This window comes from Neoarius graeffei, chromosome 5 (assembly GCF_027579695.1).
Source record: "Neoarius graeffei isolate fNeoGra1 chromosome 5, fNeoGra1.pri, whole genome shotgun sequence".
NCBI lineage: Eukaryota > Metazoa > Chordata > Actinopteri > Siluriformes > Ariidae > Neoarius > Neoarius graeffei.
The window spans coordinates 62,058,998-62,131,086 of record NC_083573.1 but is presented as its reverse complement, the minus strand read 5'-3'; the positions used below and the strand labels follow the sequence as shown (position 1 = coordinate 62,131,086).

The 72,089-nt window shown below is 41.9% G+C and overlaps 2 protein-coding genes across 3 annotated transcripts in view; both read right to left on the bottom strand.

Moving 5' to 3' along the window:
• stk40 (serine/threonine kinase 40) overlaps window positions 1-16,266 on the bottom strand; it is a 32,832-nt gene extending 16,566 nt beyond the window's left edge. Inside the window, exons 1-6 of the mRNA XM_060922184.1 lie at window positions 16,045-16,266; window positions 7,217-7,343; window positions 6,809-6,894; window positions 6,219-6,362; window positions 4,654-4,878; window positions 1,474-1,526 (exon numbers count right to left, since the gene is read on the bottom strand). Coding sequence (XP_060778167.1) covers window positions 1,474-1,526; window positions 4,654-4,878; window positions 6,219-6,362; window positions 6,809-6,894; window positions 7,217-7,334 — 626 coding nt within the window. The 5' untranslated portion in view covers window positions 7,335-7,343; window positions 16,045-16,266. The remainder of the gene's footprint in view (window positions 1-1,473; window positions 1,527-4,653; window positions 4,879-6,218; window positions 6,363-6,808; window positions 6,895-7,216; window positions 7,344-16,044) is intronic.
• Window positions 16,267-31,284: 15,018 nt separating this feature from the next.
• oscp1b (organic solute carrier partner 1b) lies at window positions 31,285-68,387 on the bottom strand. 2 transcript variants are annotated; one of them, XM_060922182.1, is made up of 11 exons: window positions 68,138-68,387; window positions 60,634-60,672; window positions 60,066-60,220; window positions 52,624-52,791; window positions 52,390-52,470; window positions 52,114-52,217; window positions 51,469-51,597; window positions 50,684-50,753; window positions 40,555-40,694; window positions 40,350-40,413; window positions 31,285-36,189 (listed from the first exon to the last, which is right to left on the bottom strand). In XM_060922182.1, the coding sequence occupies exons 1-11, from the start codon at window positions 68,247-68,249 to the stop codon at window positions 36,070-36,072; spliced, it is 1,182 nt and encodes a 393-aa protein (XP_060778165.1). In that variant the 5' UTR covers window positions 68,250-68,387; the 3' UTR covers window positions 31,285-36,069. The 2 variants fall into 2 exon arrangements, with proteins under 2 accessions (XP_060778165.1, XP_060778166.1); XM_060922183.1 differs by lacking the exon at window positions 60,634-60,672.
• Between the last annotated feature and the right edge of the window lie 3,702 nt (window positions 68,388-72,089).

Below are 72,089 nucleotides of genomic sequence, written 5' to 3'. Positions count from 1 at the left end.
GTGCTCTTCATCCACCACAATCAGGTCCATAGTAAGAGAGTGGTACAATTTTAGGTAATGCTCTGACCTTCAGATTCAAATAAACATTGGACATTATAACTTGGAAGACACCACATTTGACTTGTGTAAGTTTAAAAAAAAAAAAAAAACCCTCCACTCCAGTGAGTCTTGGACTTGCTTCAAATTATTCTACAACCCAGTCACCTATAAATTAATCCAGACAATCAGTCTATTCCATCAAACATTAACAGGGAACTTACTCAAATTGGTCAGTGCAACACCAAGATCTCATGTTTCTGTTTAGAAATCTCAGGTAAAAATTAATGACTCCGGTTTAATCAAAACAAGTAACATCCTCATCTCCTTTTGGGTTTAATTTTGCACTCAACAGAAGGTACAGGTCAAAAAGACAAAAAGGTATGTGGAAAAGCTGTAGAGGGGAGAGATATGCCAGAGTGATGCGTGTGCGCACATACATGTGTCAGCTCTGGCAGCATTCTGTATTGTCTCCAGCTGGGACAGAGTGTTCTGCTCTCCAGCTCCACCGAGCCAGGCAGAGTCACTTTGAATCACCAGAGGAGAATCATGCATGTGCACGCATAATGAAAGGAGCTTCATGTCCTGCTTGAGTGGTATAATTAATTTAGCCTTGATCACAATTCAGCATTTTGTTAAGTACAATTATTTCACATCCATTCGTTATTACACAAAGCATTTCATTTCTTGATGAAAGGTATTGAGTGTACACACACACACACACACACACACACACTCTAAAAATCAACTATTTCATGAAAATGTCAGTTGGTAAGTTATAAGCTGGCATTGAGGGGAGACACTTGTCAGACTTGCATGGTACAGCAGTGTGTTTTCCATGTTTAGACTAGTAGTGGGAGTTTCACATGATCCCAACCTGGCCTCAAGCAACAACATGTGCAGTCATATATGAACAGCCATAAAATGGCTTTTTTTGTGCATACCTTACTTATTTAAACCCTTTCCAAATATTAGCACGGAGGGACGACACCACACCCTCTCCATTTAATTCCAATATTCAGTACAAAAGAGAAATGCCTTAATAAACAACCCCCCCCACACCACACACACACACACACCATCTCACAGACTTCTCAGTATCTGGAAAAGCCTTCAACGTCAAAGTCTGAATCCTGCAGGGTGTATAGGTTTCATTAAACTACCCAATCACACCCATGTGTGGTTTTCCACCAAGTTCCCTCTTCCAGAGAAGACACTATGGGCATGTTGTGCTCTGCCTCATCTTCACTGGAACAGACTCCAAAACCTCTACCACAGAACTGAATCACACCTTTATTCTCTTGAGCTTAGAGCAATTTGACAAGGCTGGGTGTCTCAATGTTGAATAAGCATCTGCTTGAAGTCTGCCCAAAGGCTAACATCCTTCAGCTCCACACAAAGTAAAAAGAGAAAAGGAAATCAGCAGAGAATGCTCACCTTTTGTTCAGCACCATATTTCCAAGCTTCAAGTCTCGGTGCACAATGTTCTTCTGCAGAGACAAACAAGTAAAACAAATTTGATACGTTTATATAGACAACATGGGGCCCAGGCAGGCCCAGCCCAAATAAGCAACATGGAACCACTCTCCTGTGGACCCACCACCTGCAGGAGGTGCCATCGTAAGGGTCCGGTGCACTGTGGATCGGGTGGCAGCCAAAAGGTGGAGGCCCTGGCATACTGCTCCCCAGCTGACAAAACTGGCTTTTGGGACATGGAATGTCACCTCTCTGGTGGGAAAGGAGCCTGAGCTTGCGTGCGAGGTTGAGCGGTGCTGACTAGATATAGTTGGCCTCACCTCAACGCATAGCTTGGGCTCTGGAACCAATTTCCTGGAGAGGGGTTGGACTCTCTATGCTGGAGTTGCCAAGGGTGAGCAGTGCCAGGCAGGGGTGGGGCTATTGGTAGCCCTCCAGTTTGGCACACTAGCATCGGCGTTCTCCCCAGTGAACAAGAGGGTCATTTCCCCTGCACCTTCGGGTCGGGGAATGGTCGCTGACCATCATTTGCGCCAAATGGTAGTTTGGAGTACCTGGCCTTCTTGGAGTCCTTGAGTAGGGTGCTAGACAGTGCACCATGAGGGGACTCCATTGTTTTACTGGGGTACTTCAATGCTCACATGGGCAATGACCGAGACCTGGAAGGGTGCGATTGGGAGGAACAGCCTGTCTGATCTGAACCCGAGTGGTGTTCAGTTGTTGGACTTCTGTGCCATGTATGGTTTGGCCATAATGAACACCATGTTCGAGCATAAAAGGTGTCCATAAGTGTACATGGCACGAGGACACTCTAGGCCGCAGATTGATGATCGACTTCGTAGTTGTTTCACCTGATCTATGACCGCATGTCTTGGACACTCCGGTGAAAAGGAGCAGAGCTATTAACTAATCACTACCCGGTGGCAAGCTGTATCAGATGGCGGGGGAGGAGGCCAGACAGACCAGGCAGGCCCAAACAAGTAGTTAGGGTATGCTGGGAACATCTGTCGGAGGCTCCCGTCTGTCGGATCTTCAACTATCACATCTGGCAGAGCTTCAACTGCATACCGGGGGAGGATGGGGACATTGAGTCCGAGTGGACCATGTTCCGCACCTCCATTGCTGAGGCGGCCATGCAGAGCTGTGGCTGCAAGGTTGTTGGTACTTGTCGTGGTAGTAATCCCCAAACCTGGCTGGTGGACACCTGTGGTGAGGGGAGCAGTCAAGCTGAAGGAGCTTGGTTAGCCTGTGGGTCTCCAGAGGCAGCTGACAGATACCGATGGGCCAAGCGGAACGCGGCTCTGGCAGTCACCGAAGCGAAAACTTGGGTGTGGGAGGAGTTCGGAGACGCCATGGAAAGTGACTTTCGGTCGGCCTCGAAGAGATTCTGGCAGACTGTCCAGTGGCTCAGGAAAGGAAAACAGTGCTCTGTCCCTACTGTTTACAGCGAGGATGGCGTGCTGTTGACCTCAACTGGGGAAATCATCCAAAGGTGGAAGGAATACTTTGAGGATCTCCTCAATCTCACCTTCATGTTGTCCGAGGACACAGAGTCTGAGGGTGCTTGGGAGGACTATCACAGGGGCTGAGGTTGCCGAGGTGGTTAAAAAGCTCCTCGGTGGCCAGGCTCCAGGGGTGGATGAGATTCGTTCTGAGTTCCTGAAGGCACTAGATGTTGTTGGGCTGTCTTGGCTGACACGCCTCTTCAACATCGCGTGGAGGTCAGGGACAGTGCCTCTGGATTGGCAGACTGGGGTGGTGGAGTGGGCTCCAACTATAGGGGGATCACACTTCTCAGCCTCCCTGGGAAAGCCTATGCTGGGGTGCTGGAGAGGAAAGCCTGGTCGATAGTCAATCCTCGGATTCAGGAGGAACAATGCGGTTTTTGTCCTGGTCGTGGAACACTGGCCCAGTTCTTTACCCTTGCAAGGGTACTGGAGGATGCATGAGAGTCTGCCCAATCGGTCTACATGTGTCCTTCATGGTGCCCTGTGGGGGGTGTTTCAGGAGTATGGGGCTCAGGGCCCACTACTGCAGGCCATTTGGTCCCTGTATGACCGGAGGAGGAGTTTGGTTAGCATTGCCGGCAGTAAGTCTGACTTGTTCCCAGTGCATGTTGGACTCCGCCAAGGCTGTCCTTTGTCACCGGTTCTGTTCATAACTTTTATGGACAGAATTTCTAGGTGCAGCCAAGGGGCAGAGGGTGTCTGCTTTGGTGGCATCAGGCTCACATCTCTGCTTTTTGCAGACGTGGTCCTGTTGGCTTCATCAATCTGTGACTTGCAGCATGCGCTGGGACGGTATGCAGCAGAGCGCGAAGCGGCTGGGATGAGGATCAGCGCCTCCAAGTCCGTGGCCATGGCACTCAGCCGGAAACAGGTGGAGTGCCTATTCCAGGTCAGGGGGGAGTTGCTACCTAAAGTGGAGGAGTTTAAGTATATCCGGGTTTTGTTCATGAGTGAGGGTAAGGGGGAGCGGGAGTTGGACAGAAGGATCGGGGCAGCACCAGCAGTGATGCGGATGCTAAACCGGTCTGTTGTAGTAAAGAGAGCTGAGCCAAAAGGCAAAGCTCTCAATTTACTGGTCCATCTACATTCCCACTCTCACCTATGGTCACAAGCTATGGATAGTGACCGAAAGAATGAGATCACAGATACAAGCGGTAGAAATGAGTTTTCTCCGCAGGTTGGTTGGGCTGTCCCTTAGAGACAGGGTGAGAAGCTTGGCCATTCGGGAGAGACTCCGAGTAGAACCGCTGCTCCTCCACATCGAAAGGAGCCAGCTGAGGTGGTTTGGGCACCTTGTTAGGATGCCCCTTGGATGCCTCCCAAGGGAGGTTTTCTGGGCATGCCCCACTGGGAGGAGACCCCGGGGCAGACCCAGGACACACTGAAGAGATTACATCTCTCGGCTGACCTGGGAACGCCTCGGTATTCCCCCGGAAGAGCTGGTGGAGGTGGCCGGGGAGAGGGAAGTCTGGGCTACTCTGCTTAGGCTGCTACCCCCACGACCCGGATAAGTGGTAGAAGATGGATGGATGGATATATAGACAATACTTCACAAAATAAATTGTGAAAATATAAAGCCAGAAATTTGATTTAAAAAAAAAAAACCAAACTACACCTACAAGCTACTGCTCACCTTATGCAGAGCCTCAACCACCCGCACAACATCACAGAAGATGACGATTGCTTCACGCTCACTGAGTCTCTTCTCCTTGATGACGTAGTGTTGTAGGTTTATGAGGTCCACCGTTTTGTCACTGAAGTCATGAGCACACAGGCAGTCTAGCACCAGACAGATCCGCTTCTTCATCCTGCGTGCTCTACTGGCCTCCATATCCTCTACAATCTCACAAGAACGATCCTGAGAACCACACAAAAAAACAAATAAATAAACCCAAAACCAATGACTTGTACTCCAAACAAAATTTAGAAAACAGAGATATAGATGGGTATCAACAAGCAAATGGAGAAAAATGACTGTTGTATAACCAAGTATTGAAGATGCAGACAATTCAATAAGTGGCAGTTTTCCGCAGCCCACAAATATCAAACTAATCATATGAACTATATGGCATATGCTGTTGTAGGGCTTCCCAATGTGTTGTGTGCATGGGCACCAAGAAACTAAAACTTGCTGAAAGTCAGAAAGTGGTTAGTGAAAATTAATCAATAAATGAGTGAATGAGGAGTTGCTGCATGTTCACCGTCATACTGCTACTGTGAATAATGCAACACAATTTCATGGCCTTTGTCACTTGTTCATTCAGTATTTCTAATAGAGGTCAGTGGTTAACCCCTTCAAACATCATGTGTACAATTGTACACGAAGTTTCATAGCATTTTTCCTTGTGTCCGAAGGGGTTAAACATAGTTGCACTCAAATCTCCAGCAGCACAGACACCACAGTTTTAAGTTGGAAGTAGAACCTCATGCACAAGCTCAAGATATCATTACAGTTAGATGACTGTACAGTTGTGCAATGATTGCAGAGTTTTACTAAACACCAGGATTAGTAAAATGTGAAAGTACAAGGCTTGGGACATATTGACTGCTCCATTTTATAGCTGCTATTTAGTAGGTTTGAATAGGCTAGAGTAGGCCAACTATTAGGAAAAGCCTAACAATTTAATGTTTCATATATATAAATGTACATATACAGTACACACAGCCCCGCCAAACAATGCTGAATAGCCCTACTCTGCTCATCTAAATGCTTAAAGTATGGACATTGTTAACATGAATGGGTTTAGGAAATACTGCCTCTGCAGACCTAGAGGTTAGCCATAGATTAGAGGCCCAGTGGACAGGAGTAATATTAAATTCAATCAATAGTGTATGAATGGCATCCAAGCTAAGCAAGACATCTGTGAAGCCTTGCTTTGCTGGAAGAGTAGCTGAGGCAATGGCAGCAACCCTGATGAGTAAGTGGGAAAAGAATGCCTGGCTCAAACAGAAACTAAACTAACTGATGAGTCATATTGAGAGCTGTGGAGAGAAATGTTCCTGTCAAAGTAATGTTTACATTACAAAATTACACAGGAGGAGCCTGAACAGGACTTAGTGGAACAAACCAAGTCCAATCTTAACAGCTACAAAGTGGAATTTCTGATATATGGCACAAGTTTAAAAACTACTAAAGCCCTGGCATTTAGTTAGTAATTTTAACTGCAGGTATACATCTTGCATTTGTTTTGACAATACCTGAAAGAGGCCATGGTGATGCACCACTCCATCCTGATTGTGAAGGAGAGACAGCAGCGAGTACTCCGTGTGCAGCAACATCTTGCCTTGCCTTTCCTCCTGTGTCTCCCCAGACGAGTCTGCACGTTCCTCTAGGGTCAGAATCTAAAGACAGGTCAAAGCACAGAGGCCATGACCTCAACAGATCATGGTCTAAAGTATCTACAGCTTCAACATCACAGTTGTGAATTCTTGACCATGATAAAGACAGACTGATAAAAATCAGTAGTCACACACAAATTGAGCATGGACAATATCCAAGACAATATCTTGGGAGAATGGGGTTAGAAGGTTCACTTAGGGTAATGTCTCTACAGGCTTCTTGAATTATCTAATAACACCCCGTAAAGTAAGTGAATTGCCGGTGGTGGTCAACTCTCAACTTTAGATCAAGCAAGTCTCTTGTAGATCATAAACAAGGCCTGTTTAAAAGGTCAAAAAGTTCATATCGTCTCAAAAACATAAGCCCTGGTGTATTTAGGGAATCTTACTTTACTTCCAAAGATCAAATACAGAAGGAGGTTACTGGATAAAATTGCTAGTACACTCACTTTTAGCTGGTAGAAGTCATCTGTTCCATCCCTTCTGGCCAGACACTGCACGATGCTCTGCACAGGAGAGTTTCCCAGTCGAGGCCCTGTTAGCAGAGAGAAGTGGAGGGGTTTAACAGCTGGTGTTGCAAATGGTACAGTTTGTACAGTGGTCTGCAATTTTCCCCTGGTTCAAATGTAAACTTACACTGCACTTCTTACAAGGTTTCTTAAAAAGCTGTTATTTATAAGGTGTACAGACTTGGGCATTAAAGTGCATGTAAATCCTACTGCAAAAAGAACACCCTACAAGACCTAGAACTGAAGCTTCACAATAAACCTTTTTTGTCGTCAGTCCATGGAATCCATCTGACCTTCACTAACGCGCATTAAACTAAACTTTTCACTCAGTACCCCCAGGTCTCTTACCCAAGACAAAGGGTCCAGCTCTCTTAGCATTGATGCCAGATATCCCAGGACAAAGGAGCTTGCTTGCCCTGCCAGATGATTCCCCTGCCCCTCTCTCTGCAACACGGCGTCTAGACATTCTGCAGGTCTGTAAAGACAAAAGCAGATAAGCAAAAAGCATTCAAAAATCATAAATGGGTCCAATACGTCCATGAAAACTAGTGAACATTCATTTGAAATTAAGCAAAGTACACAGCAAATAATTAAAGTCTTGAGCAGAGACACCAAGCACCTTTATAATACTGCAGTAAGCAGAACCCTGACAGAGGGAACCTGGCTCACGACAGTCCAAATCAGAAAGAAAAAACATTCAGTACAGTGCTACTGAGGGCTTCCAGTAGACTGGCAGCAAAGGGTGAGTCACCGGCAGGAAAAAAAAAAAAAAAAGTGGGGGGATGGGAGCTGTAAGAGATAACCCCTCCCCACCATTTTACGACAATCACAAGATCTGCCAACAGCAGTGGCTCTGAATGAATGGCAGGCCATCACAGGTCCATTTGCATCAACAGAGAATGGCTGCTCGGGTGAAATCTCCTGATGAGACTGCAGCAAAACAATAGGAATAAACATGAGTAATACTTTGGAAATTGAATTCAGCGAGATTGCATGCAAAAAGAATGGAGTTGTACATCAGCATGTACAGACCAATAGGCAGAAATTACACCTACCAAAAAAAAAAAAAAAACCCTTAAAAAAAACAATATGGCTTTATGGTGGATTGCTGTTTCAACACACCCCTTCGCACTTATTTTTAATTTGTGAAGTGCATCTGCAATCATAAGTGGTGCAAAAAACACATGAGATTATGAATTTACCATTGGTCAAGTAACTTCAGTTTCATAAAGTTTTCAAAACTGGATAACTTTAGGATTCAGCCAGCCTTGAACAAAGGTTCTTTTTTTTTTTTTTAATTTAGGGTTATACACACACACACACACACCAGAGGAAGTTTGTCCATTTGTCTTGTCGAGAAACTAGTTTCTATAATTTGCTGAAACTCTCTCCCTAGTTCCTGTAAGAAGGAAGTACATGCCTCATATTAAAAGTGTGATTCACAGGGCAACTGCATGGTTCCCACTTACCAATGACTAGTCAGAAATAAAAATAACCTTTTGATACTAGTGTGATATACCAAGTCACAACAGGAGAAGATTATTTAAGGCAGAGCTTTCTCCACCCCAGTGAAATCTTAATCAAGCCATACTTAATTTATCTAGAAGTTCTCTATTTATTTTCTCTGTTTATCTGTAATGATGCTGCTGGAATCTTAGCCCATGTTTACATTAGACCGTATCAGCGGATCATCAGATTAACGTTTTTAAAATGATTAGCGTGCACACAGCAACACAAATACACGATTTGCGTGCACACAGCAACGCCAATACACGGATATGCTCGGCTCCGCAGGCATCCTGCGCTCCAAATCACTCCGCCCTGAACAGCGAGTGCCCTCTGGAGGGTGCGCACTACGGCCTTGCACAGCTCACAGAGCACGCGAGTGAAGTGAACAAGCTGTGATTCGGGACTGAGCCGCTGTGTGTGTGATCCCAGCGCACATCACTTACCACTTGCAAGTGGAAGGATGGCAAGCCTAAAGACAATCATAACTACACAATGGGCAGTATTTGCATCAGTATTTGCAGTATTTTCATACTTTTATACTCTTTAATGAAAGGTGATAAGGCGGAAGTCCGCGCCGTTTTTCAGCAGTCGCGTCACATGACCAACGCCAGCGAATCAGGAAGGTGGATGTCACAGTGACGTTGTCCAATGAGACGCCAGCTAGAGCCCAGCACAGCGTATCCGCGTATTCTGAATGTTTACACAGCACCGGAGCTGACACGATCTGGATTGAATACGTGGATGCTGGCGGATTCCCGTTTCCCGGCGTTTCCAGGCGGTTTAATGTAAACGGACAGTGCATCCGCGAAGAAAACGAGACAGATACGGTCTAATGTAAACGTAGCCTTAATTTCCCTGAGGGAACCCACCCAAAGGGATCAATGAAGTTTTATCTAATCTAATTTCAAATTATGATAAAACAATACCAACAAGCTCAGGCCATTAGCCTAAAAGAAACGTCATATGAAAGGATATTGCATTTTCAAGTTTAGTTATACCACAGCACTGTTGATTTCTCAAATCTGATTTTCAATAATAGTGTCAGCATTAAATCAAACAGTAAATCAATTCACATGTTTACACAGTAAATGCTCTCATTGTAACATTATCAGTTGTATAGTAATAACATTCACAGGGACCTGTATGGCCAACAACCTACAAAATCTAATAAGACTAATAAAATAAAATGCATCCTTATTATACAAAGAACAATGTAGCAGCTGATGTGAAAATTTCTATATAGTTTAACATAACGGAAGGATTCTCAGGTGTCAGTGCTTTGCAAGTTTCCTGCAACAGAGGAGTCTTTATAACAGGACTTTGCACTGTATTGGCCCTTTTCCACTACCCTTTTTCAGCTCACTTCAGCCCGACACGGCTTGCATTTCGACTACCTCAGAGCAGCACGACTCAGCTCGCTTCAGCCCTGCTTAGCACCCCAAACTCGCACGGTTTTGGAGTGGGGCTGAAGCGAGCCAAACCAAGCCGAGTGGGGCTAGGGGCGTGAGGAGACACTCCCCTGTGCACTGATTGGTGAGGAGGAGTGTCCTCACATGCCCACACACGCACCGCGAGCACGCTGGGATCTGTAAACACCGTAAACCCGGAAGAAGAATTACGAGAATTTCTGAAGCCTTATGCGCCTCGCCTCATCTATACGCTCTTGCCAGTATCTGTTGGCGTTGTCGGTGACAACAAGCCACAGCACCAAGACCAGCAACACTAACGACTCCATGTCCTCCATGTTTATTGTTTACTATCTGGGTCATGAGACTACCGCTTAAAAGGTCACTGATGTCACTGTTTGCACCACCTAACGACATCACGTGACGTCCACCCACTTTCGCTAACTCCACCCAATGTGTCCACCCACTTCCAGCCAGCATGGTTGTAGTCAAAATGCAACTCCAACAGCCCCACTCAGCTCGACTCAGCCCGGCTCAGCCGCGTTGGTAGTGGAAAAGCGGCATATGGCTCTTGGTAACATGACCATTTGTGATTTTTTTTTTTTGGGGGTGTGTGACCGAACACTGCTGTAATATAAGCAATAAGAGGAACTTAAAGTGCATATCCTGGACCAATTTTTTTTTTTAAATATATGAAAGTATGTCCCTTTACACACTCATCCAGAAGGATAATTTTGCACAAGGCCATCTGTCTACAGCAGAAAAAAAATAAAATAAAACGCATCTGGAAAAATCCCAAGGGAGTCTGGAGCCAGAATCGTGACGTCACCTGCAGAAGCGCCAGCAGGCTGCGAGAGATTGCACAGTTTCAGTGCACAGTCTGTGTAGACCAAGTTTAGCAGCTAGTGATTTTGCATTGAAATATGGAATTGTCACCTGAGCGCAATGTTGCTTCACCTTTGGATGAAGAATATAATGAGATGTCAGAATTGGGGCTTCATCTGTTTGGATTTGATGAGGATTCAAGTAGAGAAGACGATGGAGACAACACCGGGGATGTAAATAATATGGTCGTTTTCTCATAAACGAGCCAGCGCTGACGTAGGATTCAGAAGGAGGCGTCCCGCACGTGACGTCACGAAAAATCAATGTTTGCTGGTAAATCCAAATGGCAAGTTTTTTCAGAAGCAGACGAATTCGCCTCAAACGGTTTGATTTCAACTGAATTTCTGGTATTGTGCAAAGTAAAAAAATTGCACAAAATGCAACAGATATTTGAACAAAGTTTAATATAAAATAGGAGAATTACATTGATCTTAATCCTGAATTTACCCGTGATATGCACTTTAATGTCTCGCATACATTCAACAGCTTTAATAATAAACCGTAACTGTTGGCAAATTGCTGTGGTACAAGTGGAATAATACGAAAATAAGTTCATTTCAGGCCATATAAAACCATTCACCACCTGAGTGGTGTCCTATAACAACGTTTCACTTTTTATTCCCTACTTAACTTTCAGTTCTTATAATAAATAAATAAAATAAATAAATAATAGATTGGGGCGGCACGGTGGTGTAGTGGTTAGCGCTGTCGCCTCACAGCAAGAAGGTCCTGGGTTCGAGCCCCGGGGCCGGCGAGGGCCTTTCTGTGCGGAGTTTGCATGTTCTCCCCATGTCCGCGTGGGTTTCCTCCGGTTTCCCCCCACAGTCCAAAGACATGCAGGTTAGGTTAACTGGTGACTCTAAATTGACCGTAGGTGTGAATGTGAGTGTGAATGGTTGTCTGTGTCTATGTGTCAGCCCTGTGATGACCTGGCGACTTGTCCAGGGTGTACCCCGCCTTTCGCCCGTAGTCAGCTGGGATAGGCTCCAGCTTGCCTGCGACCCTGTAGAAGGATAAAGCGGCTAGAGATAATGAGATGAGATGAAATAATAGATTGGCCACTACAATTAGACACCTTAACCATCTTTTGGCCGTTGCAAAAGTAGAAGAGACTTTTAATACGTAAATTGTGCATGAATAAGTTACTCAAACTTCCACTAGGTGGGGGAGAAAAATATTGAGTTGATTCCCAATTACTTAGTGTATCAGATCACGTGACACCGTTCTACAATGAGACCCCTTTGTCCACAGTTATCGACCCTCAGATGATTATCTAAAAATATTTATTTATTTTTTTATATAATTTTTATATATATATATATATATATATATATATATATATATATATATATATATATATATATATCTCTTTCGGTATGTGGTATTAAGTGAAAACTTATTTAAAATGTTTTACAGAAACATTTAGTAGAAAAAAAACTTTTATATTAATATATCGATGTTGGTGCTTATGTTAATGAGGAAGTAGTAATTCTAATGTTTGTAAACAAAATTTCTGACAGGTTAAACAATCTTTTTGTTCCACTTGAAGTTTACCAATAAAGGTCAACAGGCAATTGACATTGACCTGGATTTTCATGTGGTTACAAAGGTCGCACGTCATTCCTCGAACCAAAATATAACCTCTATTGATGTAATATGTGGTATTCACAACAAACTATAAATTATTAATAGATAAAAAATCTGAATATTTCAAGCATATAAAAAAATTACATGCTGGGAATTTAATTCTGGTCTAATTCTATTTACTGCAATAGGATTCCAAATACTCTAAACATTCCATTCTGTTATGAATCAGGAAAGAAAGGAAAAAAGCCACTATAAAAATCACAACCCTTTTTTTTTTTAAAGTACTTCATCTACTTCAATTTTACATAAAGATCAATACATAACAGTTATAAAGGTCACTTAACTCCACAGGGTGTCGATAATCGTGAACACCAGTGAAAGTGACTATAGAGATCTTGCAGTCACGTGACCGGAAAGTACACAACCGCCATCGTGTCGGTCAAAAACACCGCTGAATACTGCTGCACTCGTGTACAGAATGGATCAATTTCAACCGACGGACTACACGGCTCATTTTTCTAATGAACAGATAACTAGATATATGTCTAAAATAAACGATCTACAGATTTGTAACCCTTATGGCTTTCCGGACGGAGTTTTCACGACCGGATTTTGAACTGCCAGCGGAATACCCGGACGTGTATGATTACCTCATCAACTTTCCCTCGCTGTTCAGTGGTGAAGCACTGCGTGCTTATAAATCTCTGGACAGTTTTCTTTACAGAAATTCAGGATGTCAGCGACTCAGATGTGGCATCTTGTAAGCAAGAAAATGATCCTCACTGGATGGGTAAGTCACTTAAGTATTGAGTATAGCACTGACCAGCCGATTATAGAATAAGGTAATTCCAAATCGTCCGTGTTGTTTACATGGACCTGGCGTTGGAGAGGTAGAGGCTTGGCAGTGGAGATTTGAGTGGCTGTTTTCTGAGCTTAGTCAACAGGCCGGCTCTGCCTGTAGCCTCGCTTTTGCTTCGGCTCCCGGCGCCGCCTCCTTCGCTTTGCTTCCGATAACAATCCACGGAGACACCGCTGGTCTCGCAATCTGGTCTCATCCGGAATGTTTTTTTGTTTTTTTTCCTCGGCCGGAATGTTGTGCATGCGATGGAAATCGCTACAAACCGTCATTTTCTGCTGGAAACCAATGTCCAGTAAGTCCATACGGTTGTAGTGGATATTGAAGTCCGGTACAGACGAACAACACGCAAAAATACACACAAAAAACAAAAAACGTGCACAGGTAGGGAGAGCTTGTAGCCGCAGCCGTTGTAGTAGAATTGTATATAGTAGGGTTTTCCAGAAGAAAAGGTAGAAGTAAAAGCAGAAGTAGAACCAGAAGTAGAAGGCGGAATATGGCGTTTGACCGACACGATGGCGTCTGTCACTATCTGGATCGGCTGTGACGTCACATGCAAGACCTCTATTGACACCTCACATGACTTCTCAAACGCGTGTTTAAGGTACAAAACAGTGACTGTCAAATGAAAGCGTAAAGCCCGGCGCACACCGGTGACTTCACATTGCAAGCGTATTGCGATTTTTGGACGCAAGTTTCCCCTCTTGGGTAGCTGCGTGTGTACATCATCTGCGACCAGTGGGCGATTTGGGGAGGGGGATGCAAGTCACGTGGAAACCATGTGACTACTTTGCAGGCAGGGATTGGATTAGCCTTTGGAGGTGATCGCTTCATTATCACAAAGACACGCACACGTGGCGATATCTCTGCAACAAGTCAGTGACTGGTGATTTTTTGTGTCACACAATAGCAAGTATGTTTGATACCTGCGATCTGCCTCAAGCAAAATTCACCGTCGCAAACATCCACACACGAAGCAATTTTTCACTTGTGTCAAAAAGTTGCATGACCAAGCGACGGTCAAATCACCCGTGTGCGCCGGGCTTAACAAAGTAGGTTTCGACAAACAGCTCATGAAAGATAGGTGAATTTGAGGAGTAAAAACATGTCCATGATCTTTCCACCATGCTTACCTGCGATGATAACGTCTGGGTTTTCCTCAAATTGCTCATTCATCTCATTATCTGTAGCCACTTTATCCTGTTTTACAGGGTCGCAGGCAAGCTGGAGCCTATCCCAGCTGACTGTGGGCGAAAGGCGGGGTACACCCTGGACAAGTTGCCAGGTCATCACAGGGCTGACACAGACAACCATTCACACACTCATTCACACCTACGGTCAATTTAGAGAGTCACCAGTTAACCTAACCTGCATGTCTTTGGACTGTGGGGGAAACCCACATGGACATGGGGAGAACATGCAAACTCCACACAGAAAGGCCCTCGCCGGTCAAGGGGCCTCAAATTGCTGATCGTGCTTAAAAAAACAAACAAACAAAAAACTCCATCTCAGGTAACGAGCTGTCATCACACGATAAGATCAAAGTGTGTGTGGGGGTGTGTTAGTCTTCCACTTGATTAATTAACCAATAATAATTGTTGTAACTGAAACTCACCTTTGTAAAATTGTTTATTGGTAAACCTGAAAAAGGTGTTGACAATTATGGACTGTCGATAATTGTAGCCGCCACTCTACCATAATCATGGGCTCATAGCTTATACCTCTGAAGAAGTAGGACCCCACCACACAACTTCAAGCCATTCTGCACCAGTGTACAGAGCTCATGTGGCTGCTATTGTACATACATTCTCAGTTTCATCATCATGGATGCTTGTCCAGCTCCAGACTGCTGATAATGCTACAGACATGATCACATGGACATCAGCCTTTGAGATGCATCTATTAACAGAGCTTTGCACAATGACGCCATGTCCACGCTTTATCTTGCTGGGTTTGGACATTTTTGCAGGTCACATCTGCACACAAACCTAGTTTACAATCGAGTCCAAAGAGAGAGTGTCCTTTGCACGATTTGTTAAGAAACTCCAGATTTTTAGACGCCTTCCACTTTAGCCAGTCTTACGTTTTTGTTTTATTAAACAGTCTAAAGCGCTAGTTTATATGCGGAATGATGTCACTGGAAGGATGTGTGTGTGTACTCCACTTTGTAAACACATGCCAGCCTCATTAGCCAGGCAGCTAAATTTAAAGCCACGAGTTTCAGCCATGTGTGGAATTACAGGACGACAATTTACCAACAGATCTGCATTCTCTCTTTCAAAAAAAGAGGCACTTTTCTGACCAAGCTTTCACAAAACAAAAAGCACCAGCATTTGATACAAGACCGCAACACAGAAGTTGCCTACAATAACCAGAGACGCGAGCCACAAACTGGAGCTGAATCCGCGGCTCATATGAAACCAAATTAGTGTCCAAGAGGACAGTCGGTTAGGAGACATCTCTTCTAGTTTACTCGGTCAAGTCCCCACTCGCTAATGATTCTCAGTGGAAGCGCTATAGCACTTGGAGATTAGGGGCAGGTCGGTCACAGGAAGGAAAGGAGCAGGGCTTAGGCTGCTACTCAGTTGATTATAATCAATGCTGATTTCGACTCGGATTTAAAGGACAGCTAGTCAAATGTTAGCTTGCGTGTACATGTAAAGCTGGTAAATGTGTGTTTGAGGAACATACAGCTAGCATTTCCAGCTGATACTTTTCAGCTAAGTTACTCGAAGCTATGTTACTTGATAAAGCTATAGTATCTCTGGCTAATACTGCTTCAAACAATATTATTTTTGAAAAGTAAATGTGCTACCTGCTAGCCAGACACGACAAATTAGACGTGTGTAGCTTTCTAGTTAAAAACCGAGTGTCAGCTTGGCTCTTTAACACGAAGCTTACTCCACTGACTGACGGGCCATTTAATAACTCACCTCTAGCTAAAAACCGCCGAGGGAATATCCTGTGTTATCTACACAACCGCCGACATCTTTGTCCAAATCGTTGCCGAGGACCGGTGCACTGACAGTTCCTCCACACCACAAAGCCGTCTGTCTTTCAAAATGCACGTTTTTTTTTATTCCTCACAGCATTACCGAAACTGGTAATCAGGAAAAGCCGCCTTGGGACTGCTGATCACATCTTTCCATAGCAGCACCACCTGACAACGGAAATGACGCACGTAGGATAAGTGACAGTGCAGCACAGCCAATAAAAGCTGAAGGCCCGCCCCCTTCTTAATGTCAATTACATGCCTTGTCTTGCAGCTGAAAAAAGCCTTGTTGGTTCAGTTATGTTAAACATTCTTCTCAAAGCAGCCGTTTAATCAAATTTTAAACAGTATAATCTTTATGGATTTTAGGGTCACGATACAGCAGGCGTAAATATGTATTCCGTTTTTTTAGACTCTCATTTGGCTTCTATGTGGTTTAATTCAAGGACAGAATTAGACAGTGAAGTATGACGTTTAAAATAAAAACAGACAAAGAAACAAACATAATTTGACGAATATAGCTATGCCTACCCTGGTGAAAGATCGAGCTTGGACTGATCATCTACAAATTCCAAAACACAGGGCAAGCTGGTCAAACTAGTAAATGGAAACCTCTGAATTATTGCTGCTAAAGTGACATCTTACTCAAGCTGTTTTAAAGAAAATTACACAACAGTATGGTAGTCAGAAAATCTCAAATATTTATTGCTCATGAAATTATGAAGTTTTAAAAAAATAACTTACCAGCTGGTAAAGATGGTCTACAAGGTTGACCAGCTGGGACTGTGTTGCTGCAGCTGGTCAGAAAAAGCTGGATTTTTCAGCAGGATTCATTTTGCCCCTGTTTAATTTCATGCACTTGTGTCTGCTTGTAAAGACTACTGACACATTTTCCTTATTCTTTCATGCACAAGACCCTTGAGTGGTGTTATTTTAGTCACTAAGCCCACCTACACTAGCAGCTTCAGTTTAGAGTGGGCAGCTTGTCAACATACACGACTTTCTTATATAGCTGGTTTCATTTTCCTGCCTTGACTCAGCTCAGCTTTTGCATTTAGCAGTGTGAAACTTATCAGCCAGTGGTTTAAAATTGGACGACCCACAGGTTTTTGGGTGGAAAATGAGTGAATCATGTTTTGTGAGTAGGCTACACTTGTAAAGAGGGGAAGACACATTAAAAAAAAAAAAATTAATGCATAGCAGGAAATGTGTAGTAAAATTTAGAATAAAAAACAGTATATGAATTTACATTTAAAGATCATACTTATGTCTATTATAATAAGCCAAACAGTGGTGCAGTGGGTAGTGTAGCTCACAGCTCCAGGGTCCCTAGTTTGTTCATGAGTTTGGCTTACTGTCTGTGTGGAGTTCAGCATATTCTCCACGTGTCTAATTTCTTCCCACGTCCCAAAACATGCCAGTAGGTGGACTGGCTTATCTAAATTGTCCCTGGGTTGGCATCCCATTCAGAGTGTGTTTTTGCTATGTACCCAGTGTTCCTGGGACAGGCTCCAGATCTGGATCCACCATGACCCTGACTAAAATCAAGTGGTTATTGAAGATGAATGAATAATAGATAGGTATGCTAGAAAAGGGCTATCCAACAATACTATAAATATAAGCATTAAAGACCATATTCATTATCTCAGGCAAGTTGTCATATTACCATAGCATATTTTGGCAGCCTTTCATTTATCCGTGGCTGAAATGGAGAACATGTTTGTGGTGGGGTTTTTTTTAATAACTTCTCTCATTTCATTCTGATGTCATGGAAACACTAGTAACATGGTGATTTAAATGGCTGGAGTGTTTTCCATTAAACCTGGATGCAAATGAAGTGAACTACAGATACTCATTAAGGTAAGCAGAAATGGAGAAGTGTTCATGGAGAAGGGCTGATGTCATGGGTCTATAAAAGTGAGGACTCAATATCGGAGCACACACATATGTTTAAGAAGAACAAATGGGCACACAGATTGGAGTTCTCGTTGGGAATGAATGTGACTGATTCATTCATTCATGTGTAGGAGCAGAATGTCTCTCCCACGACTATACAAATGAATAGAGGAGTTTCAGAATTGCTTATTAGAAAATGTCATCAAAAGCCTTACTGTGTTGGCTGTGTGGGTGAATGAGAGACAGGGTGGGCAGCAGGACACGATGACTAGTCTGAATCTTTAGCCAATGATCAATGTGCACTGCTACAGGAGCAGACTGTCTGTTACTCAACATGTAACAGGATTATCAAGAGAAAAAAGTTTAAAAAGGAAAAAAAGCTATTCTCTTGCTGTTAGCAAACCAAGTGACTAAGTACTTTAAATGATATTGTCAGTTCCACAGTCTGAACATGTGTTATGCAAAATTTTCTTGTTGTACTTGTCTCACATGTTGAAATAAAAGATTTCTCTCATAGGCAGTTATAGGCAATGTTCCAGTACTAAAAATAATATTTTTTTGTATTGTACACTACTTTTCAAAAGTTTGGGGTCACTTTGAAATTTCCTTATTTCTGAAAGAAAAGCACTGTTCTTTTCAATGAAGATCGCTTTAAACTAATCAGAAATACACTCTATACATTGCTAATGTGATAAATGACTATTCTAGCTAAATTCTACTAAGGCCCTGTCCACACGGCAACGGATTCAGGCGAATCTGATAAAATTGTTTATCGTTTCGGCCTGGCGTCCACACGGCACCGGCGTTTTGGGTGCCCCAAAACGAAATCTTTTGAGAACGGGTTCCAGAGTGAAAAAATCTGGCAACGGCGCCGTTGCGAAGTCGTCTGGATGAGTAGAATGGATTTGTTTACGATGACGTCACAACCACATGACTGTCAGTCAGTGGCGGCTGGTAGTCTTTCAAACGGGAGGCTGGTCGGTTACGATATTTCCAGATTTTAAAAGAAAAAAAAATCAGTTTTGCCCATACTCTTGCCTCTGATCTGGCTGATTGTTGGCAGCGTCACAAACTGTGAAATAACAGGTTCTTTTGGCCCATTAGCCTACTGTCCAATATACATGATGGTGGTGTTGGGGGGAGGTGTATATTTTAATATTTTATATTTTAAAATTGTGGCATGTTGTTTAAAAATTGATCATTATTGAAAGCAGCTCTTTGTCAGGAACCTCAGCAGTAACAGCAGTGTGTTCCGGAATAGGCACAAGCACTGACCTTGGGGAGCCAAACAGAGCTGGGTGCCACACATTTCATTCAAACACACTTTCCATATATTTTACTTATTTTGACTGAGAAATGTTTTATTGACAATTTTGATAACCCTTCACTTTTAATCCAGGTTTGTAGTGTGAAATGTTCTCAGCTGTGTTTTTGTTTAAAAATGTTTTCCAAATTGTAGCTGTGTTTAATTCATCTCATCTCATTATCTCTAGCCGCTTTATCCTTCTACAGGGTCGCAGGCAAGCTGGAGCCTATCCCAGCTGACTACGGGCGAAAGGCGGGGTACACCCTGGACAAGTCGCCAGGTCATCACAGGGCTGACACAGACAACCATTCACACACTCATTCACACCTACGGTCAATTTAGAGTCACCAGTTAACCTAACCTGCATGTCTTTGGACTGTGGGGGAAACCGGAGCACCCGGAGGAAACCCACGCGGACACAGGGAGAACATGCAAACTCCACACAGAAAGGCCCTCGCCAGCCCCGGGGCTCGAACCCAGGACCTTCTTGCTGTGAGGCGACAGCGCTAACCACTACACCACCGTGCCGCCGTGTTTAATTCATATCCAGAAAAATATATATTCCAATATAATATACTCAGCATAAACATTTCAAATAGATTCTATATTTTTGGTCCATCCATGACATATTACTAAAGTAGCCTATTTACTGTTGTTGATGTGGGTCACTTGCTGTTAGCCAATTCACTTTCTCGTACCAGGAGAGCTGAAAGGAACAAGTATTATTCCCTACCTTTTTCACCAAGTCAATTTGAGGCGTTGGTCTACCCTGCTCTTTAATTTTTTCCTCAAAAGGAAGACTGGCAAATGGCTTCGCCAAAATTAAATCAGCAATGCTTGGCATCTGTGCACAGCTTTCTTGCTAGCTGACTAGCCCCCTCAAGTTCAAGTTCAGTCACTCAAATAAACGAAATTTCTGGAAGTAAGATAGCAAACTTGACAACACTATATTTACACTTTATTTACAATGAAAATATATACAAACTAAAAAAGCTGGTAGAAACCGTATGTAATGAATGAAATCGAAATGTAAGCTGATCTCTTACAATACACCACAGCACTAGCGAATCCGCATGGGACTGAACTGAAATTCACCGCTGCCTGTCTACATTTGAAACGAGCTGTCAATCAAAGAAAATATCCGGCCGCTTTCACCAATCACCTCACGGAAACTGCCATGTCCCTCCCACTGTGAGGCTGGGAGTCCGTGGTGGGCATTTTTGCAGTATTTGTCCAATAACCGTCTTGCATTTTGAGATTGAAAAGCGCATAGCTCCCAAATGCCATTGAAGTCCACTGAGGCTGCGCTGCATCGCGCTGTCGAGGGGGAAAAACTCATGCACACATTAGGCGAACTGGGGAAAGTTATAACGGAATGATTTCGCACTGTAGTTGGGTTGAGCACATATATTTCTATGATTCTGGATCTGAAATAGCAATGTTATAAGGTCGGCTATAACATAAGCCTAGCGCAATTCATCCTACACAATGTTCATCATTTTTAGAGGAGGCTGAGCCTCCCTCGTTGTCTTAGAGCAATCGCCCGTGCTGTCAGTGCTTCACGCCGGGTAGAAGTGTAACGAACTCGATGCGAGTTGTCAACAAATCCTATAACTTGGTTCATGAAACGCGCTTACAAAATATTTTCACTGTGAATATTTATTGTGTAATGGTGCAAAGTGAGAGAGAGAGAGAGAGAGAGAGAGAATAGCCCTTAGGGCAGAGTCTTTAGTCCAAACACTGCGGAAGCAGTACCAAACCGCGCACCGCCCGTGCGCTTTCCAAAAACAAAAACAGTCCCGCCAGCAAACATAGGAAAAAAAAAAAAAAGGAGCGAGCTCACCTCTTCAGATGTTGGTTTAAGTCCGACAATACATTCCTCAAAAAGGGCGTAGAAGAACAAAGTAATCCATCAACGTGTAGCATTCAATTTATTCCGGACCATTAAAGAATTCTGGAGGATATCAGAATGTTGGCGTACCGCTGGGGTGCCATGGTAACGGCCCGCGGGCCGGATACGGCCCGATTGGTCATCACATCCGGCCCGGTGGTTCATGAGACTTTTTTTAAAAATAATAAATTAATAAAAATCGAATGTTTTGTGTTTTTTTCGTAATGATTTTAAATCTAATGTTTCAATTTGATTCCATTTTCGTGTAATCCATCGGTTCGTTTTTAGCTGCTCTCTGCTTGCTGCAGCACGCGCAGGTGCAATGACCCGGATTTAATGTAGAGTCGGCTAGTTGTTGCTCGTTCACAAGATGTTGTCTAAAAAGAGAAAAGTTGATTCTGAGGGTCGCATCTTTCAGGAAAAATGGAGAGAGAAATACTTTTTATGGGAAGTAGGGGGAAAACCTGTTTGTCTGATTTGTTCGCAACAAGTGGCTGTACCGAAGGAATACAATGTCAAAAGACATTACGAGACCCACGCCAACAAATACAGCCAATTCACCGGGCAACGCAGGACTGAAAAGCTAAATGAGCTTGCCTCAAACCTTCAAAAACAGCAAGCAGCTTTCTCAAAGTCTCGAGAGACACATGAAGGTTCGTTTTAATATCATACATCATCTTCAGTTCTCCTTTAATGTTAAATGCGGCTGTTTTCAAAGAGGGGTGTCTCAATATCTTTGTTGTACATTTTATTTCATGTTAGGGGCAGTGAAGGCGAGTTACATCATCACGTGGGAGATCGCAAAAGTGTCCAAGCCATTTTCGGAGGGTGCATTCGTCAAGGATAAATACGCATCTGTTGGAATCCAATCTTTCTATCAGTCATTGCCACCAGAGTACCCAATTATCACGGCCTTTGCCGGTAAAATACTCTGTATGTTCGGGACAACATATTTATGTGAACAGGCATTTTCAGTAATGAATATTAATAAATCGAAACTGCGTCGTCGTCTGACCCATGGACATCTCAACGATGTCATGAAAATAGCAACTGCCCAGAGTCTGTCCCCCAATGTCGACAAGCTGGTAAAAAGTAAAAGACTTCTGGCTTCCACATGTAAAATGTAGCTGGTATTTCTCCCCCATGTAACCTTGTGCTGTGTGCTTGAGGGGGAATAAACAGGATGGGTGTGTGGAAATATATGTGGGACTTGACCAGCAAAGTTAATGTGCCATCTGTAGTTTGTTTTTATTGGTATGTTCAGTCATATTTGGCTCTTTTAAACTAATGCTACTGGATATTTAGTCACTTGACCTATTGGTGGAATTATTTACCCTGGCACTTCTTTCTTTTGACTCGTTTAGGCCTACTTGCCAATCGTTTTAATTGGCCTAATTAGGCCTATGCATTGACATGTTTTTGATGTGCAAGATCAATAAATCTGATCTAAGTCATTTACAGTTTACACTTGTGTTATTTGTGTCTTAGTCCATTTCTGTAGCATTTTTTTTTATAAATGTAGGCTACTTGCATGCTTAGACTGTCACATTTTCAGAGGGTAAATTGCTTCTGTCTGCCATGTTATTGTGCGCCTCATTTTGAGGCTATAGCTTTACAATTCCTTTTGGGCGTATAGGCCTTCAAAAATCATATAAAATAATGTCCTTTTGTTGAGTTAGTGTCTGGTCTTTTCAGGCCAAAAGTGTAATTCGGCCCCCAAGGTCCCACTTGAAAAAAATCTGGCCCCCTTACCAATTTCACCCTGGCACCCCTGGCGTACCGGCTTCCATCTACCCCCATTCATTCCTCTTTCCGCGTCTTTCGTTTTACGCTACTGATTAATAATCAAAACTTTGTGTGGCTAATGCTACAGAAGAAGGGGTTTATGCGCATGCGTCAACTTCTATTGTTCTGGTGTCTCCGATGGGACCGTCTTACAGCGCACGTAGTGGTGTGGCATGTGTATTGCATCGTTTTCAGCAAGCGTTGCGTTGCCATATGGACCTGAAATTTTACTGATCCGTTGCCCATGTGGACGCGATATTAAAAAAAAAAAAAATCTCGCTGCCGTTGTCGTGTGGATGTAGCCTAATGCCGCTTTTCCACTACAAACGCGGCTGAGCCGTGCCGTGCCGAGTCGAGCTGAGTCGAGCTGAGTCGGGCTGAGCGGGGCTGTTGGAGTTGCATTTCGACTACAACCGCGCTGAACCGTGCTGGCTGGAAGTGGGTGGACACATTGGGTGGAGTTAGCGAAAGTGGGTGGACGTCACGTGATGTCGTTAAGCAGCGCAAACAGTGACATCAGTGACAGTGGCGGAACAAGTCAGAGCCGGGCCGGGGGCGGGGCAAATGACCGGGCCCTTTATTAAAGCTTATCATAACATCATTTTAGGCTACAAAATGTCCGCAACTGCGGTGTTTACCAATTTCAACACTACCGGGTGCAACTATGTTATTTAGTACATCAAGTCCTTCAAACGAACATGTAACTTAGAAACAAAAAACATTAGGATACTGTACATGGCTCATAATAAAACATCAATAGCCTATACTGCGCACATTATTTGAAGGGCATACGAATGAGCGCTCAGAGGTTGCAACGGTGACAGGAAGAGTCAGAAATAAAAGGAGGGCGGTGCAAACCTCACTGAATGCACTGTGTTGACCAATTTCAACACTACGGGGTGCAACTATGTTATTTTGTACATTAAGTCCTTCAAACGAACATGTAACTCAGAAACAAAAAAACATTAGGCGACATACTGTACATGGCTCATAATAAAACATCAATAGCCTACTGCGCGCATTATTTGAAGGGCATACGACGAGCCTTGCGCTCCGCGAACTCGTCCACGATGCTCTGTATGTCACCGATTCAGTGAGCTTTTAAGCGGTAGTCTCACGACCCGGATAGTAAACAATAAACATGGAGGACATGGAGTCGTTAGTGTTGCTGGTCTTGGTGCTGTGGCTTGTTGTCACCGACAACACCAACAGATACTGGCAAGAGTGTATAGACGAGGCGAGGCGCATAAGGCTTCAGAAATTCTCGTAATTCGTAATTATTCTCCTTCCGGGTTTGCGGTGTTTACAGATCCCAGCGCGCTCGCGGGGCGTGTGTGGGCATGTGAGGACACTCCTCCTCACCAATCAGTGCACAGGGGAGTGTCTGCTCATGCCCCCAACCTCACTCGGCACGGCTTGGCTCGCTTCAGCCCCACTCCAAAACGGTGCGAGTTTTAGGGGCTAAGCAGGGCTGAAACAAGCTGAGTCGTGCTGGTTTTTGGTAGTCGAAACGCGAGCCGTGTCGGGCTGAAGCGAGCTGAAAAAGGGTAGTGGAAAAGGGCCATAAATGTCTGGTTTTTGGTGCAATATCTACATAGGTGTACAGAGGCCCATTTCCAGCAACTATCACTCCAGTGTTCTAATGGTACAATGTGTTTGCTTATTGCCTTAGAAGGCTAATGGATGATTAGAAAACCCTTGTACAATCATGTTAGCACAGCTGAAAACAGTTTAGCTCTTTAGAGAAGCTATAAAACTGACCTTCCTTTGAGCAGATTGAGTTTCTGGAGCATCACATTTGTGGGGTCAATTAAGTGCTCAAAATGGCCAGAAAAATGTCTTGACTATATTTTCTATTCATTTTACAATTTATGGTGTTAAATAAAAGTGTGACTTTTCATGGAAAACACAAAATTGTCTGGGTGACCCCAAACTTTTGAACGGTAGTGTATATAGTAGAGCAGGGGTTTTCAAAGTGTGGGAGAGTCAGCCCCCCCTCGGAGAGCAAGTAAACAACAGCGCCCCCCCTCACAATTTTTGTTGTTGCTATACTTAATGTTCCATTCGTATTTAAAAAAAAATGGTTGTTGTACACATTTTTATTTTTTTATTTTTCACATTTTAAACATCTCTGCTTTTTAAAACATCTTGTTTTACACATTTTAAACATCTCATAGCATCGTTAGCTAGCACCTCTTGGCAGACAACACACTGTGGCAGTGGAGCATCTTCAGATCCAGTCCATGAAAATCCAAACTTTAAATAATCGTGGTCATACTTCCTTATTTTTTCAGTCCCCCAGGATTTCGTGGGCCTTTTTTGTGATTGTTGCGGGCTAAAATGTCTGATGTTGCGGGGGTTTTCCAAAAAATTGCGATGAAAGTTGCGGTGTTTTTTAAGTTTTTGTTGCGATTACATTGCGGGAGGAAGTGAAAGTTGCGAGAAATTGTTGCGATTTTCTCTTTTTGTGATTAAAATTGAGTGATATGTTAAATATTAAGTTATTACTGAAAAACTATTGATTAAAAAAAAAACAAAGACACTGAGAAATGGTCCTATAAAAAACTTTACCAATATAAAAGATTACCAGGACTACAAAAATGCAGAAAAATAGGCTTTACTTATCCAAATGCACCTGTTGGTTCAAAAGTTAAAGTGCATAGAACCTCACAGCACAACATGAAGTTACCTTAAAATATAATATAAATGCCTCAGCTTTTATGTAAGAAAAAAAACTATTAATACTAGTACTATGTGCAGGCAGTCTCTCCTGAAGACTAAATTAAACAATAATTATAAACTAATAAAATAAATGGCTCAGGCTTCATAGAAGAAAAAAAAAACAATTTGAACAGAATCTCACAGTATGATGCTGAAGCTGCCTAAACAATGGAAAATAAAAGACCATTTTGGCAAAAATGTTGGCATCCATTAATTTCTTGTATTAAGTAAAAAAAAAATAAAGTGCGCACAGTCCTTCACTGTAAACATAACACACTTTCAGTAACAGAATTTAAGCCGATATAAACACTGACATCATGCAATGTTGCCAGATACTGCTGACGTTTTCCAGTCCAAAATATGTTCAAAACCCGCCAAAAAGCACTTGAAACCGCCCAATCTGGCAACACTGCACGCATGCTGCTTCTCTTGAACGTATACACGGAAGTAAGGCGGAAGGTAGTTTGTCGACGTCACCTCAAGACGACGCCAATGATTGGTCAAATTTGCGGGAAAGTTGCGGTGATTGGATATAATTGCAAGACCGCCCTGAATTCGCAGGGATTGGTTGAATTTGCGTTGAAGTTGCAAATCGCAACATCCTGGAGGTTCTGTTTTTTTGCTTGGCCCAGACTCTGTCTCCTCACTCACTGTAGCTTTAGGTACTAAAAATCGATCCATTTTGTCTCTGGTAAAGGCTAGCTGAAGTTCGCTAAATGTCCGCAATAGTAATTTATTCTGGTTTATTTTTCCTCACGTTGCGCCCCCCCTTAAGAACTCTGGCGCCCCCCCAGGGGGGGCGCGCCCCACACTTTGAAAAGCCCTGTAGTAGAATATATATACAATACACCTCAAAGTCAGAGGCCATGGTTCTCGACCGGAAAAGGGTGGCTTGCCCTCTCCAGGTTGGTGGAGAAGTCCTGCCTCAAGTGGAGGAGTTTAAGTATCTCAGGATCTTGTTCACGAGTGAGGGAAGGATAGAGTGCGAGATCGACAGGCGGATCGGTGCGGCCTCCACAGTGATGCGGTCGCTTTACCGGTCCATCATGGTGAAGAAGGAGCTGAGCCAAAAGGCGAAGATCTATGTTCCGACTCTCACCTATGGTCATGAGCTTTGGGTAATACTGGAAAAAACAAGATCGCGGCGGATACAAGCGCCGAAATGAGTTTCCTTCGCAGGGTGGCCGGGTGCTCCCTTAGAGATAGGGTGAGAAGCACAGTCACTCGGGAGGAGCTCAGAGTAGAGCCGCTGCTCCTCCACATAAAGAGGAATCAGCTGAGGTGGCTCGGGCATCTCTTTCGGATGCCTCCTGGACGCCTCCCTGGGGAGCTGTTCCAGGCATGTCCCCCCGGGAGGAGGCCCCGGGGAAGACCCAGGCCACGCTGGAGGGACTATATCTCTCGGCTGGCCTGGGAACGCCTCAGTGTTCTTCCCGAGGAGCTGGCTGAGGTGTCTGGGGAAAGGGAAGTTTGGGCTTCCATGCTCAGACTGCTGCCTCCTTGACCCGGTCCCGGATAAGTGGAAGAAGACGAGACGAGATATAGTAGAGTCACAAAATACTAACAGAGGACATAATAGCAATCATAGGTAATTTATCAGGTGTAAGATTGTTCATATTGTGAAGCTTTTAAAATCAGGACAGTTTGCAGTTACTGCAGTAAGCACAAGTGACTGATGACCCCTACTAGCCCAGACTAGTGGTTCTTAAAGTGGGGCTTCCCAGGAATTCCTGTAGCATAGCCATTTTTTAAAAAAAAACATAACTTTATTACAACCCCAATTCCAAAAAAAGTTGGGACAAAGTACAAATTGTAAATAAAAACGGAATGCAATAATTTACAAATCTCAAAAACTGATATTGTATTCACAATAGAACATAGACAACATATCAAATGTCGAAAGTGAGACATTTTGAAATTCCATGCCAAATATCGGCTCATTTGAAAATTTCATGACAGCAACACATCTCAAAAAAGTTGGGACAGGGGCAATAAGAGGCTGGAAAAGTTAAAGGTACAAAAAAGGAACAGCTGGAGGACCAAACTGCAACTCATTAGGTCAATTGGCAATAGGTCATTAACATGACTGGGTATAAAAAGAGCATCTTGGAGTGGCAGCGGCTCTCAGAAGTAAAGATGGGAAGAGGATCACCAATCCCCCTAATTCTGCGCCGACAAATAGTGGAGCAATATCAGAAAGGAGTTCGACAGTGTAAAATTGCAAAGAGTTTGAACATATCATCTACAGTGCATAATATCATCAAAAAATTCAGAGAATCTGTTAGAATCTCTGTGCAGAAGGGTCAAGGCCGGAAAACCATACTGGGTGCCCATGGTCTTCGGGCCCTTAGACGGCACTGTATCACATACAGGCATGCTTCTGTATTGGAGATCACAAAATGGGCTCAGGAATATTTCCAGAGAACATCATCTGTGAACACAATTCACCGTGCCATCCGCCGTTGCCAGCTAAAACTCTATAGTTCAAAGAAGAAGCCGTATCTAAACATGATCCAGAAGCGCAGACATCTTCTCTGGGCCAAGGCTCATTTAAAATGGACTGTGGCAAAGTGGAAAACTGTTCTGTGGTCAGAGGAATCAAAATTTGAAGTTCTTTATGGAAATCAGGGACACCGTGTCATTCGGACTAAAGAGGAGAAGGACGACCCAAGTTGTTATCAGCGCTCAGGTCAGAAGCCTGCATCTCTGATGGTATGGGGTTGCATTAGTGCGTGTGGCATGGGCAGCTTACACATCTGGAAAGACACCATCAATGCTGAAAGGTATATCCAGGTTCTAGAGCAACATATGCTCCCATCCAGATGACGTCTCTTTCAGGGAAGACCTTGCATTTTCCAACATGACAATGCCAAACCACATACTGCATCAATTACAGCATTATGGCTGTGTAGAAGAAGGGTCCAAGTACTGAACTGGCCAGCCTGCAGTCCAGATCTTTCACCCATAGAAAACATTTGGCGCATCATAAAACAGAAGATATGACAAAAAAGACCTAAGACAGTTGAGCAACTAGAATCCTACATTAGACAAGAATGGGTTAGCATTCCTATCCCTAAACTTGAGCAACCTGTCTCCTCAGTCCCCAGATGTTTACAGACTGTTGTAAAGAGAAAAGGGGATGTCTTACAGTGGTAAACATGGCCTTGTCCCAACTTTTTTGAGATGTGGTGTTGTCATGAAATTTAAAATCACCTAATTTTTCTCTTTAAATGATGCATTTTCTCAGTTTAAACATTTGATATGTCATCTATGTTCTATTCTGAATAAAATATGGAATTTTGAAACTTCCACATCGTTGCATTCCGTTTTTATTTACAATTTGTACTTTGTCCCAACTTTTTTGGAATCGGGGTTGTACCATAGTTCCAAAGAAAGGTTTTTGTCCCAAGATGCTCAAGAAAATACAAATAAAAATGAAAAAGTAATAATGAATTGGCTTGGTAAGAAAATATAATATAAACATCACATCACACACATCACATTATCTCTAGCCGCTTTATCCTTCTACAGGGTCGCAGGCAAGCTGGAGCCTATCCCAGCTGACTACGGGCGAAAGGCGGGGTACACCCTGGACAAGTCGCCAGGTCATCACAGGGCTGACACATAGACACAGACAACCATTCACACTCACATTCACACCTACGGTCAATTTTAGAGTCACCAGTTAACCTAACCTGCATGTCTTTGGACTGTGGGGGAAACCGGAGCACCCGGAGGAAACCCACGCGGACACGGGGAGAACATGCAAACTCCACACAGAAAGGCCCTCGCCGGCCCCGGGGCTCGAACCCAGGACCTTCTTGCTGTGAGGCGACAGCGCTAACCACTACACCACCGTGCCGCCCTAATATAAACATATGATGAGTAATAAAATATAATAGAAATACTGTTTACCTGTAAGGGTAACACTATGGTGCAGTCGTTATCACTGTTGCCTCACAGCAAGAAGGTTCCGGGTTTGAACCTTGCAGCTCACTGGATCTGTTCTATGTGGAGTTTGCATGTTCTCCCCGTGCGTGCGTGGGTTTCCTCTGGGTGCTTCAGTTTCTTCACACAGTCTAAAGACATGCAGATTAGGCCAACTGGATACTCAAAATTGCTCATAGGTCAGAATGTGAGTGTAGAAAGATGTTTGTCTCTGTTAGCCCTGCTAAAGACTGATGAGCCACCCAGTGTGTAGAGCACCTCTTGCCTGAAGTCACCTGGGATTGGCTCCAGGTTCCCCCACGACCCTGATGGATAAGTGATGAAGATAATGGATGGATGTTTACATGTGCAAAAGTTACTAACGTAACAGTCAACAGCATTTAGGTTTTCAAAAATTCTTACCTGCAGAAAAAGGAGAAGTTTGTCTGATTGCCACCAAAAAAAAAATCACTTGTGGCATTCTGTTTTGCCCTTTGGTGGTCTGATTCTCTTGCAGAAAGTACTGAGAATTGCGTTATGGAACATGTGAGAAGTGCTGTCTGTGATGCTGAAGAGTTTTTGCAGCATCCTCTTCTCAGCCACTTCCTCTAGCAAGTCTGGCTACACACCCAACATGGATCCACCCTTCCTTGTTCATCCTTTTGGTGTCAGCTACTCTGACCTTACTGCTCCAGCACACCAGTGCATAGATCACCACCCACCATTATCGAAATTCTCATCTCATCTTATTATCTGTAGCCGCTTTATCCTGTTCTACAGGGTCGCAGGCAAGCTGGAGCCTATCCCAGCTGACTACGGGCGAAAGGCGGGGTACACCCTGGACAAGTCGCCAGGTCATCACAGGGCTCACACATAGACACAGACAACCATTCACACCTACGGTCAATTTAGAGTCACCAGTTAACCTAACCTGCATGTCTTTGGACTGTGGGGGAAACCGGAGCACCCGGAGGAAACCCACGCGGACACGGGGAGAACATGCAAACTCCGCACAGGAAGGCCCTCGCCGGCCACGGGGCTCGAACCCGGACCTTCTTGCTGTGAGGCGACAGCGCTAACCACTACACCACCGTGCTGCCCATTATCAAAATTATCGTATTTATTATTGAATTCTTTGTCTATCTAGACAAAACAATGCAGCAAGTTATCCAAAGCAAAAAGAATGCTTTGGTTATACTATGAAAGCTTGCCCTAGTAGTAGAAGCACAGGGTCCCCCACAATCAGTAGTTTTCAGTAGTCTTGCACTTACAGGTTGTGTGTGGCAGTAAATTACAAACAAATATTCACATTAAACTAAACCAAAACAGAGAAGACAGGAATGTGCCGCTTACTCGAATGTAAAATTGTACACACACTGCCACAGGATATTATTTCTGAAAAAGAACTGGTGATATGATCTACACATATTTCTTTCATGGTGCACACAAAATGTCATGAATTTAAAAATAGCTTACCACCACTAGTGTTAACATGAAGCCAAACAGCACGTTTTATATTGGTAGGAAGTACATACACACTTTTGGTTCCATAATTTTTATTTGTCAATTATGTATGAATGAACATTATGAATGAATGAATGAACGAATGAATGAATTAATTAATTAATATACACAACAGAAAATCAAAGGAGCCTTGTTAAGCAGTACTAAATAAATGTATAATAATGTGTATACACAATAAACTGTGCGTTTATTATAGACATATTTAGAAGAGCATTACATGCAGTCTTTACATATGTAGAAATTTACACATCTCCTTCAAGATGGTATAAAAATAAATAAAAAATAAAGTATATGTAGAGATATATAAAAATACATCCATTTGTAAACTCAAATCTCTGAAAATTACATGATTTTCACTGAACACTGAAGTCAGGTACAGGAGTTTTACAACACTCCAGTGAATTTCATGGAAATGGACGATCCATTTTTCTGATCTAAAGGTTGTGTGTGTGTGTGTGTGTGTGTGTGTGTGTGTGTGTGTGTGTGTGAGATCAAAGTGTGAAAAGGCAGGACCACAGAATAAAACAAGTGGAGGCCTTTCAATTTATTAGCTTTTATTTTCCAGATAAATCGCTCCGATAGTTAACTGATTTTGTGTATACACTGTCAGAAATAGGGGTACAGTAGGAGTCCATTTCTGTCCCCCAAGGTATAAACTACACTAATGTACCCTGTCGGGCTCATTATTGGACCTCAAGGTAACTGTGTATACCTTTTTAGGGCCAAAAAGGTACATTATGTTCCCAAGCAGTATATAAAGGGTACAAATAAGTACCTTAGAAGGTAGGGTACTGCCCCAGTGACAAGCTGTCGTACCCCTAAAGGTACAGTAATGTACCTTATTTTCTGAGTGTGTATAAATTGAATGATTGTATCATTCAGATTTAATCATTCAGATTTTAATTTGGGGTACACCTGTACTTATTTCATTTAGGGTTCACAAGCTGCCAAGCATTCAGTCAATGATTAACATCATCTACATGTATGCAAGCACACATGTGCTCAAACAGCACAAATATGCACGCTTTACTCTGTTCTCTGATTTTATTCTGTTCTCCGATTGTGCAACAGATATAGAGTACCAGTCAAAAGTTTGGACACACCTTCGAATTCAATGTTTTTTTCTTTAAGCTCCTCATTGTCTTAAAGTAATGATGAACTGCCATTTGTCTTAGTTGAGTGGTTCTTGACATAATATGGATTACCACAGTTGTCAATTAGGGCGATTTACTGTGTTTTTATTATTTACTATTTATTGTTTGATTGGCTCAAACTCATTAAGAAGGCAAGAAATTCAATGAATTAACTTTACCCATGATATTTTGTTAAATTTAGAAATTCTACTAAACTGAGTTCATTTGAATTAGTTCTATCAGTTTCTAAAGAAAATAGCACTAATTAACTTTTGACGAGGCACTTGTTAATTGAAAAGCATTCCAGGTGACATATTTCCAGTAAGTGTTTTACTGGGAAATATGCCACTCGTATTTTTCATACAAACTACATCCGGGATATTGAGTAACATATTGAAATAATATTGGCTGTCATTGAGCAGTATATCAGAAAAATTCTATTCAGCTAGCATGATATTGAATGAGTTGAAGACGAGTCAGCCAATATTATTATTCTTACTTATTATACACACACATTCCTTTCGGGTGTTCAACGTGTCTTTCTCTTTCAAAATTCTCTCAAAATCTTCTATATTTAAACGACGCAAACCTGGCAGCCATGTTTGTATACAAATTGTCCCAGTCGCTCACTAGCATGGAAGTTTTACATCTCTGACGCGTGATGTCATGTTGGCTTGACAATCATGCAATGTCGTAAACCACACTGAATGCTCATTCTCCATTGGGTAGAGTGACATAATACATGTAGGATAAGCGATATGCTAACAATATTGCATGCTATCAAACCAAATGAATGAAACCCGTTAGAAGGGACGAGAATACATATTTTTATTCCATCAAAAAGAGTTTTCCATATGTATAATTCCCTATATTTCACTCCGATGACGTCACTCCCAGTGTTTTCCCACTGACTGGACACCGTTCTCAACATGGTCAACCAGTTCAAAGTTAAAATTCTTTTGATTAACTTGCATCATATTTTTTTTGTGGATGTGTCAGTATAATATAAAGAACATTACATGGTGGTGCAAAGATATGAAGTTTATCTGCTTCTGTTGGAAAATATTTCACACAACCATGTAATAGCCTCCCTCTCGCTTACTCTGTGTGTATAAAATAAAAATTCACTAGATACTAGACTATCAGCTCATATACCATTCGAGAAAAACAAAATGGAATGTGTTGCTGAATCAACCAAAGATGAAATAAAAACTCTACTCGAAAACAACCTCCCCCCCAAAAAAACAGCAACAAAATATGAAATGAAAGTAAGTATTTGATAGCAAGAACCTCTTTTATTTTTCAAGAATTATTATAGCATTTTTCACAAATTACTACTGTCATTTCACCGGTTTGTTAACATTCTAAATGGAAATGATTTTGTGGCAGCACAGTGGTGTAGTGGTTAGCACTGTCACCTCACAGCAAGAAGACTCTGGGTTCGAGCCCAGCGGCTGATGGGGGCCTTTCTGTGCGGAGTTTGCATGTTCTCCCCGTGTCTGTGTGGGTTTCCCACACAGTTCAAAGACATGCGGTTAGGTTAACATGGGGCGGCCTTAGGCTGAAGTGCCCTTGAGCGAGGCACCTAACCCCCAACTGCTCCCCAGACGCTGTTAGCATGGCTGCCCACTGCTCTGGGTATGTATGTGTGCTCATTGCTCATGTGTGTGTGCGCATGTTCACTGCTTCAGATGGGTTAAATGCAGAGAGGAATTTCACAAGTGTACGTGTGATGAATAAAGTCCTTTTTCTTCTTTGTTGGATGTTTTGTATAAAGTTTTTATTTATTGAATTTGCAAAATAAAAATAAAAAAAAAGCTCCGTTTCTCAAAATCCAGTGAATGTGGATATAATAAAACAATTATTCCATTCAATCTCATAGTACGTGACTTATAGCCGACGAGGCAATATGCGCCTCGTTGGCTATCAGCTCATATACAACTCGATTTTGTGAAATAATTGTTTTTATATAACTGCATAATTTCATACACGTTCCATATGTTATTTCATAGTTCATAGTTTTGTTCTACAATGTAGAAAATAGTCAAAATACAGAAAAACCTCTGAATGAGTAGGTGTATCCAAAATTTTGATTGATACTATAAATATCAGATGCCAATATGGAGACTTGACATAGAGTTACACTCTTTAGTTTTGACAAGGTTCACTGCATTTCTATCAAGTTGTTGGACTGGACATCAATGTTTAATTACTAAATGAAGTACACAGTCACCACAAAAACAGATGAGATTGTATAAGCATTACATCCCATGCTGCCTTCCTATGCTACTCTAAGGCCAAGTTTACATTAGACCGTATCTGTCTCGTTTTCTTCGCGGATGCACTGTCCGTTTACATTAAAACGCCTGGAAACGCCGGGAAACGGGAATCCGCCAGGGTCCACGTATTCAATCCAGATCGTGTCTGGTCTGGTGCTGTGTAAACATTGAGATACGCGGATACGCTGTGCTGAGCTCTAGCTGGCGTCGTCATTGGACAACGTCACTGTGACATCCACCTTCCTGATTTGCTGGCGTTGGTCATGTGACGCGACTGCTGAAAAACGGCGCGGACTTCCGCCTTGTATCACCTTTCATTAAAGAGTATAGAAGTATGAAAATACTGCAAATACTGATGCAAATACTGCCCATTGTGTAGTTATGATTGTCTTTAGGCTTGCCATCCTTCCACTTGCAAGTGGTAAGTGACGCACATGCCCGACATGCACTGAGATCACACACACAGCGGCTCAGTCCCAAATCACTGCTCGTGCGCTATACTCGCGCGCTCTGTGAGCTGCGCAGGGCCGGAGTGCGCACCCTCCAGAGGGCACTCGCTGTTCAGGGCGGAGTGATTTGGAGCGCAGGATGCCTGCGGAGCAGAGCGTATCCGTGTATTGGCGTTGCTATGTGCACGCGAATCATGTATTGGCGTTGCTGTGTGCACACTAATCGTTTTAAAAATGTTAATCTGATGATCTGATGATACGGTCTAATGTAAACCCCACCTAAGTAAAACACATCACATCACAATGCACAACTATCATCACAATACAAGAGGTTATGATAGGTGTGGGATTGAAACTCAAAGAACTGTAGTGTACATGAGTATTAAAGCTTCTATGAGGGGATGCTATGGAAACAGTCCAAATTGGTAAAACACAGCAACACAAAATGCAAATCTTAATTAAAATGATCTCAGTATTATTTTGGTCAAGGTAACTTCAGTTCACAGAGGACCTCCACAGGACATTTCTTTATTAAAAAAAAAACAAAACGTGTTTTTGTTTTTTTTTCTAGTTTGCTTATTTAAAGCCAGTACCTGGCAAGGCTTTGTATGGTGCAATCAACAGTCATTCTACGGTTAATGTTAGCTGTAAGGTTTTATATAATATGAAAGTTTCTGTTAGCTCTGGTGCTATATTATTGGTATGATGTTGTCATAGAGTCCACTGTAACTACATTCTTATTTTAAAAGTTGACAAAACCTTGCCTGTATTGTAATTTATATTTTCATGTACTCAAATGTCCATAAATAGCACATGTTGAAATAACCAAGGTTTAAAATTTAAATTAAATTATGACTTCACCTATCAAACAAAGACTCCATAACATTAGCTGCACCCAAACAAGATGGATGGTGTATGACAATCACTGACTTTACCAGGACAAACACATATCACCTTGGAGTTCTTGATGTTCTGGGTGTTGGCTGTTCACTCAGCTCTCAGCGTGAGACACTGAAGAACACCATTACAGAAGTTGAAAGCATATTTACTACACATCAGAGGCCATCCATCATGGCCAAAAGGTCATCACCTTTGCTGCTAGAACTTGGAACTGACTCTTCTGCCTCAGTGAACTCCCCCATGATCTTTGCCAATTCTGCACTGGCCTTACTGTCCTGAAAAACATTGAAGATGACCAATGAGGTCATGAAGAATGTTATCCTATATCATTGTGTTTTATCTAAGCCAGTCTGCTAAATGTATAATCCTACATGCCAGGACCATTTGCAGTCAGTGACTTCTCTGTACTTTGGTTTGCAATATAAAGAATAAAATACTTTGGGGCATGTTGTTACAGGAAAATAATCAAAGATGGTGTTGTGTATTGCAGCCCTATGCGAAACAGACAGCATGTCCAAAGGTGTTTTATTCCTCTTATACCCCAACAATTGGCCAACAATACCTTTAAACCATAAAATCTTTAATTTATTAATGTACAAAACATTGCACTTCTAACCATTTATAGTTATGTTTAGTTAGTTCCTTTAAAAACCCCAATTCCAAAAAGTTGGGACACTGTGTAAAACATAAATAAAAACAGAAATGTGATCATTTGCAAATCATGGAAACCCCATATTTCATTGAAAACATGTTTACCACTGTGTTGCATCACCTCACACTCTCTCTAAATATTTTGGAACTGAGGTGAACAATTACTATAGTTTTGAAAGAGAAATGTTGTTCCATTCTTGCCTGACATACAATTTCAGTTGCTCAACAGTTCAATGTCTCCTTTGTCGTATTTTGTGCTTCATAATGCACCAAATGTTTTAAATGGGAGACAGGTCTGGACTCCAGGCAGACCAGTTTAGCACCTGGACTCTTTTACTACAGAGTCATGCAGTTTTGATATGTGCAGAAAGTGGTTTGGCATTGTCTTGCTGAAAGAAGAAAGGCCTTCCCTGAAAAAGATTTTGTCTGGATGGCAGCATATTGCTCTGAAATGTGTATCCATCATTCAGCATTAATGATGCCTTCCCAGATGTACAAGCTACCCATGTCATGTGCACTAATGCATCCTTACACGATCACAGATGCCGGCTTTTGAACTGTGCACTGATGATAAGCTGGATGGTCCCTCTCCTCATTAGCCTGGAGGACGTGGTGTCCATGATTTCTAAACAAGAATTTCTACTTTTGATTTGTCAGACTTTGGGACAATTTTCCACTTTGCTTCAGTCCATCGTACAAGAGCTTGGGCCCAGAGAAGGTGGCAGTGTTACTGCATACTGTTTATATCTGGCTTTAACTTGCATTTGTGGATGCAGTAATGAGCTGTTTTCAAAGACAATGGTTTTCTGAAGTGTTCCTCAGCCTATACAGGGATTTCCACTATGGACACATCTGCTTTTAATGCAATGTCGCCTGAGGGCCTGAAGATCACAGGCATCCAATGTCAGTTTTCAGCCTTGTCTCTTGCATACAGAGATTTCTCCAGATTCTTTGAATCTTTTAACGATATTTACCATAGATGATGTGATCCCCAAATATTTTGCAATTGTACACTGAAGAACGTTATTCTTAAATTGTTGCACTGTTTGCCCACACAGTCTTTCACAGAGCGGTGAACCCCTCCTCATCTTTACTTCTGAGAGACTCAGAGGCTGTCCACACGGCAACAGATTCAGGTGAATCTGATAAAATTGTTTATCGTTTCGGCCTGGCGTCCACACGGCACCGGCGTTTTGGGTGCCCCAAAACGATATTTTTTGAGAACGGGTTCCAGAGTGGAAAAATCTGGCAACGGCACCGTTGCGAAGTCGTCTGGATGAGTAGAACGGATTTGTTTACGATGACGTCACAACCACATGACTAGAACAAGCAGCACTCTCGCTGTTTTGTATGAACCACTGCATTGCATTCACTTTTGTATACAGCTTTTCTTTTAAATAAACAAGTAACTGAACCATTTCTTGAATTTCTTTTTTTATTGGATAAGACTGCTTTTCAAAATGTTCACACACAATATAAAAAGTTATAGAAATTATATAAAAATGCTTTTCAAAATGTTCACACACAATAAGAAAATTAAGTTATATAAAACTATGCACACTAATAAAACTAATTTGTACACACAGAAGGCACGATTTCCTTGCGTAGTCGCAGCCATCTTCTTCTTGTTGTTGTGTGTTTGTTCCTGCGAGTGCTTCACGCCGGGTAGAAGAAGGGGTTTATGCGCATGCGTCCTACTTCTTCTATTGTTCTGGTGTCTCCGATGGGACCGTCTTACAGCGCACGTAGAGGTGTGGCATGTGTATTGCATCATTTTCAGCAAGCGTTGCGTTGCCATATGTACCTGATATTTTACTGATCCTTTGCCCATGTGGACGCGATATTTTTTTTAATAAAATCTCGTTGCCGTTGTCGTGTGGATGTAGCCTCAGCCTCTCTGGGAGGCTCTTTTTATACCCAATCATGGTATTAACCTGTTGCCAATTAACCAAATTAAGTTGTTTTTTTTTTAGCATTATATAACTTTTTCAGTCTTTTGTTGCCCCGTCCCAACTTTTCTGAAACATGTTGCTGACATCAAATTCAAAATGAGCATATATTTTTCAAAAAACAATAAAAATTTCTCAGTTTCAACATTTGATATGATGTCTTTGTACTATTTTCAATGAAATACAGGGTTTCAATGATTTGCAAATCTTTACATTCTGTTTTTATTTGTTTTACACAGTGTCCCAACTTTTGGAATTGGGGCTATACTATTTATTATATAGCAGCTAGACACCGTCATTCCCTCACTAGCCTCTCTTTTTTTTCTCTCCCTCTTGAAATTAGTAAAACCAATAAAACCCCAGGCAACTTGTTATGTTCCAGAAATACAGGAAAGCAGAGAGCCAAGAAGACTGTCCCTTGGCAGGACACTCAAATTTTTTTAAAATTAATTTATTTATTTATTTTAACAGGGACTTCTTCCATCAATGATAAATAAATGTCTCCTAACAGAAAACTTTCTTTACCATATTAAAGTTTATATGTTTCTTTGTTTATATTATATAAATAATTAAAACTGTTATTCCATGAAATCAAGTCATATATGAGCCGATAGCCGATGAGGCACAGAGCGCCATGGTGGCTATAAGCCATGTATGACGAGTTTGAGTGGAATAACTTTTATTCTATCCACATTCACTGGATTTTGAGAAACAGAGCATTTTTTTTCTGCAAATTTGATAAATAAAAACTATGCAAAACGTCTGACAAAATCATTCCCACTTAGAATACAAATAAACCGGTGAAATGACAGTAGCATTTTGAGAAAAATGCTACAATAATTCTTCTCATCTCATCTCATTATCTCTAGCCGCTTTATCCTTCTACAGGGTTGCAGGCAAGCTGGAACCTATCCCAGTTGACTACGGGCGAAAGGCGGGGTACACCCTGGACAAGTCGCCAGGTCATCACAGGGCTGACACATAGACACAGACAACCATTCACACCTACGGTCAATTTAGAGTCACCAGTTAACCTAACCTGCATGTCTTTGGACTGTGGGGGAAACCGGAGCACCCAGAGGAAACCCACATGGACACGGGGAGAACATGCAAACTCCGCACAGAAAGGCCCTCGCCGGCCACGGGGCTCGAACCCGGACCTTCTTGCTGTGAGGCGACAGCGCTAACCACTACACCACCGTGCCGCCCACAATAATTCTTGAAAAGTAAAAAAAAAAAGATACATTCTTACCATCAAATACTTTAATTCCATATTTTGTTACTTTTTTTGGGGGGGTTGTTTTTGAGTAGAGTTTTTATTTCATCCTCCATTGGTTCAGAAATACGGTCGGCCATTTTCTTCTTTCAGGTTTTTTTGGTGGTTGGCAAACCAACTTAAAGGTGCATTACTGCCACCAACTGGGCTGGAGTGTGGAAGTGGCGATATGGGGGGGGGGACTATAATCTTTTCGCTATTTATGTTTTTTTTAAATACTTGATAAGGTGATATATCTGACTTGATGCACTCTGCCATCTTGTTTTACTCTACTCACAGTACATGAGCTGATATCCTAGTAGTAGAGTAGCCAATCAGAGTGCGCAATTGCTCATATCCAGTGAATGTGTGTGCATATAGAATTCTGTAGACATCTGCCAATTTATTACTGTAGAAAATTAATATAAACCTAAACCTGTGATCTGAATTATAGCACTATTGTCAGACCTTCTGACCAATCAGATTCAAGAATGTAACAGTAATGTGGCATAAGGATTAGTATATTTCGACACTAAAAGTCAAGGTAGAAAACTGCAATTCTAGAAAACTTCCTTCTTACCTTGGTTGCTTGGATATTTATAACTCCATAAGAGAGCTCTACTGGTCTCGATATCAAAGCTTCCCTGTGGGAGAAAATTACCATTTCAGTCATTCAACCATTGAACCATTGCTGTTCCAGTGAAATATAAACTAGGGCACCGAGTCAACCTGTGTACAACATTGTAGTCTGAAGCATTGAGAGGATCATTAAAATAACCACTCACTCTTCCTCCTCATCTGTAGCAAAGAGGTTGACACGGAAACCAGAGTCAGTATTGCTTGATTTTGGAACCTCCAAACCTCCCATCAGTTTAGCAAGTAGATTCAGCTCTTCTTTTGCCAGTGGGTTTGGTATTGTGTTGGCCTTAATAAACATAGGTTTAATGCACAATAAATGCAAAACTATTTACTCTATTTATTAAAGGTAGCTTACTGCTCAGTTATTTAGATTATTAGGGATTTGTTTGTATACAAGTATACAGCAGTGGTGCTTGAAAGTTTGTGAACCCTTTAGAATTTTCTATATTTCTGCATAAATATGACCCAAAACATCATCAGGTTTGCACACAAGTCCTAAAAGTAGATAAAGAGAACCCAGTTAAACAAATGAGACAAAAATATTATACTTGGTCATTTATTTATTGAGGAAAATGATCCAATATTACATGTCTGTGATTGGCAAAAGTATGTGAACCTCTACAATTAGCAGTTAATTTGAAGGTGAAATTAAAGTCAGGTGTTTTCAATCAATGGGATGACAATCAGGTGTGAGTGGGCACCCTGTTTTATTTAAAGAACAGGGATCTATCAAAGTCTGATCTTCACAACACATGTTTGTGGAAGTGTATCATGGCACAAACAAAGGAGATTTCTGAGGACCTCAGATAAAGCGTTGTTGATGCTCATCAGCCTGGAAAAGGTTACAAAACCATCTCAAAAGAGTTTGAACGCCACCAATCCACAGTCAGACAGACTGTGTACAAATGGAGGAAATTCAAGACCATTGTTACCCTCCCCAGGAGTGGTCGACCAACAAAGATTACTCCAAGAGCAAGGCGTGTAATAGTCAGCGAGGTCACAAATGACCCCAGGGTAACTTCTAAGCAACTGAAGGCCTCTCTCACATTGGCTAATGTTAATGTTCATGAGTCCATCATCAGGAGAACACTGAACAACAAATGGTGTACATGGCAGGGTTGCAAGGAGGAAGCCACTGCTCTCCAAAAAGAACATTGCTGCTCGTCTGCAGTTTGCTAAAGATCACATGGACAAGCCAGAAGGCTATTGGAAAAATGTTTTGTGGATGGATGAGACCAAAATAGAACTTTCCAGTTTAAATGAGAAGCGTTATGTTTGGAGAAAGGAAAACACTGCATTCCAGCATAAGAACCTTATCCCAGCTGTGAAACATGGTGGTGGCAGTATCATGGTTTGGACCTGTTTTGTTGCATCTGGGCCAGGGCGGATTGCCATCATTGATGGAACAATGAATTCTGAATTATACCAGCGAATTCTAAAGGAAAAATGTCAGGACATCTGTCCACAAACTGAATCTTAAGAGAAGGTGGGTCATGCAGCAAGACAACGACCCTAAGCACACAAGTCATTCTACCAAAGAATGGTTAAAGAAGAATAAAGTTAATGTTTTGGAATGGCCAAGTCAAAGTCCTGACATTAATCCACTCAAAATGTTGTGGAAGGACCTGAAGCGAGCAGTTCATGTGAGGAAACCAACCAACATCCCAGAGTTTAAGCTGTTCTGTACGGAGGAACGGGCTAAAATTCCTCCAAGCCGGTGTGCAGGACTGATCAACAGTTACCAGAAAAATATAATAATAATAATAATAATAATAATAATAATAATAATAATTAAAGCCGCAAGCGGCCTCGACGGGCCCTCGCGCCAGCGGCCAAGGGGGGCGGGGGCATGCGTCCCTGCGAAAAACCTTCCACAGCTTCTGCGGCAAGAGACATTACTCCCACAATGGCGACAAAGCACAGAATTGGACACATGGCAACAATAGGGTCTCGCACTTCGTGCGTTGTCGACCATGGCAAGCGCCTCAATAAGGGTCTTGAAAAGAGTTTGCTTGCCAAGATTGACAAATCAGAAGCTGCAATATCATTTTTGCCATAATCAGCACCCCCAGGGGCGAAAGTGCACAAAATTTGGCGTATATGTCAGGTGAGCTATGAAGTGTTTGCGTATGAAGTTTGATGACAATTGAGTAAATAGAAGATGAGATATAGATTTTTGAAGAATAAATTTTTTGGTTTTTCCCATGTCAGTAGGTGGCGCTATGCTGTACATGAGTGATTATGAGTTGGAAAAATAAGTGTCTACAACAGCAACGTACAATCACAAGGTAGTGGTGTGAAGGAAAAGCATTATGGAATTATTTACCAAAAACCCGTTATGGAGCAATTGCGTGGGCCAAAAACAGCGCCCCCCATGGAGCAAAATTCCCAAAATGTGGTATACATGACATGGGAGGTAGTAAGAGGGTGGCCGTGAAGTTTGACCGAATTTGAGGAAAGATTGGATTTTTTGCCCAAAAATAGCGCCCCCAGTGGCGAAACATCACAGAAATTGGGTCACATGTCAGAAGCCCAATGAGTGATTTGCGTGTGAAGTATGAGCAGTGTTGAGCAATTAGAAGATTTGTTATGAATTTTTAAGCATGTAAAATTCTGCATTGAGAAATGATTGACGTATAACTTCTGAACGGTTGACGCTACGTGAAACGTATTTAGCAACTTTTGTCAGCCATGACTGTAGATGATGTGTATCAATTTTGGTGACGTTCCTATGAACGGTCTAGGAGGAGTTGCGCCGTCTTCGTGGCCATGCATTTCGCACAAAAGTGAAATTACCTCACTTCCTGTAGGGCGTGGCTAATGCATTGGCATTACATTTTTGTCCGGCTTGGTGAGATACATATGCGTACCAAAGGGCATGCCACTACTACAAACTACATGGCAACCAGGCACCTTAATGCGAGAGGCAAAAATCACAACACGTTAGGGGGCGCTATAGAGGCCCTGAGGCCCGCCTGGATCTGGGCTTCTGGTTCTCAGTAGCGGTGGCAGTCTAAGAAAAAGGAGCCAAATTTCGAGCGTTGTCGACCATGGCATGAGCCCCAATAAGGGTCTTGTAAAGAGTTTGCTTGCCAAGGTTGACAAATCAGAAGCTGCAATATCATTTCTGCCATAACCAGCACCCCCAGGGGCGAAAGTGCACAAAATTTGGCGTATATGTCAGGTGAGCTATGAAGAGTTTGCGTATGAAGTGTGATGAAAATTGAGTAAATAGAAGATGAGATATAGATTTTTGAAGAATAAATTTTTTGGTTTTTCCCATGTCAGTAGGTGGCGCTATGCTGTACATGAGCGATTATGAGTTGGAAAAATAAGTGTCTACAACAGCAACGTACTATCACAAGGTAGTGGTGTGAAGGAAAAGCATTATGGAATTATTAACCAAAAACCCATTTTGGAGAAATTGCGTCGGCCAAAAACAGCGCCCCCCATGGACGAAAATTCCCAAAATATGGTATACATGACATGGGAGGTAGTAAGAGGGTGGCCGTGAAGTTTGACCAAATTTGAGGAAAGATTGGATTTTTTGACCAAAAATAGCGCCCCCAGTGGCGAAATATCACAGAAATTGGGTAACATGTCAGAAGCCCAATGAGTGATTAGCCTGTGAAGTATGAGCAGTGTTGAGCAATTAGAAGATTTGTTATGAATTTTTTAGCATGTAAAATTTTGCATCGAAAATTGATTGACGTATAACTTCTGAACGGTTTATCCTACGTGAAACGTATTTAGTAACTTTTGTCAGCCATGTCTGTAGATGATGTGTAGCAATTTTGGTGACATTCCTATGAACGGTCTAGGAGGAGTTGCGCCGTCTTCGTGGCCATGCATTTCGCACAAAAGTGAAATTACCTCACTTCCTGTTGGGCGTGGCTAATGCATTGGCATTACATTTAAGTCCGGCTTAGTGAGATACATATGCGTACCAAATGGCATGCCAGAACTACAAACTATATGGCAACCAGGCACCTTAATGCGGGAGGCCAAAATCACAATGACTTAGGGGGCGCTATAGAGGCCCTGAGCCCCGGCCAAGTTTGGGCTTTTGGTTCTGAGTAGCGGTGGCAATTCTCGGAAGTGGTGCCAAATTTCTTGCGTTTTCGCCCATGGCAAGCGCCCCGAAAATGGCCCAACAGCGGAGAAAAATAAAGAAGAAGAAGAAGAAGAAGAAGAAGAAGACGGAAGAAGAAGAATTAAAGCCGCAAGCGGCCTCGACGGGCCCTCGCGCCAGCGGCCAAGGGGGGCGGGGGCATGCGTCCCCGCGAAATAACTTCCACAGCTTCTTCGGCAAGAGACATTACTCCCACAATGGCGACAAAGCATAGAATTGGACACATGGTAACAATAGGGTCTCGCACTGTACGGTGCTCGGGGGGCGCTATAGAGGCCCTGAGGCCCGCCTGGATCTGGGCTTCTGGTTCTCAGTAGCGGTGGCAGTCTAAGAAAAAGGAGCCAAATTTCGTGCGTTGTCGACCATGGCAAGCGCCCCAATAAGGGTCTTGTAAAGAGTTTGCTTGCCAAGTTTGACAAATCAGAAGCTGCAATATCATTTTTGCCATAACGAGCACCCCCAGGGGCGAAAGAGCACAAAATTTGGCGTATATGTCAGGTGAGCCATGAAGAGTTTGCGTATGAAGCTTGATGACAATTGAGTAAATAGAAGATGAGATATAGATTTTTGAAGAATACATTTTTTGGTTTTTCCCATGTCAGTAGGTGGCGCTATGCTGTACATGAGCGATTATGAGTTGGAAAAATAAGTGTCTACAACAGCAACGTACTATCACAAGGTAGTGGTGTGAAGGAAAAGCATTATGGAATTATTTACCAAAAACCCGTTTTGGAGCAATTGCGTCGGCCAAAAACAGTGCCCCCCATGGACGAAAATTCCCAAAATGTGGTATACATGACATGGGAGGTAGTAAGAGGGTGGCCGTGAAGTTTGACCAAATTTGAGGAAAGATTGGATTTTTTGCCCAAAAATAGTGCCCCCAGTGGCGAAAGTGCACAAAATTTGGCGTATATGTCAGGTGAGCTATGAAGAGTTTGCGTATGAAGTTTGATGACAATTGAGTAAATAGAAGATGAGATATAGATTTTTGAAGAATAAATTTTTTGGTTTTTCCCATGTCAGTAGGTGGCGCTATGCTGTACATGAGCGATTATGAGTTGGAAAAATAAGTGTCTACAACAGCAACGTACAATCACAAGGTAGTGGCGTGAAGGAAAAGCATTATGGAATTATTTACCAAAAACCCGTTTTGGAGCAATTGCGTGGGCCAAAAACAGGGCCCCCCATGGACGAAAATTCCCAAAATGTGGTATACATGACATGGGAGGTAGTAAGAGGGTGGCCGTGAAGTTTGACCAAATTTGAGGAAAGATTGGATTTTTTGCCCAAAAATAGCGCCCCCAGTGGCGAAACATCACAGAAATTGGGTCACATGTCAGAAGCCCAATGAGTGATTTGCGTGTGAAGTATGAGCAGTGTTGAGCAATTAGAAGATTTGTTATGAATTTTTAAGCAGGTAAAATTCTGCATTGAAAAATGATTGACGTATAACTTCTGAACGGTTTACCCAACGTGAAACGTATTTAGCAACTTTTGTCAGCCATGTCTGTAGATGATGTGTATCAATTTTGGTGACGTTCCTATGAACGGTCTAGGAGGAGTTGCGCCGTCTTCGTGGCCATGCATTTCGCACAAAAGTGAAATCACCTCACTTCCTGTAGGGCGTGGCTAATGCATTGGCATTACAGTTTTGTCCGGCTTGGTGAGATACATATGCGTACCAAAGGGCATGCCACTACTACAAACTACATGGCAACCAGGCACCTTAATGCGAGAGGCAAAAATCACAACACGTTAGGGGGCGCTAAAGAGGCCCTGAGGCCCGCCTGGATCTGGGCTTCTGGTTCTCAGTAGCGGTGGCAGTCTAAGAGAAAGGAGCCAAATTTCGAGCGTTGTCGACCATGGCAAGCGCCCCAATAAGGGTCTTGTAAAGAGTTTGCTTGCCAAGGTTGACAAATCAGAAGCTGCAATATCATTTCTGCCATAACCAGCACCCCCAGGGGCGAAAGTGCACGAAATTTGGCGTATATGTCAGGTGAGCTACGAAGAGTTTGCGTATGAAGTGTGATGAAAATTGAGTAAATAGAAGATGAGATATAGATTTTTGAAGAATAAATTTTTTGGTTTTTCCCATGTCAGTAGGTGGCGCTATGCTGTGCATGAGCGATTATGAGTTGGAAAAATAAGTGTCTACAACAGCAACGTACTATCACAAGGTAGTGGTGTGAAGGAAAAGCATTATGGAATTATTAACCAAAAACCCATTTTGGAGAAACTGCGTCGGCCAAAAACAGCGCCCCCCATGGACGAAAATTCCCAAAATGTGGTATACATGACATGGGAGGTAGTAAGAGGGTGGCCGTGAAGTTTGACCAAATTTGAGGAAAGATTGGATTTTTTGCCCAAAAATAGCGCCCCCAGTGGCGAAATATCACAGAAATTGGGTAACATGTCAGAAGCCCAATGAGTGATTAGTGTGTGAAGTATGAGCAGTTTTGAGCAATTAGAAGATTTGTTATGAATTTTTTAGCATGTAAAATTTTGAAGTGAAAATTGATTGATGTATAACTTCTGAACGGTTTATCCTACGTGAAACGTATTTAGTAACTTTTGTCAGCCATGTCTGCAGATGATGTGTATCAATTTTGGTGACAGTCCTATGAACGGTCTAGGAGGAGTTGCGCCGTCTTCGTGGCCATGCATTTCGCACAAAAGTGAAATTACCTCACTTCCTGTTGGGCGTGGCTAATGCATTGGCATTACATTTTTGTCCGGCTTAGTGAGATACATATGCGTACCAAGTGGGATGCCAGTACTTCAAACTATATGGCAACCAGGCACCTTAATGCGGGAGGCCAAAATCACAACGACTTAGGGGGCGCTATAGAGGCCCTGAGCCCCGGCCAAGTTTGGGCTTTTGGTTCTGAGTAGCGGTGGCAATTCTCGGAAGTGGTGCCAAATTTCGTGCGTTTTCGCCCATGGCAAGCGCCCCGAAAATGGCCCAACAGCGGAGAAAAATAAAGAAGAAGAAGAAGAAGAAGAAGACGGAAGAATAATAATAGTGAACTCTTACAAGAACAATAGGGCCTTCGCCCATAGGGCTCGGGCCCTAATAATAGTGAACTCTTACAAGAACAATAGGGCCTTCGCCCATAGGGCTCGGGCCCTAATAACAACAACAACATTTTATTTATAGGTGCCTTCCAGGGCCCTGTACTACGAAGCGGGTTTTCTGGCTTACCAGGGTAACTTCGAGAGTAACTTGATCACGTGCAGCGTAACTTCCCGATTAACCCATACTACGAAAGTTGGCTATGTTCAAACCGAGGTATGCTGCCATGGCAACTTACGCTGCATCTCAAACCTGCTCGTCTCAGGTTATGTTCTTGGTTAACCCGAGGTTTCCGATTAACCACACCCTTTTTAAACACCACCTCTCCACCGACATTTCCTCTAGAGACAATGCCAGCGTACCTGGATGACCCGTGCGATATCGGAGCGCAGATTAGAGATGGGATTTATGGCTCTTTGATGGGATCCGCATCTTTGTGATCCGTTCTTTGAAAAGAGCCGTTCAAAAGACTGGCTCATTTGGCTCTTTTTAAATATTTATTCAGTTTTAAGAAGACAGCGTCTAAAGAAGCCAGATCCCTCTGCTTAGACAGTGACATCAATATTTTTGGACTTACCTTTTATATAAAGCAACCTCGACTTACATTATTGTAACCCCTAAACGCTCATAAATAACCATTAAAAAACAATGAGGGCTTCAATGAATGTCCATGCAGAACGGCTTTTCTGTAAAAAAAAAAAAAAAAAGAACCCACTCAAGAACATAGTTATCAAGAACGCAAGAATATTTTATAGAAAAACACTTGTTTTACAAAAATATTTAAGTCTGAGATACAAAATATATACAACTACAATAAATATAACACAAGAACTAGTTAGCACACAAGAACATTTTAATAGAAAAAAACAAACTTTCTAAATTAAAAATATTGAAATTGTAACAAAAATAGATACAACTAAACAGTCAGATAAATAGATAAAGTTATAACAAGAACACAAGATTATTTTAATAGGAAAAAACAAACTATTAATGCAAAAAATATATTATTATTAGAAAAATAGATACAACTAGACAAACAGATAAATAAATAAAATACACAAAAATAGAACAAACAAAATGACGATAGAATAAATTAAATGAACGTCCATGCAAAGTAGTTTTCCCACAATATTATCATTAATATCACACAACAACATTATAAACTGTATACAAAACAATTTGAACTATTAGGCAAACAGATAAAACTTGAATAAATAAAAGGCAAATGAATGCTTGCTTGCACGCGCACACACCCCATTATGAATGATGTTTTTATATTTCATTTTCACCTGTTGCCAGGTGCGTTTGGCACTGCTGTTGCCTCTGAAATGTTCACAGGACATACACCAACTTAGTCAAAGGGACTGAACAGTCAGTCATCCTAATTCATGTGACTCTGTGCACATATCAGCTTAAGTAGCTACTCCATGAATTTACCATACCAAATTTTATTCAGGATTTTTCGGACATTAAACAAGCTATATATGACTGGGGCCACGTCGAAGGACCATTTTCTGTGACTTGTGATTGATCATGAAGCTTTCTCTCATCCTATACTTCTGTTCTGGAACATGTAGAAGGGAGAATGTACTTGCGCATTTACCCGATCGGCAATTCGTTGCCAACATGCTTGCCGCTCCTTATTGGCAGCCGCTGTGTTAGATTTTGCTCTTAATGTTGTTTTGAACTCCTCGTAGCTTTGCATTATGACAGCGCATTCTTCCTCCGTGAAGTACGGCGACCGTGCCATTGTGAACAGTGGGGATTTGCGCTGATAACCTCTCCTTTAACGTGAACGCGCATTAACCCTGATTAGGTTAACACAGGTTCAACAAATCAACTTCATAACTGGCGTCGTAGTATCGTTTAACCCCAAACAAGATAACCAGGTTTTGTCAACCCCGGTTTAGCGGGGGAACCCTGGGTTACTTCTGGGTAGGTTAACCTCCGTTCGTAGTACAGGGCCCAGGACACTCAAGGTCACCGTACAAAGACAATAATAAAATCAATCAATAAAATGGAAAACAAAATAGTGCAAAACATAATAAAACAGAAATAAAGTGCAACGGTGGGGTCATTCCAGTCCCAGATTAAAAGGGAATATGCTTGTCAGAAAAGGTGGGTTTTGAGGCGAGATTTGAACGAGATGATGGAATCAGAGTGTTGTATGTCCTGTGGCAGGGAGTTCCAGAAGCGGGGGACCGAGCGGCTGAAGGCTCTCGACCCCATGGTGGACAAGCCAGCAGGTGGGAGGTTGAGTTGGATGGAGGAGGAGGACCTGAGAGTACGGTTGGGTATGTTGGTGTGGAGGAGCTCAGTAAGGTACTGGGGGGCGAGGGTGTTGATGGCCTTGAAGGTAAAAAGTAGGATTTTATAGATGATGCGAAATTTGATAAGAAACCAATGGAGTTGCTGCAGAACAGGTGTGATATGACTGAAGGAGGGGGTTCTGGAAATAATTCTGGCAGCAGAGTTTTGAACCAGCTGCAGTTTATGGATGGACTTGTCAGGTAAACCAAAAAGAAGGGAGTTACAATAGTCAAGGTGGGATGTAACCAGGGTGTGGACCAGGATAACGGTACTGTTGGGTGTGAGGGATGGGTGCAGGTGTGGGATATTACATAGATGAAAGTAAGCTGACCGAGTGACATTATTTATGTGGGACTGGAATGATAGAGTGCTATCAAGGATGACACCCAGACTCTTAACCTGGGGGGAGGGGGAAACTGAGGAGTTGTCAAAGGAAATGGAGAAACTGTTTATTTTTAAACAGAAATGTTTAGTTGCAGTTATTGCTGCACAAGGGGGTCACACCAGATACAGAAAGCAAAGGTTCACATACTTTTGCCACTCACAGATATGTAATATTGGATCATTTTCCTCAATAAATAAATGACCAAGTATAATATTTTTGTCTCATTTGTTTAACTGGGCTCTCTTTATCTACTTCTAGGACTTGTGTGAAAATCTGATGTTGTTTTAGGTCATATTTATGCAGAAATATACAAAATTCTAAAGGGTTCACAAACTTTCAAGCACCACTGTATATTCATTCAAAAGACTCCCTTACCTTTGCATGTTGTGAAGAACTTTTGGAGGTTCCAGATAGATGTGTCTCTACAGGGCGACTTGCACTGTACCTGTTAGGGGAAATTTAACATTCAATGTTTTTGATGCATGTCAATTTTCATGCTGACAAATCTGTAGATGTGTAAATGTTTTATGATGCTTTGTACCATAGCTCTGTTGAAAGCCCAATGATTGGTTGATTAATTTCTATAATAGTACGGCTCACAGTTCCAGCTGCAATGTGCTCATCCAAATTTAACCTTGTTTGTATAGTACCAATTTACACAGGAAATTGCATGGTGCATGATCCACATAAATGGAATTAAGCAATATTTGTAATCATTCATATGATAAAGCTTTCTGTGAGAAGATGCTTATTTTGCATTTTTGAAAGGAGTCTCCAGTGTCAGCCTTTTTTTCAACAGTCAGAAGGAAGGTTATTTGTTTCACATACATGAACAATTTTTTTTTTAAATCACTGTTTTTCTTTATTTAATAACAAATTGCAATAAATAGGCAAATTGTTTCGGTATAAGAGGAATATAATACTACCAGACATGCTGTTATTGGAAAATAACCAGGGTGGTAACAGTAACTCTACTTTACATCAGGATGCAACACACCACCCCTATATTTTCCTGCAACAGCATGCCCAGTCATGTTTTAGTGGTTACATAAAACATCAGATTTTTATAGAAGTCTTCAAATATGAGGCTACACTTTGATGGGGAAATCCCAAGTAACCATACAATTCCCTTTTAGGTTGAGCGGTGCAGTGACACTCACATGTTTGTGCCAAGTTTGATAACTCTGTCACCAAACATATCGAAAGAACCCTCAGGGAGAGCAGATGTGTAGTTTCCCCCATCATGGAACTGCAACCTCTTCACCTCCTCACCATTACAGCTAAACATTCTGGAAAGCAGGGAAAAGAAATGCAATAAGTGTTTAATAAGCCCAACAGGAGGGAGGCATCAGAAGGCTTTTTTTTTTTTTTAAACAATAGACCTTTTACAATGTTAGACAGACAATGCTGAATGCTGCATATTTGGATTTCACAGAATGTGTCATTAAAATACATTATTTTTTCATGTTGAATGTGTTTATTTTGCTTCTCTGAGGTATTTTCCCCTCACTATCCTATTAACACTCAAAACCTTTACACCAAGATACCCATGACATCTTACATTTAGAAATTCTAATGAAACTGAGTTCATCTGAATTAGTTCTACCAGTCCTAATGAAACTTAGAAGGGTAATTTACAGCTGACAATGAAAGAGTAATCACACCGAACACATATTTCATGATTATTCTCTAACTGCTGAGTTTCCCCCATAACAGTTTATTTCATTTTTTTTCCCCAAACCTGACACAGTTTATCAACAACTCACTATATAGCAACTACAGGACCATTAAACAAAAAGAGATACCGTATAAGTCCTGGGGAGTGGGTGCCATATGGAACAGGTCCTGATATAGGAAGTACAAAGCGTCCATTTGAGTTTTGCACTTTGTCTTTCAGAAATATGGATACCTATCAAATCAGTCACATAGAATTTAGTTTCTAAACCTTAAACATTACACACTTTATATTTTTTAAGAATGATCTCATGCATGTTAGAATTGATAATTAAAGATTTATGCACACTTAATAATGCACTTAGCTTGTCCATGTATTCCATATGTAAATTAGAATGTTGACTTACTCTTATATGCATATCCTGAAAGAAAATGAGCAATGTTTGCCTAATTAGTTGAAATTCCCCACAAGATAAAGGAGTATATATCTGAAAGGTAGAGACAAAGGACAAATACATTAAATATTTTACTTTCCAACCCTGATCACTATATTATAAGAGACAGGTATATAAAATACAGCATTTGCCCATAAAATAAGAGTAATATAGCAAATATTCATTGATGCAAGAGAGCTGACCTACCTCAATGATTTGCCTGTATGTTTCATCCACTTGGGTAAGAATGCTGGGGGTATCCCGCACAAATTCCTTTATTGCATCCATGTGGTTGAAGGTCACAAGCATAATATCTTTAGGGCGAGGGCATAAAAGGACTTGATATTTAAATGCCATGGTCATCAAGTCATAAAGCTGGACAAGGGAAAAGCCCAAAGCAAATACATTCACAGAACAACTCTTAATAGTGACTTTTCATAGATATAAGCACACACTAGAGGGAGCCATTTGGCATGATTAGTAGAGTGTTTACAATAAATATTAATAGCAAAATATAAGCTCTTGCAAAAGTTTAAGAAATCTTCCAGTAATAGTTAATCCTTGGGCCACATTGAGAACATACTATAATAAACAGTATTATTTAGTTACAGTACAACAGAATCTCAACATCCACATCCATCCAGCCATTATCCATAACCGCTTATCCTGTGCAGGGTTGCAAGCAAGCTGGAGCCTATCCCAGCTGACTATGGGCGAGAGGTGGGGTACACCCTGGACAAGTGGCTGACATATGGAGACAAACAACCATTCACACGCACACCTACGGTCAATTTCGAGCCACCAATTAGCCTAACCTGCATGTCTCTGGACTGTGGGGGAAACTGGAGCACCTGCATGCAGACACGGAGAACAAGCAAACTCCACACAGAAAGGCCCCCATCAGCCACTGGGCTCGAATCCAGAACCTTCTTGCTGTGAGGTGACCATGCTAACCATTACACCACCATGCCGCCCCTCAACACTCACATTTTAAATCTAAAATCATCATGCCCACACAGCTGTCCCTCATCTAAGAAAGTAAGTTTGATAAAGTGCTTTAATGTGTAGCCAATCATAAATATGGGGGCAATATAACAGGCACACATTCTAATATTTGAACGTGTGAATAATGTAACTATATTCCTCCTCAATAGACAAGACTATCATCAGCTTGAGAACAAAGACACTAGAAATAAATAATGCAATGCAATATTATGCAATAATGCAAATAAATAATGCAAATAATACAAGGCAACATGACAATGTAATATGCATTCTGTGATGAATTATATACAGTTAGGTCCATAAATATTTGGACAGAGGCAACATTTTTCTAATTTTGGTTCTGTACATCACCACAATGAATTGTGAACAAAACAATTAAGATGCAGTTGAAGTTCAGACTTTCAGCTTTAATTCAGTGGGTTGAACAAAATGATTGCATAAAAATGTGAGGAACTAAAGCATTTTTTAAACACAATCCCTTCATTTCAGGGGCTCAAAAGTAATTGGACAAATTAAATAATTGTAAATAAAATGTTCATTTCTAATACGTGGTTGAAAACCCTTTGTTGGCAATGACTGCCTGAAGTCTTGAACTCATGGACATCACCAGACGCTGTGTTTCCTCCTTTTTAATGCTCTGCCAGGCCTTTACTGCAACGGTTTTCAGTTGCTGTTTGTTTAGTCTTTAACAAGTGAAATGCATGCTCAATTGGGTTGAGATCAGGTGATTGACTTGACCATTCAAGGATATTCCACTACTTTGCTTTAATAAACTCCTGGGTTGCTTTGGCTTTATGTTTTGGGTCATTGTCCATCTGTATTATGAAACGCCGACCAATCAGTTTGGCTGGATTTGAGCACACAGTATGTCTCTGAATACCTCAGAATTCATCCGGCTGCTTCTGTCCTGTGTCACATCATCAATAAACACTAGTGACCCAGTGCCACTGGCAGCCATGCATGCCCAAGCCATCACACTGCTTCCGCCGTGTTTTACAGATGATGTGGTACAGTATGCTTTGGATCATGAGCTGTACCATGCCTTCGCCATACTTTTTTCTTTCCATCATTCTGGTAGAGGTTGATCTTGGTTTCATCTGTCCAAAGAATGTTCTTCCAGAACTGTGCTGGCTTTTGTAGATGTTTTTTAGCAAAGTCCAATCTAGCCTTTTTATTCTTGAGGCTTATGAGTGGCTTGCACCGTGCAGTGAACCCTCTGTATTTACTTTCATGCAGTCTTCTCTTTATGGTAGATTTGGATATTGATACGCCTACCTCCTGGAGAGTGTTGTTCACTTGGTTGGCTGTTGTGAAGGGGTTTCTCTTCACCATGGAAATTATTCTGCGATCATCCACTACTTTTGTCTTCTGTGAGTGTCCAGGTCTTTTTGCATTGATGAGTTCACCAGTGCTTTCTTTCTTTCTTTTTCTTTTTTTCTTTCTTTCTTTCTTTCTTTCTTTCCAGGATGTACCAAACTGTAGATTTTGTCACTCCTAATATTGTAGCAATTTCTCGGATGGGTTTTTTCTGTTTTCGCAGCTTAAGGATGGCTTGTTTCACCTGCATGGAGAGCTCCTTTGACCGCATGTTTTCTTCACAGCAAAATCTTCCAAATGCAAGCACCACACCTCAAATCAACTCCAGGCCTTTAATCTGCTTAATTGAGAATGACATAACGAAGGAATTTCCCACACCTGCCCATGAAATAGCCTTTGAATCAATTGTCCAATTACTTTTGGTCCCTTTAAAAACAGGGTGGCACATGTTAAGGAGCTGAAACTCCTAAACCCTTCATCCAATTTTAATGTGGATACCCTCAAATGAAAGCTGAAAGTCTGGACTTTATGTCCATGTCCATTATATAACTATAACTTGAATATGTTTCAGTAAACAGGTAAAAAAAACAAAATTTGTGTCAGTGTCCAAATATATATGGACCTAACTGTAATAGTATACTTTTCTGAGATATTGCCAACATTATGGGCCAAGCACTGAAGGTGCAAGGCACCCAATGTAATTGGTAGAATTTTTCACTGTACTTTCTGCCATGGCAGTCTATAGAACTCCATGGTGGGTTTTGATGAAATTTGGTACATTGATACAGGACAGTCTAAAGTATCCTGGTGTTAAATTTGGGGTCAATCCATCCATCCCTGTTTATAACTTTTGAACATTTTGTCCGAGGGTTGTGATCTTTTCTCCTCTGAATCCTTGGGTCATCTAGATTTGAATACACCCATTGGCAATAAAGTCCAACATATAGGATTTTCTGCCATTCTAAATTTAAAATAAATAAAAAACAAAACACCTTTAGGAACTAGTCCTAGACCACTGACCTTATCACCATTGAATTTGGTATGTATCATCTACAGAGGGTTCTGACCAAAATTGTTCAAAAAATTTAGCTAGAGCAAACAATACGGTCACTATCATCCAATGAAATCCAATGGCGAAGCCACCAAACAGGAAGTGAGCCTACATCTCATCCATACTTACTTTTATGAATCTATCCCAAACTTAGTGAACTGACTCAAGACCCTGCACAAAAGGAGCCCAGAACAATTCGTCCCATGTTACCACTCAGTGGTGCTATAATAATAATAATAATAATAATAATAATAATAATAATAATAGTTTTTGTCATTACTCTTCATATCTTTGGCTCAAAATCATGATTGTTATTTGAAGTCATCAGTTTTTAGATTCTGAGGTCTGGACATGTTGCGATTTCCTGTTCTATGATCATATTCGATGGCAAAGCCAGCAAACAGGATGTGAAGCTATTTCTCAGTAATGCTTTTACATAGCTACACCAAACATGGTGAGATGACTCAGGAACCTGTGCTGAGTCCAGAAACAATTACCCCACTTGACCACTTTGGGCCAGTATAAGAAGGAAAAATGTTCTCTTCATGTCTTTGGTCTAAAAACCTGATTGTTTTTTTCATGTCAGGCCTTTTGAGATCCTGACGTAAGAATATTTTGCAATTTCCTGTTCTGAGATCACATTTGACGGTAAATCTGCCAAAGGGGAAATGAGCTTGTGTGTTGACCAATCTTTGGTCAATTGATATGAAACTTGCTGAGTGCGTACAGACATGCCTTTGAGAAAATGATAACGTTTCCATAGCAAACATGCCTTGCTGGGGTTATTGGCCCCCTTATCGCTGCTTGCAGCTATTTTTTATTATAATTATAAACTCTGTGTGGAAGTAGCTAATAGGATATTAAAGACTTGTACTGAATCTTTCAATACTAACTTCATTTAGTCAACGATTCATCTTTAGTAACCACTTTATCCTGGTCAAGTTTGCGGTAGATCTGGCGCCAATCCCTGGAGCAGTGGGTTCAAGGCAAGAATACACCCTGAATGGGACACTAGTCCATCGCAAGGCACCATGCACACACATTTACACACTCAATCACACCTAGGGGCAATTTAGTGTAGCCAATAGCTCTACTAGGATGTTTTTAGAAAGCAGGAGGAAGCTGGAGAGCCCTGAGGAAACCCACATGGACATGGTGAGAACATGCATTGCAACTCCACAAGGACAGTAGCCCAAGCTCAACCTGACTAATAAAAGGACCAAGAACTCTAGTTAGTAGGTGTGCAACCCCTTATTCCCAGAACAGTCCAAGAGCTAAATAAATAACTAGGGTTACTGGAGTTCATATGGCTAAAGACATGAGGCTGTTTTCTGTTGTGGAGTACGAAGGTTTTCAGTTACTAGGAAACACACTAGCTCCTCAATACAACCTTCCATCATGGCCACAATTTAGCTGGACTGTGCTACCAGCTACGTACAGAGAAGCTAAACAAAATGTCATGCAAACTCTCCAACAGACAGTGGGCATTTTAATCGTTACAGATGGCTGGACCTCTAGGGTTATACAGAGTTAGTCAAAATTATGTTAACACTTAAATGGTAGAAACCATTTATTCACAAAACATGCATCATATGTGCAAGATGATTTACAGGACGGTCTCAACCTGTTCGCCATCGTGTTCAACACACAAAAACCAGCAAGCAACAATACCATTTAATCTGTCACCCATGGCGTACGTCTATCTGCAGGAGAAAAATAATCCATTAGTGTTAACATAATTTTGACTAACCCTGTATTACAGTCACAGCACACATGATCACTAGTGATTGGGATATGAGGAGTTTCATCCTTCAAACTCATCCTCTTTTTGAATCACATACTGTGATCAATATAGCTGAAGTGTTAAAATTGTATGTATCAGAAGATACATTTCATTTTTTATGAAAAGGCCTTTATTATTAGCTTTTTCATTTTTAATAAAAGGAATACTTTTATAGGCTACTATATTTTACTCCAACCTTTACAAATATTTGTAAATAATTATTGTTGGTCATTAAGAAAATGAAATAAAAGTTGTTGGTTTTTTAATTTAACAAAATGAATATTTAAGTTTATAAAGAATAGGAAAATAAATGTTAATTTTACTACAAAAAAGTTTCTTCATTAATTTTTTTTTGTTTCAAAAATATCATGGGGAAAATCAAATCATAACCCCAATATCGTGAATCGAACCAAATCGTGAACTGAGTGAATTGTTATGTGCCTACAGTTTTTCTGGCATTTTTTTTTTTATCAAACCTGTATATCGGTGACACATATTGTGTATCATATAACACTTCAAGTATCCTGATGTGATATTTTTGTCATATTGCCTGCCCCTACCCAGGGCGGCATGGTGGTGTAGTGGTTAGCACTGTCGCCTCACAGCAAGAAGGTTCTGGGTTTGAGCCCAGTGGCTGACGGGGGCCTTTCTGTGTGGAGTTTGCATGTTTTCCCCATGTCTGCGTGGGTTTCCTCCGGGTGTTCCAGTTTCCCCCCCACAGTCCAGAGACATGTGGTTAACATGGGGTTAGGCCTTGAGCAAGGTACCTAACCCCCAACTGCTCCCCAGCAATAGCTGCCCACTGATCTGGGTGTGTGTGTGCTCATTGCTCACTTGTGTGTGCATGTGTGTGTGTTCACTGCTTCAGATGGGTTAAATGCAGAGGAGGAATTTCACTGTGCTGTCTATGCTTGAGTGTATGCGTGATAAATAAAGGCTTCTTGTTTTCTTGGCATACAATATATGACCAAAGGTTTGTGGTCTTTAAGGAACTCGATTTGTGCACAGGGGCAGTGTCATGCTGGAACATGTTTGGACTATGGGTCTTTGTTTCAGTGAAGGAAAATTGTAAGGCAACAGCATACAAAGACATTATACAATTGTGAGTTCCCAACATTGTGGCAACAGTTTGGGGAAAGAACATATGGGTGTGAGGGTCAGGCGTCCACAAACCTTTGTTGCCAGTGACCAAACTGTCATTCCCTGACATAAATGACATAAGTTCTGATGTGACTCAGCTGGAATATGTGGAATGAGAACAAGACTTGAAGCTACATTACCACAATTAACACTAGGTCATGCATCAGTAATTTTATTTGTTCCATTATCATTTACCATCGTTTATCATTGTTGGTTATTCAAGATATGAAATCTACAATTCCAGATGTTATGTATATCTACACAATTCAGGGCTCGAAATTTGCGGTGGTCCGGTCGCCCGAGGCGACTTAATTTGTCATTTGGCGGGTAATTCCTGTCACTAGCCAGCCTGGCTGGCTAGTTGAAAATAAAAAACATATATGAAACGAAGATTCAGACTAGGGCTGTGCGATATATCGAATATACTCGATATATCTCCGAAAATTTTGTGTGAGATACATAAAATTATTAAATCGTAACTATCGAGTATTTTATGGTCATCTGCCGACTTGCGTTTGTTTCGTGTTTGTTGCGTTTGTTTAAAACCTTTTCCGGTGGTTTTCTCCCTGTCTCTCAGGCAGTAACGTGAGAGGCTGCCTAAGGGTAAAAAAAAACAATAACGTCACACACTCGTCAACCAATCCCGGGCGACATCTCGGTGCTGAAAGGAACTTACGGGAAGATTTCCTAGTTTCGGTTTACAGCGCTGACTCAGTTCGTGCAATCGCTGGTGTTGCATAGGCTACTGTGCAAGCTCTCTCAATTTCAGCGACAAATTAAAAATGGAAGTGGATGAATTGGTTCCTAAAAGAACTAGTAAGGGGTCAGTCATCTGGCATTTTTTTGGATATCGCGAGGAGGACGTGGAACAGCAAATGCCAATTTGTAAAGTGTGCAAAAAAAAACAGTATCAAACTATTCGGGTCTTGAAATAAATGCACATTAGTCATGAACAATGGTAACTACTCTCTTTTGCGTTATTTTTGACAGAAGTAAAATTAATACATGAACAAATTTTGGCGAGTTGGTTTTCTGTTTGGCGAGTTACTTTGGAAGGTAACTAGTCCGGCTGGCTGGTGAAAAAATATATGAATTTCGAGCCCTGCAATTTATATAACGTTACAAGAGCTAATGTACCTATGTATGATCAGACAACACTTATGCAGGTACCCCGACACACTAACAATTACTGTGTTATTATTAATGTACACACTACTTATATTGTGCTTAACTTTTTACTTTTTCATTGTATGCTGCACTGTGTTCCTGAGGGCATGCACATCTCACCCCGCTTTGTGTACAAACTTGGGATGACTTAGAAGGACAACAAGCTTGACTTGAACATGTTGTTACCTTGTCCATACTGGCTTGGTTAAGTCTCATAATAGAGGCATGGGCAAGTCGATCAAAAACCGTCCTCAACGCCTTCTTGGAGTACAGCTCTTGTGGCTTGAACAGCTCCTCTAAGAATTTCTTGTTGAACATCGTGGTGATGATGTCATTCATCACTGTCACAAAATACAACAGAGACATAAAAGAAATAGAAATAAGTGAAATATTACACGAGAATGCATTCCCGGTAATGGGGCTGGAACCCAAGCAAGCAGCATGCTATCTACAAGCTAAATAGCTGAACTAGTACATGCTAAGGTGCATTCTTTCACAGATATCTGTATAAAATTTCTCTAAAATTTTCCAATGCAACATTACTAGGTTATTACATTGTAAAATAAAGAACTGTCTTGGATCTTTTGCCATCACTCACTGTAGCAAGCTGACACACATTATATCTGTTCTCATACAACTGATGACAAATAATTTACCATGATATAAAAAAGACCCCAGCTCTACTCAGCATGATGTTTTGTTTCCTGCAGATGCTACTTTGGTATTAGCAAAGCAAGTGGGGGAACAACAATACCTCTTTTTCTGTCCTCCTCTATCCATCCTGTTACAGTGGCTATAAAGAGTGCAAAAGGACAGGTTGAACACTTTGTGAAAGCTACCGCTGGCTACACAGTCACCATAGTGACACCACTCACACATTTTGCCACTTCATGTCTGCATTTTCATCCAGGCTACTTCACATTTCAAATGTATTACAGTTAAAGAAACACTAGTTTCAATTGTAAAATATGTATTCTTGGAACTGTTATAATTGTAATTAGGTATGCTCCAAAACTAACTAGCAAACCAAACAATGCAGTATTGTTTTCATATTCTTTGGTCATTTGGGCAGAGTTCTTTCAAAAGACAGACTGCATTTATTGATTAAATCTAGTGTTATTTTAACTTTAAGGGTTCTGCATTCTGTAGCTCAGTGGTTAAAGATATGGTAGGTAATTTTGGAGAAACCAGCAAGTATGGTAAATTTTGAAAAGTATCCATCCAAACTCACTCCTACAGAAACACATGAACGTGCACCACCCGATTATTACATACCAGCCAGATCCCCATGCTCCGCTACTACTGGTCGCCTGGCCCCTCTTCCTCTCCGCTCCTGCCCAGCCTGCTCAAGACTGCGGTCTGTCCTGGCTCCCCATTGGTGGAATGACCTTCCCACCAAGGTCAGTACTGCCGACTTCCTGACCACCTTCAAGTGCAGACTGAAGATTCACCTCTTCAGGCTGCACCTCTCCCCTGCTTCCCTGCCCACTGTGTAACTCCATATCAACCTTGACCAACCCAGGCTGTGTACTGCCTGCGGTTAGCCATTGGAGTTTTATTTTTCTCTATTTAGTTGTACTTTGTCAGCTCATTTGTATCGCTGAATTGCTTTCCTTGGTTATTTGAGTATTGATACTTCAACAGGATATTACACTAATGCCGCTTTTCCACTACAAACGCGGCTGAGTCGGGCTGAGCCGTGCCGTGCTGAGTTGGGCTGAGTCGAGCTGAGTGGGGCTGTTGGAGTTGCATTTCGACTACAACCGCGCTGAACCGTGCTGGCTGGAAGTGGGTGGACACATTGGGTGGAGTTAGCGAAAGTGGGTGGACATCACATGATGTCGTTAAGCAGCGCAAACAGTGACAGCAGTGAGCTTTTAAGCGGTAGTCTCACGACCCGGATAGTAAACAATAAACATGGAGGACATGGAGTCGTTAGTGTTGCTGGTCTTGGTGCTGTGGCTTGTTGTCACCGACAACGCCAACAGATACTGGCAAGAGCGTATAGATGAGGCGAGGCGCATAAGGCTTCAGAAATTCTCGTAATTCGTAATTCTTCTTCTTCCGGGTTTACGGTGTTTACAGATCCCAGCATGCTCGCGGGGCGTGTGTGGGCGTGTGAGGACACTCCTCCTCACCAATCAGTGCACAGGGGAGTGTCTGCTCACGCCCCTAGCCCCACTCGGCTCACTTTGGCTCGCTTCAGCCCCACTCCAAAACCGTGCGAGTTTTGGGTGCTAAGCAGGGCTGAAGCGAGCCGAGTCGTGCTGTTCTTTGGTAGTCAAAACGCGAGCCGAGTCGGGCGGAAGTGAGCTGAAGCGAGCTGAAGTGAGCTGAAAAAGGGTAGTGGAAAAGGGCCATAAGTGTTATTCTGTTACTTGTGTAGTTGGCACTAGAACTTTCTTGTCTAGAAGTTCAGCATATCTTGTACCTGACATTTGCACTACTTGTACATCGCTCTGGATAAGAGCATCTGCTGTAATGTAAAGTAATGTAATATTGTTGAAGGATGTGTACACAAGAGTGTATGTGTGTGTGGGGGGGGGGAAGCATAGCTTATTGTTGTCATATCCAACTACTTCTTGTCTCATTCACATGCAAGAAAACACCTAACAATATCATAACAAACGTGAACAATGAAAATAGCTACTGTTAGTACTCACAGCTGTTGACTAGCCTGCTAGGTTTGGTAATATGTCTGCAATATGTCTGCCTAGCCTTGTAGAAGGCTTTGGCCACGTACAATGAGTTCACGGGCAGAATATGCACAGAGCAAGGTAGGTAGGTCATCCAATCATTTCATTCGGACTGAATGAAATGACTGAACGGGCATTATAATAACCTGTGATTGCCACAGATGACTTTTTGTTATTGTCAGAACATTTGATTTATTCACTGCTGTTGGGGTGTAAAGAGAATTTCAAGAAATATAACAAAAATGCTTTTAAAATAAAATTTCCTACCCGAGCTTTAAAGCCACATTCCCCCAATTTTTTTTGTTTTTGTGTGTGTGTGTGTGGTTAGCACTGTCGCCTCACAGCAAGAAGGTCCGGGTTCGAGCCCCGTGGCCGGCGAGGGCCTTTCTGTGTGGAGTTTGCATGTTCTCCCCGTGTCCGCGTGGGTTTCCTCCGGCTGCTCCGGTTTCCCCCACAGTCCAAAGACATGCAGGTTAGGTTAAATGGTGACTCTAAATTGACCGTAGGTGTGAATGTGAGTGTGAATGGTTGTCTGTGTCTATGTGTCAGCCCTGTGATGACCTGGCGACTTGTCCAGAGTGTACCCCGCCTTTCGCCCATAAGCTGGGATAGGCTCCAGCTTGCCTGCGACCCTGTAGAACAGGATAAAGCGGCTAGAGATAATGAGATGATATATATATATATATATATATATATATATATATATATATATATATATATATATATATATATATATACACACACACACACCCTATATAGAGTGGTGGCTACAATTATCGACAGTCCATAATTAATCGACACCTTTTCAGATTTACCAATAATTTAAAAAAAAAATTTTTACAAAGGTGAGTTTCAGTTACAACAGTTATTATTGGTTAATCAACCTGAAGACCCCCCTCACCCTTTGACCTTGTCGTCTGATGACACAGCTTGGTACCAGAGATGGAATATTTTTTTTAGCACAATCAGCAATATGAGGAAAAACCAGACGTTATCATTGCAGGTAAGCATGGTGGAAAGATTATGGACATGTTTTTACTTATTGGTGAATTTGATATTTCATGATCTCCTTGTCGAAACCTACTTTGCTTCTTACTCGTTCATTTGACAGTCGCCATTTTGTATCTAAACGCACGTTTGAGAAGTCACGTGAGGTGTCGATAATAGTGATCACTTTCACCGGTGTCCACCGTTATCGACACCCTGTGGGATTAAGTGACATTTACAACTGTTATGGATCGAGCTCTGTGTAACATTGTTGAAGTAGGTGAAGTACTTTAAAAAATAAAAGTGCTGTGATTTAAGATATTTTTTTCTGATTCAGAACAGAATGGAATGTTTAGAGTATTTGGAATCCGATTGCAATAAAGAGAATTAGACCAGAATTTAATTCCTAGCATATAAAAAATTACATGCTTGAAATATTCAGATTTTTCTATTCCATTCAGATTTTTTCAGTTTGTTATACAGTGGTGCTTGAAAGTTTGTGAACCCTTTAGAATTTTCTATATTTCTGCATAAATATGACCTAAAACATCATCAGATTTTCACACAAGTCCTAAAAGTAGATAAAGAGAACCCAGTTAAACAAATGAGACAAAAATATTATACTTGGTCATTTATTTATTGAGGGAAATGATCCAATATTACAGATCTGTGAGTAGCAAAAGTATGTGAACCTCTAGGATTAGCAGTTAATTTGAAGGTGAAATTAGAGTCAGGCATTTTCAATCAATGGGATGACAATCAGGTGCGAGTGGGCACCCTGTTTTATTTAAAGAACAGGGATCTATCAAAGTCTGATCTTCACAACAGGGCTCTACATTAACTTTTGAAACCATTTGTCCTGTCGAGCAAATTTAAAGAAAATTTACTTGTCCGAATGTGAAGTTGACTTGTCTGAAGAAATATTTTGAGAAAAAAAAAACAAGAAACCCCCCCCACAAATAAACTATTTGTAACCCAACAATCTTTATTGCATTTGTTTCTGAATTCACAACATATGCATAATATCTATGAATCAAAAGTAATCAATACTTGATATACTGAGGCAAAAGTTCAAAAATATAGTAAAACAGACTGACTGATACCATAATTCACCAATTATGCTGAAGTTCAGAAGCAATAATTATATTCCAATAGAGTATAAATTATTAATATAAAATTTTAAGAACAAAATAACTATACTATGAGATCCAGAAACACTAACCATTTTATATATTATATAAACACACACACACACACACACACACAGATCAGTACTCTGCAGTTCAGTAACAAATATCACAAAAAGTAAACATTATCATAAAATTTATGACTTGAGATATCACTAGTTTGGACAAGAGAAACAAATAACAATGCTAAATTATATATATTTTCATTTTTAAATTATTAACTTTGAATATATATCCTCCACTGATTAACTGTTGTTGTCCAATTATTCAGTGTGGCTCCTGTATGGTATTTAATGGTCAAAAAAAGATAATTAATCATTTCAAATAATCCATAATTATATCTAAATTATAGAGCCCTATGTTTCAAATTCCTAAACTCCCATTACTAATTAGTTAATTAATACAGCCGGTAACCTAATTAGTAGCCATTTGACAGCTTGGTATTTCATAGATAACTTTCCCCACTCCTACCTCACTCCTTGTCAATCCACACGCATGCAGGCGCACATTCCAAGCCCAGCACACCCTGCCACACACGCTTGGCTATATAATGAACATCATCAACAACAATTCAAAGATTTGGAAATTACCACATACTCAATGTAAATATACAGTTGAATAATGATCCAGCCAACAGAAACGTCCACAAATCCACGTGTATGACACGATTAAAACCAATCATAAATGGCCGTTTACTTTTCAGCTCAAATACACGAAGCGGTATTGGCCGGTTTCACAAGTGGAATATTGCGCATATCGCTCTTTCCGAATAGAAACATCCGGCGATTCATCAAAACAATATGTTGAGTGAGATGCTTCGGAAATCATGTGAATAAACTGATAAATTTTATATGTAACCCGAGTATCGACGCATTTTGGCACTTGTCCGATCGGACAAGTAACTGAGACGATGAACTTGTCAAACATAAAGTAGCACTTGTCCCGGACAAGCGTTAATGTCGAGCCCTGCACAACACTTGTTTGTGGAAGTGTATCATGTCAGGAACAAAGGAGATTTCTGAGGACCTCAGATAAAGCGTTGTTGATGCTCATCAGCCTGGAAAAGGTTACAAAACCATCTCTAAAGAGTTTGGACTCCACCAATCCACAGTCAGAGAGATTGTGTACAAATGGAGGAAATCAAGACCATTGTTACCCTCCCCAGGAGTGGTCGACCAACAAAGAGCACTCCAAGAGCAAGGCGTGTAATAGTCGGCGAGGTCACAAATGAACCCAGGGTAACTTCTAAGCAACTGAAGGCCTCCCTCACATTAACATTAGCCAATGTTCATGAGTCCACCATCAGGAGAACACTGAACAACAATGGTGTGCATGGCAGGGTTGCAAGGAGAAAGCCACTGCTCTCCAAAAAGAACATTGCTGCTCATCTGCAGTTTGCTAAAGATCACATGGACAAGCCAGAAGGCTATTGGAAAAATGTTTTGTGGATAGATGAGACCAAAACAGAACTTTGGTTTAAATGAGAAGCGTTACGTTTGGAGAAAGGAAAACACTGCATTCCAGCATAAGAACCTTATCCCATCTGTGAAACATACTGGTGGTAGTATCATGGTTTGGGCCTGTTTTGCTGCATCTGGGCCAGGATTGCTTGCCGTCATTGATGGAACAATGAATTCTGAATTACACCAGCAAATTCTAAAGGAAAATGTCAGGACATCTGTCCATGAACTGAATCTCAAGAGAAGGTGGGTCATGCAGCAAGACAACGACCCTAAGCACACAAGTCTTTCTACCAAAGAATGGTTAAAGAAGAATATAAAGTTAATGTTTTGGAATGGCCAAGTCAAAGCCCTGACCTTAATCCAGTCAAAATGTTGTGGAAGGACCTGAAGCGAGCAGTTCATGTGAGGAAACCCACCAACATCCCAGAGTTGAAGCTGTTCTGTACAGAGGAACAGGCTAAAATTCCTCCAAGCCGGTGTGCAGGACTGATCAACAGTTACCGCAAACGTTTAGTTGCAGTTATTGCTGCACAAGGGGGTCACACCAGATACTGAAAGCAAAGGTTCACATACTTTTGCCACTCACAGATATGCAATATTGGATCATTTTCCTCAGTAAATAAATGACCAAGTATAATATTTGTGTCTCATTTGTTTAACTGGGTTCTCTTTATCTACTTTTCGGACTTGTGTGAAAATCTGATGATGTTTTAGGTCATATTTATGCAGAAATATAAAAAATTCTAAAGGGTTCACAAATTGTAAATATCTCCCACATATTACAATATCAGTAGACATTTAACATTTTGGTTCAAGGAATGACATTTGACCTGGATTTTCATGTGGATACAGTGTCAATTGCCTGTTGACATTTATTGATAAACGACAAAACTAGAAATTAGTACAAACAACAACGAATGATTAACAAAATGTGACTACGAAAATACTTGGAAATTGGGTAGAAAGTGGAACAAAAAGATTTTCCAACAGGTTAAACATCACCTCATTTGTTTACAAACATGAGAATGACTTCCTCATCTAAGCACCAACATCTCATCTCATCTCATTATCTGTAGCCACTTTATCTTGTTCTACAGGGTCGCAAGCAAGCTGGAGCCTATCCCAGCTGACTACGGGCGAAAGGCGGGGTACACCCTGGACAAGTCGCCAGGTCATCACAGGGCCGACACATAGACACAGACAACCATTCACACTCACATTCACACCTACGGTCAATTTAGAGCCACCAGTTAACCTAACCTGCATGTCTTTGGACTGTGGGGGAAACCGGAGCACCCGGAGGAAACCCACGCGGACACGGGGAGAACATGCAAACTCCGCACAGAAAGGCCCTCGCCGGCCACGGGGCTCGAACCCAGGACCTTCTTGCTGTGAGGCGACAGCGCTAAAGCACCAACATATTTATATAAAATATATTTTGTACTAAATACTAGTCTATGTGAAACATTTTAAATAAAAACTATGTTTTGTTGACTTAATACCACATACCGATTTTTTTTTATAAATAATCAAATGTCGATAATTGTGGAACGGTGTCACGTGATCTGATACACTGTTGAGTAATCAGGAATTTTTTTGTTTTGTTTTTCTCCAGTGGAAGTTTGAATAATTATTCATGCACAATTTATGTCTTGAAAGTCTTTTATACTTTTGCAATGGCCAAAAGATGGTTAAAGTGTCGATAACTGTCGCTGCTCTAGTAAAAACAATGGAGAGGAAGTGATATATAATAACAATACATCATTAAGCAGGCTACTAGATCAAAGGAATAAACTGATATTAAAAACAAGGGGCCAAGGACAATCACGTACACCAAACAGGACGAGTAAACACAAACAAAGACACGCCTTCTGATGTTATTGCTATTTAAACACACACTGAGATTCGCAGCTAGATACCGTTACCTTTCTTAGCTTTATCGGTTGGGATATTCTGAGCTCGCAGGCGCTGGTCCAAGATGTACAGCATTTCCCCTCCGAGATTAATAAACACAAGCGGCAGCGTTCGCGTCGACATCTTCCAGTGTTTCCTACAAACAGAGGCGCTTAGAAAGATCCCAAACTGGCCAGTAAAAAATGCAACGTTTCACGATTTGTCGGTAATAAATAAAGCGCAGGGAGGATGAGCGAGCGTCTGTGAGCGACCACTCGGTTGCCAGGTCACGACAAACAACAGCCAATCAGAAGTCGCCTTACTGAAGTGGGCGGTGCTGAAACGCTACGCATGGAACACCGTTAACCCAGAAAACATGATACATGCTGAAGAACAAGCCGAATCCTGAATAACTTTGTAAGATCGTGCACTACATATGGTGAAGTACAATCAGGCTTTTGGTTCTCTGTACACGAAGTAGTGCACTTGCTGTAAGGGATTGAACACTGATTGGTTTCAAAATGGCGCCGGAGAGAGTTAGTCAGGGAGCATATGTAACCGACTTTGCAAAATGTGCCGAGTCTGGTTTTTCAGTATTAACCCTTTATTTACATCCCAAACAAATTATTTTGGGCGGCACGGTGGTGTAGTGGTTAGCGCTGTCGCCTCACAGCAAGAAGGTCCGGGTTCGAGCCCCGGGGCCGGCGAGGGCCTTTCTGTGCGGAGTTTGCATGTTCTCCCCGTGTCCGCGTGGGTTTCCTCTGGGTGCTCCGGTTTCCCCCACAGTCCAAAGACATGCAGGTTAGGTTAACTGGTGACTCTAAATTGACCGTAGGTGTGAATGTGAGTGTGAATGGTTGTCTGTGTCTATGTGTCGGCCCTGTGATGACCTGGCGACTTGTCCAGGGTGTACCCCACCTTTCGCCCGTAGTCAGCTGGGACAGGCTCCAGCTTGCCTGCGACCCTGTAGAAGGATAAAGCGGCTAGAGATAATGAGATGAGACAAATTATTTTTACTTGTTGTAATGTCAGCAATCACCATTTTCACCAAAAAAAGTAAGTGCTAAATATCGCATGTAAAAACTTAAAACAACAACAACAACAACATATATCCGTATCACTTAAGTCCATTATAACATCTGTATTTTTTTTAAATTACCCGTTTACTAACTTTATGTGAGTAGAAATCATATATTTACATGATATTACTATTGCTACAGAACTTATATATATATATATATATATATATATATATATATATACACAGTGGTGCTTGAAAGTTTGTGAACCCTTTAGAATTTTCTTTTCTATATTACTGCATAAATATGACCTAAAACGTCATCAGATTTTCACACAAGTCCTAAAAGTTGATAAAGAGAACCCAGGTAAACAAATGAGACAAAATATTATACTTGGTCATTTATTTATTGAGGATGATCCAATATTACATATCTGTGAGTGGCAAAAGTATGTGAACCTCTAGGATTAGCAGTTCATTTGAATGTGAAATTAGAGTCAGGTGTTTTCAATCAATGGAATGACAATCAGGTGTGAGTGGGCACCCTGTTTTATTTAAAGAACAGGGATCTATCAAAGTCTGATCTTCACAACACATGTTTGTGGAAGTGTATCATGGCACGAACAAAGGAGATTTCTGAGGACCTCAGAAAAAGCGTTGTTGATGCTCATCAGGCTGGAAAAGGTTACAAAACCATCTCTAAAGAGTTGGGACTCCACCAATCCACAGTCAGACAGATTGTGTACAAATGGAGGAAATTCAAGACCATTGTTACCCTCCTCAGGGGTGGTCAACCAACAAAGATCACTCCAAGAACAAGGTGTGTAATAGTCAGCGAGGTCACAAAGGACCTCAGGGTAACTTCTGAGCAACTGAAGGCCTCTCTCACATTGGCTAATGTTCATGAGTCCACCATCAGGAGAACACTGAACAACAATGGTGTGCATGGCAGGGTTGTAAGGAGAAAGCCACTGCTCTCCAAAAAGAACATTATTACTTGTCTGTGGTTTGCTAAAGATCACGTGGACAAGCCAGAAGGCTATTGGAAAAATGTTTTGCGGATAGATGAGACCAAAATAGAACTTTTTGGTTTAAATGAAAAGTGTTATATTTGGAGAAAGGAAAACAGTACATTCCAGCATAAGAACCTTATCCCATCTGTGAAACATGGTGGTGGTAGTATCATGGTTTGGGCCTGTTTTGCTGCATCTGGGTCAGGACGGCTTACCATCACTGATGGAACAATGAATTCTGAATTATACCAGCAAATTCTAAAGGAAAATGTCAGGACATCTGTCCATGAACTGAATCTCAAGAGAAGGTGGGTCATGCAGCAAGACAACGACCCTAAGCACACAAGTCGTTCTACCAAAGAATGGTTAAAGAAGAATAAAGTTAATGTTTTGGAATGGCCAAGTCAAAGTCCTGACCTTAATCCAATTGAAATGTTGTGGAAGGATCTGAAGTGAGCAGTTCATGTGAGGAAACCCACCAACATCCCAGAGTTGAAGCTGTTCTGTATGGAGGAATGGGCTAAAATTCCTCCAAGCTGGTGTGCAAGACTGATCAACAGTTACCGGAAACATTTAGTTGCAGTTATTGCTGCACAAGGGGGTCACACCAGATACTGAAAGCAAAGGTTCACATACTTTTGCCACTCACAGATATATAATATTGGATCATTTTCATCAATAAATAAATGACCAAGTATAATATTTTTGTCTCATTTGTTTAACTGGGTTCTCTTTATCTACTTTTAGGACTTGTGTGAAAATCTGATGATATTTTAGGTCATATTTATGCAGATATATAGAAAATTCTAAAGGGTTCACAAACTTTCAAGGACCACTGTGTATATATATATATATATATAAAATGTTATTTGCCAGCTGGGCGGGCCGTATGGTGAAATACCGTGACCGAGGTCTTGAAAGTACTGAGGGAGGCCCTCTCGGCCGAGGTCACGGTATTTCACCATACAGACCGACCTTAAGCTTGTAAATAATTGTGGCAGCGGGGGCGTGGTCAAGCGCCGGTCTGTGACAGGAGGGCGGAGCCAGGGAAGGTGAGTGGCAGAATCGCTACACCTGACGGTAGTTAACCTGTGTTTTGTGTGTGTGTTTTCCCAGTAACCGCTCCCTATTTAAGGAGGCAGAGGGAGAGCAGAGGGAGCGCAACCCGGGACCAGATGCAGAGTGTGTGTGTGTGTGTGTGTATGGGCTTACTTAGACTGAAAAGTTGTGGAAATAAATAGCCTTCTCTGCCTCAAAGCGTTGTCCTGCCGTCCTCTGTGCTCCACCCACACCTTATTAGCGCTACAGTGGCGCCGAAACCCGGGAGAAGGTGGAGCACCAACTTTGCAGCCCCGTGGAATTCTCCCCGTTCGCGGACTTGGTCCACGGCCTCGCCACGGCTCAGCAGAGCCAGCACCAGGCACTCGTCACGCTCCGAAAGGAGCAGGAGCGACGCTTCAAAGCCCTGGTGCTGGCCCAGCAGGAAGATCGAGAGGCGTTCCGGCATCTCCTTGCGTCGGCGGGGTCCACCAGCGCCCCGGCCATGGGCCCGTCTCCCCTCACCATGACCAAGATGGGCCCGCAGGACTACCCCGAGGCATTTATCACCTTGTTCGAGCAAGTCGCCGAAGCCTCGGGGTGGCCGATGGAGCAGCACACGGCGCGCCTCCTCCCCCTCCTCACGGGAGAGGCGCAGCTGGCCGCACTACAACTCCCCGCCGACCGCCGGCTGGCCTACGCCGACCTTCGCCGGGCCGTCCTCCAGCGCGTGGGGCGCACGCCCGAACAACAGCGCCAGCGCTTCCGCGCGCTGCGGATGGAGGGAGTTGGCCGGCCATTCGCGTTCGGCCAGCAGCTCCGGGACGCCTGCTGGTGGTGGCTGAGGGCCAACGATCGCGACGCCGAGGGAATCATCGATCAGGTGGTGCTGGAGCAATTCATCGCCCGCTTACC

Excerpts from the sequence above, each read along its gene's own strand:
- oscp1b (XM_060922182.1), bottom strand. The coding sequence starts at position 68,249 with ATGTCGACGCGAACGCTGCCGCTTGTGTTTATTAATCTCGGAGGGGAA. Across the intron at positions 40,695-50,683 it reads GTTCTTCACAACATGCAAAG|GCCAACACAATACCAAACCC; the intron begins GTAAGGGAGTCT and ends ATGTTTATTAAG. Across the intron at positions 36,190-40,349 it reads TAAATATCCAAGCAACCAAG|GACAGTAAGGCCAGTGCAGA; the intron begins GTAAGAAGGAAG and ends AATGTTTTTCAG.